The sequence below is a fragment of the Salvelinus namaycush genome, chromosome 26 (assembly GCF_016432855.1).
Source record: "Salvelinus namaycush isolate Seneca chromosome 26, SaNama_1.0, whole genome shotgun sequence".
NCBI lineage: Eukaryota > Metazoa > Chordata > Actinopteri > Salmoniformes > Salmonidae > Salvelinus > Salvelinus namaycush.
The window spans coordinates 26,340,837-26,399,387 of record NC_052332.1 but is presented as its reverse complement, the minus strand read 5'-3'; the positions used below and the strand labels follow the sequence as shown (position 1 = coordinate 26,399,387).

At 42.0% G+C, this 58,551-nt stretch overlaps 6 protein-coding genes across 9 annotated transcripts; 4 read left to right on the top strand and 2 right to left on the bottom strand.

Moving 5' to 3' along the window:
- Window positions 1-669: 669 nt before the first annotated feature.
- Window positions 670-6,870, top strand: LOC120021683 (eosinophil peroxidase-like). Its single transcript, XM_038965516.1, has 13 exons — window positions 670-716; window positions 977-1,136; window positions 1,353-1,537; window positions 1,684-1,816; window positions 2,032-2,161; window positions 2,288-2,494; window positions 2,874-3,237; window positions 3,442-3,602; window positions 3,807-4,065; window positions 4,209-4,379; window positions 4,584-4,821; window positions 4,915-5,203; window positions 5,331-6,870. Exons 2-13 carry the CDS (start codon window positions 979-981, stop codon window positions 5,337-5,339), a joined length of 2,304 nt encoding a protein of 767 aa, XP_038821444.1. The 5' UTR covers window positions 670-716; window positions 977-978; the 3' UTR covers window positions 5,340-6,870.
- Window positions 6,871-17,870: 11,000 nt separating this feature from the next.
- LOC120021310 (protein-lysine 6-oxidase-like) lies at window positions 17,871-25,656 on the top strand. 2 transcript variants are annotated; one of them, XM_038965011.1, is made up of 7 exons: window positions 17,871-18,734; window positions 18,884-18,992; window positions 19,406-19,537; window positions 22,312-22,465; window positions 22,977-23,072; window positions 23,226-23,341; window positions 25,570-25,656. In XM_038965011.1, the coding sequence occupies exons 1-7, from the start codon at window positions 18,098-18,100 to the stop codon at window positions 25,589-25,591; spliced, it is 1,266 nt and encodes a 421-aa protein (XP_038820939.1). In that variant the 5' UTR covers window positions 17,871-18,097; the 3' UTR covers window positions 25,592-25,656. The 2 variants fall into 2 exon arrangements, with proteins under 2 accessions (XP_038820939.1, XP_038820940.1); XM_038965012.1 differs by lacking the exon at window positions 25,570-25,656 and adding an exon at window positions 23,612-24,727 and having other exon boundaries at window positions 17,872-18,734.
- Window positions 24,924-28,845, top strand: LOC120021311 (sorting nexin-24-like). Its single transcript, XM_038965013.1, has 7 exons — window positions 24,924-25,111; window positions 25,570-25,653; window positions 25,929-26,033; window positions 26,176-26,270; window positions 26,403-26,432; window positions 26,609-26,673; window positions 26,976-28,845. The coding sequence occupies exons 1-7, from the start codon at window positions 25,043-25,045 to the stop codon at window positions 27,044-27,046; spliced, it is 519 nt and encodes a 172-aa protein (XP_038820941.1). The 5' UTR covers window positions 24,924-25,042; the 3' UTR covers window positions 27,047-28,845.
- Window positions 28,846-30,091: 1,246 nt separating this feature from the next.
- Window positions 30,092-42,068, bottom strand: ggcx (gamma-glutamyl carboxylase). 2 transcript variants are annotated; one of them, XM_038965009.1, is made up of 15 exons: window positions 41,841-42,066; window positions 40,357-40,584; window positions 40,000-40,158; window positions 39,480-39,645; window positions 39,254-39,332; window positions 39,012-39,118; window positions 35,998-36,161; window positions 33,329-33,630; window positions 32,741-32,872; window positions 32,044-32,195; window positions 31,774-31,943; window positions 31,524-31,654; window positions 31,194-31,341; window positions 30,912-31,113; window positions 30,092-30,734 (listed from the first exon to the last, which is right to left on the bottom strand). In XM_038965009.1, the coding sequence occupies exons 1-15, from the start codon at window positions 41,872-41,874 to the stop codon at window positions 30,581-30,583; spliced, it is 2,328 nt and encodes a 775-aa protein (XP_038820937.1). In that variant the 5' UTR covers window positions 41,875-42,066; the 3' UTR covers window positions 30,092-30,580. The 2 variants fall into 2 exon arrangements, with proteins under 2 accessions (XP_038820937.1, XP_038820938.1); XM_038965010.1 differs by having other exon boundaries at window positions 30,592-30,734; window positions 30,968-31,113; window positions 41,841-42,068.
- A 944-nt stretch (window positions 42,069-43,012) lies between these two features.
- On the top strand, window positions 43,013-51,155 carry LOC120021474 (germ cell-less protein-like 1). 2 transcript variants are annotated; one of them, XM_038965249.1, is made up of 15 exons: window positions 43,013-43,305; window positions 43,734-43,923; window positions 47,419-47,542; window positions 47,688-47,784; window positions 47,927-48,024; window positions 48,187-48,299; window positions 48,406-48,471; window positions 48,594-48,678; window positions 48,800-48,890; window positions 49,020-49,160; window positions 49,259-49,328; window positions 49,440-49,515; window positions 49,619-49,764; window positions 49,971-49,999; window positions 50,756-51,155. In XM_038965249.1, exons 2-15 carry the CDS (start codon window positions 43,748-43,750, stop codon window positions 50,815-50,817), a joined length of 1,374 nt encoding a protein of 457 aa, XP_038821177.1. In that variant the 5' UTR covers window positions 43,013-43,305; window positions 43,734-43,747; the 3' UTR covers window positions 50,818-51,155. The 2 variants fall into 2 exon arrangements, with proteins under 2 accessions (XP_038821177.1, XP_038821176.1); XM_038965248.1 differs by having other exon boundaries at window positions 49,971-50,058.
- A 5,221-nt stretch (window positions 51,156-56,376) lies between these two features.
- On the bottom strand, window positions 56,377-57,955 carry LOC120021416 (protein FAM136A-like). The gene is made up of 3 exons (XM_038965179.1): window positions 57,653-57,955; window positions 57,311-57,451; window positions 56,377-57,215 (listed from the first exon to the last, which is right to left on the bottom strand). Exons 1-3 carry the CDS (start codon window positions 57,737-57,739, stop codon window positions 57,027-57,029), a joined length of 417 nt encoding a protein of 138 aa, XP_038821107.1. The 5' UTR covers window positions 57,740-57,955; the 3' UTR covers window positions 56,377-57,026.
- Between the last annotated feature and the right edge of the window lie 596 nt (window positions 57,956-58,551).

Genomic DNA, 58,551 nt, shown 5'->3' with positions numbered 1-58,551 from the left:
ACCATGAATATATAGCTAATCATCACAATCACATAACTCATGTTACTGCAAAAGGGCTCTAGCAGGAAACAGCTGGCCAGATTATAGACTAAGCAAAGACAGTTGAGAGTAAGTCTTATTTTTCATGCTCAATCAAATACCATTTGCCTTGATTGAATCAATATTACCACAGTTGCCCTGTCCTGCAGTCAAACTAACTAGTGGCCTCATGGGTGGAATGTTATTAATATTTGTCACGATTTCATAATTAATAAACATTTCAGCAAACAGTGTTTCTATGTCAAACAGTTTTGTTATATTTCAGTCCTCTGTGATGTATATAAAGTGTAATATTGGAATTTGAAATCTGACATGGTACAGGTGTCGTCTTTTTTAAAGCCCATAACCATGTGTGTGAGGTGTATACTTTTGTTTCAAAGTAGATTTGTTTAAGACTACCAAGAAACACTCAGTGTGACCCTTATTTTGCCCACTACAGTAAAAGGTTAAATAATATTATCAGTCAATGGTTGATTAGGTTAAGGCAAGGGCAGACTTTTTGGAAGAAGTAAGAAGGAACTACATACTGTCAGTCACCCCATCTGAGAAATGATAGATAACAGGGCGGGGCTTTGCAACATGGACTATAAATAGAACAGTTAGAGAGAGCACCATACATCTTCAGACAAGAGTTGACCTCTTAACAAGACTTCACAACAAGAGTTGTTCAAACAAAGGTAACAATTTTATACACTGTTTCTCTTGTCTCGTCTGATAATCAGGTTTTATTCAAATTCTTTCTGTTGTCCATGGTAATTCTGATCCATGCATGATTGTGTTATTAATATTGTGTGCAAAAACTGTATTTTTTTAATACTTTAGAGATGTCTCTGTAGTTAACAAGACAAGTTATTAGCAAAAAGATGCACACATTACATTTAAGAAGCAGCATGTTTATTTAAAGGATGACATCTGATTATCCCCCCATTTTTTTCAGAGATGAAGCCATTTCCTTCCCTCCTGGCATTGGGATTGTGCCTGATGTTCAGCCAGCCAGCCCTGTCTACAGAGGAAAGTTTGGGTGGCCCTTTCATTCACAGTTCAGTGGAGGAGGCAAAGAGACTTGTAGATGAAGCATACAAGTACTCCCGAGAAAAGTGAGTGAACCTGACAGTTGACCTCTTCAGATGTAGTCGACAATCTCTGTCTTTGTAAATTGTGTCAAATGAAATGACTAGCGCTAGCACACTTTTCTCAGTCAGTCGAAGAGACATGTAATGTAATTTCTAATGATTAGTACACTAAATCTACCTGTATACTGATAGGAGCATGTTTCTATTCATAATTCTGTCATCTGCTTATCCATATTCCAGGAGTCTGGAGAGAGTGCGTGGGCAGTCCACCAGGCCCTCGGATGTCCTGCGTCTCCTGAAGCAGCCTGCCAGGGACACGCGCTCTGCTGTACGGTCTGCAGACTACCTGGAGAACACCCTGAGACTGATCCATGAGAAAGTCCACAGCACGCACAGGCTGCACAAACGCTCGCTCAACGCAACAGGTCAGTCGCACACACCGTCACAGATACTCACACATTCACTTTGTGAAAAATTCCCCATACGTATTCACTCAGACGTAGACACACACAGTCATAATAAGTACACATTCTTTATTACAAGTCTTCCTTATCGCTCTCTCGTTTCTCAGACCTGCTCACACCAGAGCAGCTAGACACCATTGTCCGGGTAACTGGCTGTGCAGCTCGTGTCAGCAAACCCTCCTGCCACACCACACCCAACATGAACAAGTACCGCACAGCCACCAGTGTTTGCAACAACCTGTAAGAGCACCAGGGCATTGCGGGTTTAATACTTTCACTCAACAATTTGATAGCCTTGTGTAATGTGCACAGTCGTTGTATAGGTTGGAATTAAAGGGGAAGAGCAATCAGTGTATGTCTACGGCTACGGAGGCCGCAGGAGATGAGGCCATATCCCTTGAATTTCTCAAGTGAGGTTTCTCAATTCTGATGTGTATTTTCTTTATGCTTATTAGGAAGTTCCCTCGTCTTGGAGCCTCAAACACCCCCTTCACTCGTTTCCTGCCTGCTCAGTATGACGATGGGGTCTCTCGACCCATTGGCTGGGACCGAAACACGAGCTTCAACAACTTTGTGCTCCCTCTGGTATGATAACAATAAATATAGTTGGAATAACTGCTACTATGTTGCCACAAGTTAGATATAAAGTAATATAATTGTATTCATCCTTCTCCCTCTACCCTCCGTCCTTCCTTCCCTCCCTTTGTGCAGGTAAGGGAGGTCTCTAACCGTATCCTGGCAACCAATGACTCTGGTATAGTGAACGATAGCGAGTTCACACACTTTGTCACCCTCTTTGGCCAGTGGAACGACCATGACCTGACATTCACGCCCTTCTCTCCCAGCATCCGCTCCTTCAGCAACGGACTGGACTGTAACGAGAAATGTGAGCGCTCCGAGCCCTGTTTTCCCATCCAGGTCAGTCACAGCTCTCACATCACGCCACTTACAGCAGGCACTATGACTACACTCTTAGACAAAAATGTGCTGTCTAGAACCTTAAAGAGTTCTTCGGCTGTCCACATAGGAGAACCCTTTGAAAAACCCTTTTTGGTTGCATGTAGAACCCTTTCGGTTCCAGATAGAACCCCTTTCAGTTCCATGTAGAATCCTTTCTACAGATGGTTCTACATGGAACCCAAAAGGGATATCCTATGGGGACAGCCAAAGAACCCTTTTGGAACCCTTTTTTTCTGAGAGTGTATACAGTCATCCCTGTATATCTTGGTATTTTCTAACCATGGTCCATGAATTATTAGGTCTTCACCCTCTACCATGTCTTTTCCTCCATGCCCAGATTCCTCCCAGAGACCCACGCTTGCCCACTGGCCCAGACAGCTGCATCCCAGTCTTCCGATCAGCGCCCGCATGCGGCACAGGAGAGTCTGCTTTCAATTTCGGTGGCGTGGCCACGAAGAGGGAGCAGATCAATTCACTGACGGCCTTCCTTGACTTGGGGCAAGTGTACGGCTCTGAGGAGGGGTTGGCACGTGACCTCCGTGACCTCACCAACAATGGGGGCCTGCTGCGTGTCAACAAAAACTTCACAGACAAAGGACGCGAGTTTCTACCCTTCACTAAGTTGAAGGGGAACATGTGTGCCACCCGCAACAGAGTCACCAATGACACCAATGCCAGAGAGGTGCCCTGCTTCATTGCAGGTTAGCCTTTTTAGTATATTTGTCTGAGGATTAGACCAATGTATATTTAGGTTAAAGTTGAAGGAACAGAATGATGACAAAAATAGAAAACTAGAGTCATTCTTTGACTTTCATGTACAATAGTTATCTGGATACAGACACACAATGTGTATGATGTTCATCTCAATCACTATTTGGCCTCACCAGTAAGTCTCTGTTTGTCAGGTGATGCCCGTGTGGATGAGAACATAGCATTAACATCCATTCACACAATGTTCATGCGTGAGCACAACCGTCTAGCCCGTGCCCTGAGTCGTCTCAATCCACAATGGGATGCTGAGACACTCTATCAGGAGGCTCGCAAGATCATGGGCGCCTACACCCAGGTACCACAAACTGACATATATCACTAATACCCATGGTGTCAGTTCATCATCTCCACGAGACGTCCAGGGCATACTTTCTAACACACGCTCTCCTTCCCTCTGCTTCTCATTCTCACACAAATAACTATTCTTGAATATTCTCACATTGACACAGCTTCCCTATCAAATACACACCTAAAAATAAATCTACTCTCACCCTCCTAGTTGTTTGTGTTCCGGGACTACCTGCCGCACATCGTGGGCCCAGACACCATGGCCCGGCAGCTGGGCCGTTACCCTGGATACAACGAGAAGATTGATCCCAGCATTGCCAACGTGTTTGCTACAGCAGCCTACCGCTTTGCCCACCTGGCCATCCAGCCCATTCTGTCCCGCCTGGACAGCAACTACATGGAGAATGCCATGTTCCCCAATGTGCCCCTGTTCAAGGCCTTCTTCACCCCCTGGAGGCTAGTTTTTGAGGGTGAGTGGTGGGACACATAGGGATGGATGCTTTGCAGACCTCTTGCCAGTTGTAAGCTAATTCACTCTCTGGATTAATAACAGTATATAATGGGGAAAAGGTTACAAATGTAAACATCCTATTCTCTCTCTGTCCTTCTTTAGGTGGTATCGACCCTCTGATCCGTGGTCTGGTGGGTCGCCCAGCAAAGCTGAACACCCAAGATCACATGTTGGTGGACGCTGTGAGGGAGAGACTCTTCCAGTTCGTAGAACACCTGGCTCTGGACTTGGGCTCCCTCAACATGCAGCGTGGACGCGACCATGGCCTGCCTGGTACACACCTGCCTTATCCTCCATACCACTGTACTGACACAACAGATAAACACATCTATACCGTTCTACTTACATATTACAGCTAATGCTTTAGGCATGTTAACACCAACTCCAAAATGTCAATCATCTCTCTCTCTCTTCCTCAATATATCTCTACCAATCTGTTCCATGCAGTCATTATTTTCTTTCTCTTCCCTGAACTAGGCTACAATGCTTGGCGTAAATTCTGTGGGCTCTCAACGCCTAGGAACGAGGCTGAGCTGGGTGCAGTTCTGAACAACATAGACCTGGCCCGCAGACTGCTGCAGCTCTACGGCACCCCAGCTAACATTGACGTGTGGATGGGGGGCGTGGCTGAACCATTTGTACGCAGGGCCCGCGTAGGGCCTCTCTTTGCCTGCCTCATCGCCACCCAGTTCCAGAGGATCCGCCAGGGAGACAGGTGTGTGTTTTTGTATGTGGTGTAGTGAGTTGTTCAAGTGTGTTTTATCTGTCAGAGCATGCATGTATCCTCATCTTGCCTGTTGATCCCCAGGCTGTGGTATGAAAACCCAGGCGTCTTCACTTCGGCACAGAGGGCTAGCCTGAGTCGTGCCTCTCTGGGTCGGATCATCTGTGACAACACTGGCATTTTGACCGTGCCCCGTGACCCCTTCAGAATCCCTGATAATGGGAACAACAGACTCATCACCTGCAACACTGTCCCGCAATTAAGCCTCCAAGCCTGGAGGGAGAGACCTACAAAGGCCAAACAGCAGAACCAGGACCATAACCAGCAGGAGGATCAGAACCAGGAGCAACAACAACAGGACCAGGACAATGAGGTAATTGGCTGAACTTCAGTATAAGTTAATAACTTGATAGTTCTGCACCGAGTTGGCATTTCACCCATCCATAACCCATTCATCACTCTCTTCTAACGTCACCCTCTTCTTCTCTATTCCTTTCTAGATCCCCTGATTTGAGGCCCGCTTGACCCTCAGGACCCAGCAGCAACACAACCCTGCAGTTCTCCACTTTCCATTATATGTATTGAACTACATTTATAAGGAAACATTTTATGGTAATGTTTAAAATATAAACAACAAAGCATAAATACAAAACCAACACACTTATTAAGCTTGATACATATTCCTGTATACCCATATTTCTTTATGAGCATACAAAAGTACATAGTAGCTTTTTATTATATCAAACTGGGGTTCTCAATTGTCTCATACAGAAATATCACATTCTTTAAAGGGGCAATCAAATAATAGCAGTTCAAACAATAACAAATCGGTCATCCCACAACTGTTTTGGTAAATAGCTGGGGGATGGGGCTGGAGCTCTCAAATCTCCAACAGAGATATGACATTTCTAGATTCATATAATACATTTTAGCCGGAGTGTAGTAAGTCTTATGAATTATCTTGAATTGCAATAATGTCTGTCTAAGGTTGTAGGAACAGGTATGAACATTTTCACATATCTGTGATCAATAGTTCTCCTCAATTTCTTCCTTCAGATCTGTTTAAATTTTCCTTATAGGTTCTGAACTATCAGGTAGAGTTTCAATCAACCCTTGATATAACTTGGCAATCAACTTCTTTGGCAGAGCAGCTTCTTTCAGTATGTTCTCTATGCTATATGCCTTAGGTTAATCCAGATTCTGTTGAAGTGAATGAATTATGATTTCTTAGTTGTAAGAACTTAAAGAAATTGACCTTGAATAACCCACATTTTTCTTGTTATCGATTGAATGACAGTAGAGAGCCATCATAACACACATGTTCAAAATTCACATGCCACTTTGGAACCAGGACTTAAGGGTGTTGTAATTAACCGCTGGAGGTAATGTGGTGTTGTTCCAAATAGGGGTGCCTGGCGATATCGTTTTCTTTGCATTAAAAAAAATATATATTTGCATTCTTCTATCTGATATTTTGTTATGCCATTGTTACTGTCACTTTGTATGTGTTGTTTACTCATTCCATGTCAACAAATCAAGGAATACTGTAGGAATTTTTTTATGCATTTATTTGTGCAAAAGGAATGAAAAGGACGACTTTATATATATTTTTTTGAATCTAAACGTTTACAAATGATAAAGTAAATGTATAAATAAACAAAAAGGAGAACTAGTGCTGAATTCCTCTATACACATCTACTATGAATCAGCTAACAGTTCTAGTAACCCTTTTTATTTATAATTGTGTAACTCGTTTATTATAAACAATCTTAACATTGTTCGGTGAGATGTTCAAGTCAGTTATCAATTGTTTTATATATATAATGAAAAAACAAATACTATACAACAAAACTATAGAAATGAAGATTCTGCACACTTCCTGAATTTGGTGCTTATTTAAATGTGTACTGCACCTGTATCCTTTTTCTCTACCGCTTTTTATGGTTTATTTCACAAATATTTTATTTGATTGAAACACTGTATTCATGTTTTTTATTGCATAAATATTAACTGCATCAGAAAATAAACATTCTTAACTAAGACGGCAAAATAATTTAATGGTGTGTACTGTTGACCTAATTTATTGGTGTTGAGATGGCAATGGCCTTATGGGGCATTCTGCCGCGTTCATGTTGTAAACTCGTAAATATGACCTTCCTGTTGGGAAAATTGCAGATGAACGCCCCTCCAACTCGTAATTATAACCAGCAAACTCAGGTATCATCCCTGGACCCTGAACTCTGATGTCACGCACAACTGAAAATGTCAACAAACATGGCTGTGATTTCAGCTGTCAATGGTGAGAATGGTTCTTGCATTACCCCCAGCACTTGAACACTCCAAGTCGTTCCTCCAAAGCAGACAAGTCATTCCTCAGATCACTCATGACATGAACGTAGCATGCATGTGCTCTTGGGAAGTGGGAAACTGGAAAGTTTCTGGAAAGTGGAAACTGGAAAGTGGAAGGTCGTAAAGCCGACATGATTGTGTTCAAGTGCTTTTGAAGTCGGACCAATTCTTCAACCAATTACATTTGAGCTAGCTTGATAAGCTAGCTAATATCAAAGTTAGCTAGCTTGCTTGACATTGACAATATGGTCAAAATTGGTTATCTACATTTTCCACTTTGATAAGTTTGTAATTAAAAAATATATATATTGTTATATTTTGGTTGAAAATGTAAAAGGTAAGTGTTGAAACGTCACAACTCGGCAAATCGTGCAGCATTCAAAACAACTGGAAACTCGGAACTGGGAACTCGGTGTGTGATTACTGGGGTGGCGTTAAGTGTTGAGGTGGAACAACTGAAATGGAAGATTCCCTGTATCTGTGAGGCCTGCCGTTTGGTGCGACACAGACGCGGTGGCGAGCGTGGCGGAACAGAGAAGACATTGTCTGTCCTTTTGTGTTTTGAAGCAGAGTCTTTACCTGACAAAGTCATGTTAGGATATGTCAGTTATCTTGTGAAAGCTTTTGTGCCGAATCCACTAAGGTGCAGTGTGTAGGAGGGAGATTCCAAGATGTGAGAAATGTGTAGGAGGGCATGGGACAAAGGAATGTGTAGTATTGGTGGAAAAAACAGTGTGTGTCAATTGTGGGGAGGCCCATGTTGCTGGGGATCAGAAGTGCCCAGTGCTAGAGATACAGGTTGAGGTTGCCGGGGTCAGAGTAGAATAGAAGGTGTCGTATGCTGAGGCAGTGAAGAGAGTAGAGGATGATGGGTCAAGGGTAAGTAGTAGGCCTAGGCCAGTGTAACGGATGTGAAATGGCTAGCTAGTTAGAGGGTACGCGCTAATAGCGTTTCAATCAGTTACGTCACTTGCTTTGAAACCTAGAAGTAGTGTTTCCCCTTGCTCTGGGGCTTTTGTGGAGCGATGGGTAACGATGCTTCGTGGGTGACTGTTGTTGATGTGTGCAGAAGGTCCCTGGTTCGCGCCCGTATCGGGGCGAGGGGACGGTCTAAAGTTATACTGTTACACCAATACAGACTGATGCGAATTGGTGCTTCAGTAAGGTTTTCTTCTTAACATTCATTGACATGTTTATCAGTTGTACCTCAGAAATGGAAGATAAATCCTAGCCACCGTGCTTCTACATCTGCATTGCTTGCTGTTTGGGGTTTTAGGCTGGGTTTCTGTATAAGCACTTTGTGACATCTACTGATGTAAAAAGGGCTTTATAAATCAATTTAATTTGAAATCACAGAAAATAGATGTTGTGGTGGCAGCTGCAGAAAAGTACTTGGGTGTACAAGGTTTTCCTGCAGAAGAGTTAGGTGTGTAGAATGAAAGAGGTGTAAGATCAGTTAGGGTCAAAGTAGTGGAATGTGGTATTTTTGTTTGTTATTTGTGTATGAAATAGTGGTATCTAAGTGTAGGGTGAGTTGGTGGAGTCTTTTTTCCCCTTTCCTTTTTATTTTTGTATCACAAAAGAACGTGATCGACCACACACTATTGCACGGTAGGTGGCGTGATGCACAAACAAATGTGCGAACGCCATGATACCAAAGAAGAAGAAGAAGAAAAGGAAGACGAAGAAGGAGGAAGTTGCCTGTCACGTGCAACGAACGCATGCGCAGATTATTTGTGTAGAGTGCATGTGGAGTGCAGGCCTGGACTGCGTCTCTACTCATAGTATGGTTTTTTCACACATTCTGATTCTTGGGCTAAAAAGTATGAAAGGGAAGAGCAAAGCAAAAGAAAATAATCTCTCTGTCCGTACTGGACTTGTATTCCCAATCGGAAGAATTCACAGACTTTTGCGGGCTGGGAAGTACGCCGAACAGGTCGGGTGTAGAGCTTCCGTGTTTTTGGCTGGGGTGCTGGAGTACTTGGTCAATGAAATCCTCAAACTGGCTGGAGACTCTGCTAGGGAGGCACACTCATCGCACATCAGCCCTCGTCACATTCCTGGACTACACAAACGACAAACTTTCACCAGAGTCTCTAAACCTCCAGACTGTTGATACTGATAGAGTTTAGGTTCTCCAGGTAGAGAATTCCGTATTCTGATGTGAAAACAGGTTTTCTCTCTGACCTGACATTGAAAGCGGCATTTACGAATCTTGCAGAAGTTATAATATGAATGAATAAGTACTGTCACAGGCTGCAGACAAATTAAGTGGATGCTTGTTTACACCTTCTTTCGGCAGACCTCTTCAATTACGTCATGTGCTTTAACCTATGAAAACGAGGTGCACCCAACTACTAAAGAAACACGCATAATAATCTAAACTACCTTGGAGTATGTTGTCGTTTTACCTCCATCGTTGGCCATCTCAATTTCAGTGTTTTCCTCTTTGGCCATCGATTTTTTTTATTTTTTATATAAAGGATAGCCTGTCTATGACATCTATGCCCTGGACTTGCAGCACATAGATGCATTCATTGTTGATTCAATCCCAGACATACCATTGAAAGGGAGGGAAATGTGCTATCTCCTACCTGGACAGTTTCTGATAAACAGGCTCCTCTGGTCGTTTTGGTTGAAGGGAAAGGCTGTGTTCAAATAGTAGCTGTACAGTGCTGTATGTGCAAATTCACTGGATTTGTTTTAGGGTGAGTGAGAAGGCACTGTGTTTGCAAGACAACCTATGACGATTAAAGCTACATGTCTTTTAACATTGTGTCATGGAGTGTCATCTCAAAATTGATAAGTTGATGGAGTTGCTTGGATGGGCCTCTTGACTGCAAGCCAAGGGTAAGAGGAGAACACTACTGTGGACACATCACATGAATGTAATCTGCACATACAGATTCTAACCACCCACCATACAAGGTAGACTACATTCATAGTGAGTTGGAGACACACAAATAATGTTTTGTAGGTCTCTTAAAATACAAATGCTTTGTGAAATGTCCACCAAGATACTCTCCACTCTGTTAGGTACCTGCAACTTCTGAGTAAATATGGTACTGTCTATTCTTCCACAAGTGCGAGTGTGAATTACACCATGACATTCTGGGGGCTCTAGAAATGGTTGTATGGCCCTATTAATAAAGATGTCATTTAAACGGTAAACATTTATTGCCTTTTAATGTGTCATGAACACAACTTGTCATAATATTTTCATCTGATTGTCAAACAAATCACTTCAAAAAGTAGGCTACCTGTCTGTTCGTCCATTCCAAAATAATTCCTGGATCCAAACTGCATGTCTACTCGTGCCATTTGATGAATGAATGGAGGTAGACATCTGTTACAGAACACCAAGAAGTGTTCCTAATGACATTCAGCTATGGTCATTGATTAGGCATTACATTAATTGATGCTTCTTGCTGACACATTTACATTTTTTGGTCAATTTGTTCACCCTAACACACACGGTCAACTTACTACACTAGGCTACAATGTGTATTAGCATGCCTTCAAATAGGCCTACCGGTAGCCAGTGATGTAGTGGTAAAAAAATTGGTGGGTAAACTGCTTGTCGCGGTAAAACAAAAAAAACTCCCTTTACAGTGAATTTTTCTGAAAAGGTTTGGATAACTGCGTTTACTTGCGTTTACCCTCCACCAGGCCAACACCACTGCCGGTAGCCTACCCTCTGCCGAGGCAATTTTACACATGAATACATGCAGAACGGGTAGACTACATTCAATATAATACATGAGTCGAATCAAAACATGTTTTACACCCTAGTTCATGAGTTGTCCATAATTCATGAGTTAATGCCTGGAGTCTTCACAGATCGTGACAAAACAATACCTTTCTTTCCATACGTTATTGACATTTATGACAGTGTTATTTGTCATTATTAGGCATATTAACAATTGACTTAGAAGGTTGAACTTAAACCCTGTACAAATCATGGATCTTGGAGATCTCGGAAAATGCACTGTAAGTGTAACTATGCCTTCATAACATTTCATTATGTTTCACCATGGAAACATTTCACACGGGCACACAAATCCAAAATAATCTGACCGAAATAATCACTTTATAGGTCTATTGTCATTATCGTGTAGCCAGCCTACATGTTGGATGGATTGGATGTGCATTGGTGTCTAGCTGTAAGCTAGTTGTCTAGTGATATTTTTGCCCATCGGCTGATCCAGGGAAGAAAACAACTATTGTTAAAAAATTATAAAGCTAAATAAATGGTCTACTATACTGAACAAAAATATAAACACATGTAAAAGTGTTGGTCCCATGTTTCATGAGCTGAAATAAAAGATCCCAGACATTTTCCATACGCACTGAAAGCTTATTTCTCAAATTGTGTGCACAAATTTGTTTACCTCCCTGATAGTGAGCATTTCTCTTTGCCAATATAATCCATCAACCTTGACAGGTGTGGTAAATCAAGAAGCTGATTAAACAGCATGATCATTACACTAGTGCACCTGTACCAGACAAATGGCAGACAGTGTGTACTGTATGGCGTCGTGTGGGCGAGCGGTTAGCTGATGTCAACGTTGTGAACAGAGTGCCCCATGGTGGAGGTGGGGTTATGGTATGGGCAGGCATAAGCTACGAACAACGAACACAATTACATTTTATCAATGGCAATTTGAATGCACATAGATACTGTGCATACTCACCAGACGTCACCCATTGAGTACGTTTGGGATGCTCTGAATCTAACAGATGCATATCTGTATTCCCAGGCATGTGAAATCCATAGATTAGGGCCTAAGGAATGTATTTCAATTGACTGATTTCCTTTTATGAACTGTAACTCAGTAAAATCTTAGAATTTCTTGCATGTTGTGTTTATATTTTTGTTCACTGTACTTCTGGGCACGGAGAACACCAGTACCTGCGTGTACCTGAAAAACAATGCAATGAGCGCTCTAAACAGCTGGCTGACAAAAGCAAACAATGATAAATCAATGGATAAATCTAGTGTTGGAATAAAGGCTATTTTTATCAAGGAGCCATAGCAATCAAATGGCAAAATTAGAACATACAAAGGAAAATCTATGCGGACAGGGGCTCAGCTGAGGCTGAAATCCAGCACTACTGAGTGGACAGTGCCTCCACATAGAAATAAATGGTTTAAACCATGACAGATAGATGGAGGTGTTTGTTTTTATTTACCACTGTAAAACATATTTAACACTACATTTTTAACAAATAGAGAATGGTTAAATTAGCATTATTTAGATGAGCATTTATGGGAGCTAACTTCTCATTCAGTGAAGCTGAGCTCCCCCTGGTTTCCCTGTAATTCGCACCTTGCCCACTAACTTCAAAACTGAAAGGCCACCACAGCACCGTTTTGCTGGTTTACTGCAATAGATTATACGCCCAATAGATGGTGCCAATGTGTTTTTCATATGCATTGGTGAAGTGAGTTGTTGTGACTTCATTATGATCACCTCAAAGACATTTGCTTTGAATTAGGCCAATATTTTTAGTCCAAGCTGTTATCAAATCAAATTTTACTGGTCACATACACATATTTAGCAGATGTTATTGCGGGTGTAGGAGAAAATGCTTGTGTTATCATTCCGACCTGGCTTTCTCTTTTATATGACTCTCCCCCCTCACATCTCTGTTATTCCTACTTTTACTACATCCTGTACATTTCTTTCCATATCTGCTTTCAATGCACACTGATGATTTTCCAGGGAAAGAAGATAAATGAATTAGACATCATTACATTATGCGGTTGGTATGTGCGAAGTTCAAACATTCAGAAGTCCAGGGTTCATGCACTTGGAGTCACAGACTACCTCCTCCCATGCATTTCAGATGCCAGACTTTATGAGGTTGAAAAGTACTGATCATTATGGGGTGGGAGTGAAACCAGAAGCTCCAGTGTAGTTGTGGGCCAGGGCAGTACAGTGTGAGAGGCTCCTCCTCCTGGATGCTGTGTATGGGCCTACAAGTATTTGGCAGCCTACGTGCAGAATGCCACGTAGCCTGTGGTGTGTGTATATGTGTGTGCTGCCCAGATTCAGTTCTAGACTCTTAAGTTGAGTAATGGAAACCTGCTGCCTATGAAAGAAAATAACATTGAAATTGTCTGTCTGGATGTTTATTTGTCTGCAGTGTAGAAGTGGCAACCTGGTTTCAAATGCTTGGTGATGGTGGATGTGAAAGTGAAGAATTGATAAAGAATTTGACTGAGATTGTAAAGGGGATATAAATTAGTAAATTGTGCCTGGATAGAAGACTTGAGGGGTTAAACAAATAAGCTGTATTGGGGTGAATGTGAGGAAGAGGAGGAGGCCATAATAGGATCACCACTATGCCTGCTGCCTCATTTTCTACTGTTGACAAAGGTTTCTTATCAAAACTTTTTATTTATTCTTTAGTTGATTTTGCTGTCCATAAGTGGCAGTCTTTGAATAATTCTTAGTGTGTCCACTAGGCTGTCTGGGCCCAAAGTCAGAAAACGAGAATTCCAGCAACGTGGACAAACGAACTGGGTTAATGGCTTGCAGATGTGGTTCCACTGTCTAGGGAACACTGTGCTGCCCTTAACGGAGAGAGTGGAGTCTGCATGGGAAGTGATTCAATGAGTTACGAGGAAAAACAACCATGACCCATACAGATGGTTCTGTTTCGGTGGACCAAGAAGAACCAACCCAAAAACACCTGCGCATAATTTTTACTTTTTGGGGAACTTATGGTATGTTACTTTAGTATGCTGAATCATAAGAGTCTAGTCTCTGCAATCAAATCATGTCCAAAACATAATCAAAATGAATCATCCAAATGTCTTCCCTCTTCTTTCTCTGGAAAGATAGGCCATCTGTTGGATTTTACTGGAAATAGAACTCTACTTATAAGAAATCTATGTAGCATATACGACCTAATGGAAAACTTTACATTTGAGTCATTTAGCAGACGCTCGTGATCTTAAGATAGCTATTTGGCACCACCACATACAGTGCATTGCAAAATTATCCAGACCCCTTGGATTTCTTCACATTTTATTGTATTACAAAGTGTGATTAAAATGTATTTAATTGTACTTTTTTGTCAACAATCTACACAAAATACTCTGTAATGTCAAAGAGGAAGAAAAAGTCTAACATTTTTTAAAGATGAATAAAAGTTAAATAACTAAACAATAGTTGTTGCATAAGTATTCAGCTTCCTTAGTCAATGCATGTTAGAAACACCTTTGGCATCAATTATAGCTGTGAGTCTTCTTGGGTAAGTCTATAAGAGCTTTTCACACCTGAATTGTGCAATATTGGTCCATTATTCTTTAAAAGATTCTTCAAGCTCTGTCAAGATCATGGCTAGCCTGCAATTTTCAAGTCTTGCCATAGATTTTCCATCAGATTTAAGTCAAAACTGTATATTGGCCACTCAGGAACATCCACTGTCTTGTAGGTAAGCAACTTCAGTGTAGATTTGGCCTTGTGTTGTAGGTTATTGTCCTGCTGAAAGGTGAATTCCTCTCCCAGTCTCTGGTGTAAAGCAGACTGAAGCAAATTTTCCTCTAGGATTTTGCCTGTGCTTAGCTCCATCCCGTTTCTTTTTATTCTGGAAAAACTCCTCAGTATTTGCAGATGTCTAGGATAGCCATACCCATGATGCAGCGACCACCATGCTTGAAAATAAGGAGGCAGTTAATCAGTATTGTGTTGTGTTGAATTTGCCACAAACATAAGGCATTGAATTCAGGCCAAAAAGTTTATTCATTTTCTGTGTTTTTTTGCAGTTTTACTTTAGTGCCTTGTTGCATACAAGATGTTTTTTTGAATATTTTTATTCTGTATATTTGTATCATTTCTTCACTGTCATTTAGGTCATTATTGTGGAGTCACTACAATGTTGTTGATCCATCCTCAGTTTTCTCCCATCACAGCCATTGAACTCTGTAGCTGTTTTAAAATCACCAATGGCCTCATGATAACATCCCTGGGCAGTTTCATTCCTGTCCTGCAGCTCAGTTCAGAAGGATGAATGTATCTTTGATGTGTCTGGGTGGTTTTATACATCATCCACAGCATAATTATTAACTTGATCATGCTTATAGAGATATTCAATATCTGATTTGTTATTTTTACCCATCTACCAATCATTGTCCTTTATGAGGCTTTCTAAAACATACCTGGTCTTTGTAGTTGAATCTGTGCTTGAAATTCAATACTTGACTGAGGGACCTTGCAGATGTTGTATGTATGGGGGTTGGAAGTATTATTCATTCAAAAATCATGTCAACCCTTATTATGTGATTTGTTAAGCCAAATTTTATAGCTGAACTAATTTAGGCTTTCCTAAACAAAGGGGCTGAATACTTATGCAACAACTATATTTTAGTTATAATATATATATATTTTTTTTTTTAAATATACATTTTCCTCCACTGACACAATGTTTTACTCATCCCATATGTATATACTGTATTCTACAGTATTCTAGTCAATGCCACTTCGACATTGCTCGTTCTAATATGTATATATTTCTTAATTCCATTATTTTACTTTTGAATTCATCTTTATTGTTGTGAATTGTTAATACTGCACTGTTGATAATACTGCACTGTTGAAGCTAGGAACACAAGCATTTCGCTACACCCGCAGTAACATCTGCTAAATATGTTTACGCGACCAATAACATTTGATTTGATATACTTGCCACTTTCTACTTTTACTTTTGAGGGCCCTGTAAACGTCAATAGATAATTGTATCCCCATGGTTGTCATTGTTGCTTATTTTAGATTGAACTGTGTGTCTTGATTATATCTGAGGCCGATGGCTACTCCACCTCACTGGATTAAATGTCTGCTATACATCTCTGCGTTTTAGACAATTCCAAGACGTTCCGAGGGAGGACACATTTTGGGGGAGATCAAATCATGCCTCTTGGCTCTGATTCGCCTTTAGAGAGCTTACACAAGGAATGATGTCAAGTCATGTGACTCTGGTCTGAAACGTGCAGAGAAGACTATTTTATAATTCAGTACTGGCCAGCCAATTCTATAAATTTGGATTTTTCCACAGTGTGTGGTCTATGTCAATGACCAATTCTAAGAAGATTTAGGGACAAAAAAAATTATATGGTCAATTATTATAATTATCGGAGGTCATAAACAAGTGCTTCTTTCCAGATTGTCTCTTTGTGTGGTCGATGAAAAGGCCTTCGTGGACACATTGATTAGCCAAAAAAAACTGCAACGTACCATACTGTTTAATTAATAATTACTAATAGAAAGTGCCCAGTCCCCAATGGAAAACATCCCTGTTACAAAACTATGGGACAGTAAGAAACCAGATGCATTACTTTAGTTTGCTACAATCTGCCCCCTAGTGTAAAATGTGGGTATGGAAATAATATAGCTGCCCTTTAGTTTCAGGATATGTAAGATAAGATCTTAGTGTGTCTTTTTTTGTATATATTTTTTCACAGAGTATGCATTTTGATAGTGTCCAGCAGTGTTGACTGTGGATTGAGAGATTATTGCGTTCTGGTGATTTTTTATCTGGTACTGCAGTACAGTCAGGGCTACTGTGGTCAGTCATTTAAAAAATACATTTCCGAGACGACTAGACAGAGAAAAATGAAAACCATTGATTAAGGTAACCCAACTATATATTATGTCCCTAGTGTTAACAACAGGGAAGTGTTTTCTTTGGCAGACTGCAAGGGAAGAGTAAAAGTTCCCGATATGTTCAGGACTTTGGGTATCAACGTGGTCATACTGCAATCTGAGGCGACAATGAAACAGTCCCAAATGAAAGAACAGAGACCGCAATTTGTTTATTGCATATAATAACTGCTGCATAAATTCATATAGCAACGCTTAAAAATAAGAGCAACACATTGCCAAAAAAGGACCAAAGGGAAAGAAGCTGGATTTTTTTGTTCAGTTTTGGTTTATGTGAGTGAACATCACAATGACATGTTTACATTTTAGAGCTCCTGTGAGAAAGTTGTGCAAATACCATTTTGGCACGATGAGGTTGCACTTTTGTCAGAGGTCATCCAACAAAGTAAGTGCTATTTATCCTAACATTTGCGTTCCTGCTGATCTGGCCAAGGAGCTTGTTATTTTCTTATCACATACTATAAGAAATAGGCCTACTGTTGCAAAATCAGAATTGTTTTAAGTAGTCTGACTTTATAAAATTGTGCGTGCGTGTGTGTGTTCTCTCCCAGATTTATTTCCTGGGTGGGGTAATTGCAGAAAGGCATTGTGACTGTGATTATGTGCTTATACTGTGATGTGCTTTTGCAAGCCCTAAGCAGTCATTAGCAAAGTCCACACATCAGTGATTCCACCTGGATGACCAAGGTGACATAGGGATTATTTTACTAACTGAGGGACCTGTTGAAAATGCTTCATATATAAATATTTGTAATTTAACTGTTTAGTTAGTTAACATGTTTAGTTTGTAGGCTACACATCTGCAACTCATGTTAATTACACTGCACATGTCTGACAGTTATAATAACGTCAGACAGTGCAAGAAAAACATAACACATGGTTTTATATTATCAAACTCTGGAGTAGACCCATTAAGAGGGTCGGCGTCAAGTAGCCTATCCATCCAGTTGTTACATGAGCACCATGCCATTCTGGGCTTGTCTAACAACGGAATTAGAAACTTCATATGTTCAACTCCTCCTCCTCCCCACTCTTAGCGCATCTGCTAGGCTCTGGACAGAACGATGTGAGGTTGCGTGGAGAACATAGCAATACTGGTGCAGGTTTTTCAGCATTTAATGTAGTGTAAATTAGACTTACTTTGAAAAGTAATTGAATGTACTTTATTTTCAACGGGAAAATGATATACCACGTAAAGTAAAATATTAGTAATTATCCGTCATAACCTATTTAGTTGAATTAGTTGTATTATGGGAGTGCGTTCATTTGTCACGCTTTATGCGTGTGCACACGTATGTTTATTTGTTTGCATACCGCAAACTGTCCAATCTCAGCGGAATCCACCAGAGACAAGGCCAGGAAATAACCAAGCCGCAGGTACATTACGGCAGACAATACAATGGGCGCACAACGGTAAAGTTTTTAGCCTTCTGAGTCACGGCTCGGAATATCGACCACCAAAGCAAAGAGGCGCCGATAAAGAGCAAGCCCAGGAGAGACCTGTCACCATCATTAGCGATGGGGAAGCCAACAAACCCTCTGATTCATCGAGACCGCTTCCCTCATCTATTCACACAGTGTCCGGCGCAGGAGCGCGCCCGCGCTGGATACCACCTCGAGTTCCAAGGCCCCCTAGGGGACAGGGGCACCAGCATCAGGATGCCCATCCAATTGGCCATGCAGAAACGAAGGCAAATGGCACGACGAATGGGACACAGGACAAACCGTCCCCATCGCCGAGAAGAGAAGACATGATGGCAGGGGATGATCCTTACAACCCATACAAGACCTCAGATTCAGATAATCCTTACTACAATTACTATGACGTGTACGAGAGTCCCAGACGCAGAGAGAGACCTGGATATGGCACAAGGTACCATCAGAACGGTAAGAATGGTTGAATTGGTTGGAATTTGAGATGCATTTTCTGCAGAATTATTTCCCCAGTACATGTCACTTTAAAAAGATAAGTTCTGTTCCATTGTTTTTCTTCATATAACATTAACTTGTGATTAAGACAAATACATATCCTCTAGGTCTGCCTGATCTTGTGCCAGATGCATACTATGTTCAAGCCTCTGCATATGTCCAGAGAGTTCCTATGTACAACCTCCGATGTGCAAATGAAGAGAACTGCTTGTCAAGGTACTATTGGAACAAACATTACGGATTTAAAGAGAAGGTTATTGTCCAACAACTTCAATGTGTGAGCCAGATTGTGTGAGTTGTAACTCTTGAGCGTTTGTGGTTTAAGGTTGCCCTAAATAGAATCCTGCTGCCAGTTGTAAGGGTCGACCGGTAGAATTCAACAAACCGTTTAAACACTCCTCAGTTTACATGGAGAAATCATCGCTAGTCAAACTGGTAAACTCATTATCAAAACAAACGCAAACAACCATATCCTTCTCGAAAGGAATCACTACTCGCTGTACCAAACCTTTCCCAGAAATGTAAGACCAAACGCTTTATTTAAAATAAGGTATTTGGATTATAAATGCACTCTATTCAATTCTGTGTCCAAAGTGTATTCAGTTTGTGATGTTGTGTTGGTGTGGCAGTTCAGCCTACAGAGCAAGAGACTATGACACCCGCATGCTTCTGAGGTTCCCACAACGTGTGAAGAACCAGGGGACGGCTGACTTCCTGCCAAGCAGACCGCGCTACTCCTGGGAATGGCACAGTTGTCACCAGTGAGTCTCTCCCAGTCTATCTATATGACTTTCCACCTATGTCCAGATCTGTATGTTTCTCTGTCAGTTACACAAACACTGTATAATTTGTGCTGTTCTTTCTTTTTCCTTCTCCGTCTTACAGAGTAGATTCATGTCCTTCTATTGATCATTAACATACTGGTCTCATCAGACTCATTGGTCTGTCAAATATAGCAATGCAACAATGTATGGCAATGTATTTGACTCCAATTTCCACATCAAAATATTTGACTCCAAAACATAACTTGTATTGCACATGAGAAATGTGATTCCTGATGTGTAGCCAGAACCTTCAGAGAGTGAAGTCTATAATCTATATACATTCAAAATATGCCAGTTCTCTTGATTCCATAGAAGTCTGCATTTCACATTACCTCAGCCCATAGCTATGCTCTGAATGTAACGGAATTTGTCCTCCTCATCTGACGAGGAGTAAGAAAGGTCGGACCAATGCGCAGCGTGGTAAGTGTCCATTATATTTAATAATACTGAACACGACAACAATACAAAAATAAAAGTGAATAGATAAGAAAACCAAAACATTTCCGTGTGGAACACACAAACACGGAAGACAACCACCCACAAAACACAACAGAAAACAGGCTACCTAAATATGGTTCCCAATCAGAGACAATGACTAACACCTGCCTCTGATTGAGAACCATATCAGGCCAAACAAAAAACCCAACATAGAAACACAAAACATAGATAACCCACCCAACTCACGCCCTGACCATACTAAAACAAAGAAAATACAAAAGAACTAAGGTCAGAACGTGACAGTACCCCCTCCCCCCCCCCAAGGTGCGGACTCCGGCCGCAAACCTGAACCTATAGGGGAGGGTCTGGGTGGGCATCTGTCCGCGGTGGTGGCTCTGGCACTGGACGTGGACCCCACTCCACCATAGTCTTAGTCCGCTTCAGTAGCGTCTTTAGAGCGGCGACCCTCGCCGCCAACCTAGGACTGGCAACCCTACTAAAGGGCCCCACTGGACTGAGGAGCAGCTCCGGACTGAGGGGCAGCTCCGGACTGAGGGGCAGCTCCGGACTGAGGGGCAGCTCCGGACTGAGGGGCAGCTCCGGACTGAGGGGCAGCTCCGGACTGAGGGGCAGCTCAGGACTGAAAGGCAGCTCCTGACTGGCGGGCGGCTCTGGCGGCTCCTGACTGGCGAGCGGCTCTGGCGGCTCCTGACTGGCGGGCGGCTCTGGCGACTCCTGACTGGCGTGGTGCCACTGGTGCGTGGTGCCGGAACTGGTGGTACCGGGCTGGGGACACGCACCTCAGGGCGAGTGCGGGGTGCAGGAACTGGAGGCCTGGTACGTGGTGCCAGCACCGGAGGGCTGGTGCGTGGGGCTGCCACAGGAGAGCTGGTGCGTGGGGCTGCCACAGGAGAGCTGGTGCGTAGAGAAGGCACCGGATAGACCGGACCGTGGAGGCGCACTACAGGTCTCAAGCACCGAGCCTGCCCAACCCTACCTGGCTGAATGCTCACCGTAGCCATGCCAGTGCAGCGAGGTGGAATAGGCAGCACTGGGCTATGCACACGTACAGGAGACACCATGCATAGGGCTGGTGCCATGTACCCCGGCCCGAGGAGACGCACTGGAGACCAGATGCGTAGAGCCGGCTTCATGGCACCTGGCTCGATGCCCACTCTAGCCCGGCCGATACGAGGCGCTGCTATGTACCATACCGGGCTATGCACACGTACTGGAGACACCGTGAGCTCTTCCGAATAACACGGTGTCTGCCCGGACACTCGCTCTCCACGGTAAGCACGGGGAGTTGGCTCAGGTCTCCTACCTGGCTTAGCCACACTCCCCGTGTGCCCCCCCCAATACATTTTTGGGGCTGCCTCTCTGGCTTCCAGCCGCGCTTTCGTGCAGCCTCCTCATACCGCCGCCTCTCCGCTTTCGCTGCCTCCAGCTCAGCCTTTGGGCGGCGATATTCACCAGCCTGTGCCCAGGGTCCCTTACCGTCCAGAATCTCCTCCCAAGTCAATTTTTCCAGATATCGCTGCCGCTGCTGCTGCCCGTTACCACGCTGCTTGGTCCAGTTGTGGTGGGTGGTTCTGTAACGGAATTCGTCCTCCTCATCTGACGAGGAGTAAGAAAGGTCGGACCAATGCGCAGCATGGTAAGTGTCCATTATATTTAATAATACTGAACACGACAACAATACAAAAATAACAAAGTGAATAGATAAGAAAACCGAAACAGTTCCGTGTGGAACACACAAACACGGAAGACAACCACCCACAAAACACAACAGAAAACAGGCTACCTAAATATGGTTCCCAATCAGAGACAATGACTAACACCTGCCTCTGATTGAGAACCATATCAGGCCAAACAAAAAACCCAACATAGAAACACAAAACATAGATAACCCACCCAACTCACGCCCTGACCATACTAAAACAAAGAAAATACAAAAGAACTAAGGTCAGAACGTGACACTGAAGTAAGTCACATAATGTACTAACATCAAGTATGGGGTACATTTGGCAGAGTTCCAATTAACATATTGATTTACATCCTATAGTTGGTTTTTGTACAACTGATTTGTAAGTCTCTGTCTCATTGACTGGATCTTGACCTGAAACCTTAAAATATGCATTCCTCAGCATTGGAACAACATGTTTTAATTTTTCTACAGTGCATGTTTGATTGAATGCCAGCCAAAGTGATAACCAAGTTATTGAATCAGTTATTTTACACTGATCAACCTCCATTGTCCTGATTCTCTCCAGACATTACCATAGCATGGATGAGTTCAGCCACTATGACCTGCTGGATTCTGGTGGGAGGAGTGTGGCTGAGGGACACAAGGCCAGCTTCTGCCTGGAGGACAGCTCCTGTGACTACGGCTACTACAGACGCTTCGCTTGCACCTCACACACCCAGGTTACCAACACAACCCTTGTTGCTTTATGTCATGTTGACAATCCGACCCCAGGAAGACTAGCTGTCACCATTGCCGTCGGCTAATGGGGATCCTAATAAAAAAATACATCATAAATGTCCAACCATGGATGATTTTCCTTCTTTATCTCGTCTCTCAACGAATAACTGGACAGTGCCAATTTTGCTCTTCTTGTATGTCTAGATTGTATAACTAGTTGTTTAGTACCAGGGTATGATGTCCAGCAAAACACATACATGCAGTTAAATACTCTGCAGGGTTGGGGTCAATTCCATTTAAATTCCAGTCAATTCAGAAAGTAAACCAAATTCCAATTCCACATGTTCCTCATTTAAAAGAATTGAACATAAATGGAATTGGAATTTCAATGTTCTTCTTGAAAATTACTGGAATTGAAATGGAATTGACCCCAACCCTGATACTCTGTAATGGCATGTAGGTGCTTCATACTGTTGTCTAATCAGAGGTTTCATGTTGCTCCTTTGGTTATAGGGCCTGAGTCCAGGATGTTATGATACCTATAATGCAGACATCGACTGCCAGTGGATTGATATTACAGATGTGAAACCTGGGAACTATGTCCTGAAGGTTTGTCACAAAAACAGATGACATTATTGGCACTTTGTAGCTGAACACTGTGTCACATATTCCCATACCATCTCTAGGAAGAATTTCCATTGTTTTTATGAAACGCTATGAAACATTTGTACTTCTACCCTTTTTGCTCTTTTTGTGTTTTAGATCAGTGTGAACCCCAGCTATCAGGTTCCAGAGTCTGACTACAGCAACAACATTGTGCGCTGTGAGGTCCGCTATACTGGCAACTACGCCTATGTGTCAGGATGTCATGTCTCACAGTGAGTCTTGAAACCCCTCATCTCATTTTGCATAACATTGTGCATGCTTTTTATAGTAGGAGTCGGGAGTAGGACTAGGTCTAGGAAACCAGCCCAAGTTTCAACACATGATTACTCAGCATCTTATTCACTGTAGTGTGCCAGACAGTAATCCTTTATAAACTTATTGTGACCATCTAATAATCAGAACTCACATTACAGGAAATATTATGCTGTGTGTTTTGTTGTATGTGCTGTATGTGATGAAATTCTTTATTATTTTCTTCTCAGCTATTAAGAAGGGGATGTCACTCTCCAAACCACTGAGAAGCAATTCTGTGAAAACTCCATAGCAGCAAATGACAGCCAATTCCTTGTACAAATTTGTGGATAAAGCACACATGGATAACTGCAATTATGTAAAAATGGCCATACTCTTACCAAATTGACAGTTGACCAATTTTTCCGGTTAATGTAAAATTAAAAACTCTAAGGTTCATTTTATTCCTAAATTAAGCATGTTTTTGTAAAGCCATTCTGTATGTTCAATGAGGAGGTAATAAAATCTGGATCTAATTACTTGATAGGTTTAGAATTAAAAGTATAGCCTCTATATTACATAGCCTATAGTTGGTTTTTAAAGGTCTAAACCAAATACATTGAATTTCAGATGTTAAAACCCCACCAAAATTTGAAATGGCTTGTTTTTTACATATCGATACAATTTTCTTTAACCATGGCTTATTTCCCTCATCGTTGTATGTGTTTTACATCAGACATATCATCCCTTTAATCCATTCTTTCGATAATTATTCACATTTGCTTGCTATAGCTTGTATGTTTACAACTCAAGTTCAATGTCACTTTAGATTTTTTTTATGACCTTAAGGGGTTGGAAATTGGTATATATTAGCAGTACACAGATGAATTTTTTGTAGGCCCAGGAATCAACTTCCAAAAATGAAATTTTGCATGAAATTAGTTATAAATATTCTCTCAGTCCCATTGCAAAATGTGTAGAATTGCAGCAAACTTTGCTTTAAAACTGCAACATTTTCTCTACGCCCCATGGCAAAATGTGTAGAATTGCAGGAACTTAACTCTAAAATGTGTCCTCTGTCAAGAGGTGGGCCACTAAAATGTTTTGCTCACAAGTTGCCCATCCCTGAGTAAAAGTATTGCCCATATAGTACTGGATACTGTACATACTGTGCCTGTGCTCTGAACCAAATATTCCAGCAGAATTAGGATTCATTTGTTTTGTGAAATGCTTTTACTTATGGTTAGTCTGCTAGCTATCTCTTTTGTCCTGTTTTGTTTGATATTTATGCAATGAAAAAGCTCATATAACTGCACCGTTTTGATGTATTCCAGGAAATCTACTTGAATAAATCATTGTGACATTCATTGTGATTTTGTTTTCTTATTTAACCCCTCGAAATATATTGTAGCTGGTTTTCACACAGTTGATTAATTTGAGATACAAATTATGTTGGTTAATTGATTAATGAGGCTCGCGGTCGTAATACCTCTCCACCCAAGTAGAGAGCAGCAGTGTGACTTTATTGCACTTCCATACGCTACAGTCAAAACAAGAAGAAGAACCCGTTTCAACAAAATGTATCTAGCTAGCTAGCTGGCTCCCTAAACCCCCCTATGTGTTTGCAAGTTCATATATATCTGGGGGTTTCATGCATTTAGTGTTGGAGGTGTTTTTCGAAAATGCATAACGTCAGGATTTTCATTCCATCGTTCCGTTCAGAGGACAATCCGATTGAGAAAGGGTACACGGTAAGAGATCTTGAATGTCCTCTGCACCAGTAACGTTAAGCCTGTGCAAAAACCGCAGAACCACAATCATAGCATTGCAGGTTTGCAACACATGGTTGAAAACAAACCAAGAGTATCTTAGCTACTTCAATTTGGGCAATGTTAGCTACTATCAAGGCAAACTTGACGTGACTAGAGTGGGAGTAGAGAAGACCCCGGTTGGGAGCAATCCATTCTAGGAATTTTGACCAGCGACCTTAAAAACAGATTTTGACTGGTAGCCCTGACAGGGTGTGAAACTCCCTACTGTTTCATTTTGATAACAAAGTCACGAAAGAGCAGTTTTGTCCAACTAGTGTATTGTTTTAAATGGCTATGACTGTCAAATGTGAATTTGTTCAAATCATTGTCATATCTTTCGTACGTTCACATTAATTTAACATTTCCTAACCATGACTGTGGTTCTTTTTCATCTTCAGGTCTTTAAAATTGACGTGCTAATGAATGGCAGACAGCATACAGTGAAGAAGCGCTACAGTGAATTTCATAATCTCCATAAAATAGTGAGTTTTTGCGTACCATTGATTATTTTCTGTCATGGCCATGCAAAAGACTGACTTCTATTCTTGGTGCAAGAACAGAGCCCACTTTACTTTCTAAACATATATTGTACTCTGCAACATCCTGAGCCATCATTGTCAATGATATTGTAAGGCTGGTCTAGGTTTGTGGGGTGATAATTAGTGGAATCGGCTTGAGCTAGGCTTTGAAAGATTCCTCTACCCTCATCCACAGATTGCCATGTGACCATGCTCAATTTGATATTTGCTTCTTTCAGCTGAAGAAGAGTATGACGCCTCCTGAGATTCCCTCTAAGCATGTACGGAACTGGATTCCCAAAGTTCTGGAGCAGAGAAGACATGGTCTGGAACTCTATCTACAGGTAATGAGAATAAAACCACATGGCTACACTGACTAGATATTCTGAATCCACACACTCTCAATCTTTTGTATCAATAGGACCACTTTGACCTTTTTCCCCTGACTTCCATTTGCTTTTGTTTTTCTTGTGTCCGTTATTCCAGACTATAATTATGGAGAATGAAGTTCTCCCAAAGATATTCCTGGATTTCCTCAACATCCGCCACTTTCCCTCACTGACAAAAACAGAAAGTTGTGGGTGAGTTTTTATACAATGTGCCCTATAAAAGCGAGGCTACTTTTAGAACATCTCATCTGGGAAAGAAAATGGTTCCTCTAAATAATATCCCCAAACTGATTTTCAATCTTGCATTTTTTTCTTTCTTTAAAGGTCATTTGAAACTGAATCTGAAGAGGCAAGGTTTGTTAAGTGATTTTATGTTGATTAGATTTATAGTAGTGAATGTGTTGTAGGCTAACTCCAAAGTATAATGTCAAAATGCAATTTCAGATTGCTAACTATTCTGAATAATTTTGTCAGAACATTGGCTTTATTAGACTTGTGAAACTTCTCATTCTCCTCTCTGGTCTCTCTAGTAAACTGACCCACCAACCAGCAATGCTCTACCGTAGAGACCCCTACATGCTCCCGTCCACCCACGGTAACATATCTTTACACATCTTCAGGCTGCCCATGAATATACAATCAATATGTTTGCAATATTAAAGATCTATTTTGTCCTATTTAATCAAGTCAAGTTTATTTGTCATATGCACAGGATACACAATGCTCCCCCCCAATAATGCGACAAATAAGAATATTTAAAAAAAAAATGTAATACAATATGTAAATAGAAGCTCATTAGAATACAAATGTATCATGTAAATACAATAATCATTTGAAGCGGGAATGTAATATTGTACAGAACAAATCAGTTTTACTTTGCTTTTTTTCTCCCCATAGATACATTTTCAAATGTTGTCATAGAAGGAGTGATACATGGAATATTCTACCCAGACCTTCAACCAAGGTAGAGTTACTGTATGCCAGCTTGGAGGACTTACTACTAACTCATGAAGAGAAAGAGAAGATTAAGAAATGAACAGCTTGTAAGAGTCTCAATTTTGTAAACATTCTAATAGTTGTGTGTTTATGATATATTTTGTGGTTTGTTTCTGTGTTAATGGATATCTTGATAATATTTTAAATGAAACGCCTCAAAGAAATGCATTTTCTGAATGATTGTTATTCAAAGATGAACACTATCATGATGTTATGACAACATTTAAGATTATGCATATATTCAGCCTCATGGACTCACAGGCTGTATCCATCTACTAATGGTCTTTCACTCAAATTAAGGTGAGACCTTGAAGTTTTACACAGTGAAATAACATTACTTGGTCAAACACTTAACTCTAATATACTAGCTATGAATTAATGAAGGGCAACCGATCAAACACGTCAAACAGGTGATTAAAAAGCTGAAATATATAAAAAGGGAAACTGAACTTGTACTGTCAGTGTAATAAGATGTCTTATGTTGGTCTGCCTTATCTCAACTTTGAGTGTGTCCCTTTTATTTTAGAGCAATGTGGTTCATTGCTGCTCTTTTTGAACGTGGGACTGCTGCTGTAAACCTACTGGGATTGCTGCTGTAAACCTACTGGGATTGCTGCTGTAAACTTACAAGGCCATTTACACGCCAGTCAGTTTTGATCCAATTTAAAGTGACTGAAGCAATACAGATCTAAACTCTTCGTGATGCTGTAGTGTTCCGCATATGGTAATGCTGTGTGTGTAATTGATAAGCCTCATACACAGTTGATGCATTTTCGTAGTAAGTCAAGCTTAGTTGGTCTAACATTACTTTGCGCTTGTCATTCATTAGACAATTATGGATGGCTAATAATATAGATACTCTGAAAGACATGAGGATGGTCTGGACATTTTATTGACTAGAATGCTCTGCTATCCTTGATATTTCTATCCGATGTGGTCTCTGAATTGAGACCGGGTGAACATTAACGCACTTAAAGATAGAATCCTTTATTAAAACAACAGGGGTAATCCTGCATCTGTTTCAGTAAAAAGCTGAGGGATGGGGCAGGAGAAATGTTGCCACTCAAAATTCATAGAACTATGGATGCAAGGACTGACCATCTTTGATATCAACATTTGTTTTAACTATGTTTTGAGGATAGTTTGTTTACATTTACAAACATTGGATTGAAACACGCTTATATTTTTGGTTCTGATGGGGTACGGCTGTTAGACATTTTTAAGTTGTATTTTTCAAGAATCAATGGGTATGTAAGGGATAAACGCCAACTTTCAGTACATTACCTTGGAAATAATGGATGATGCAGTCCCTTTCGAGGTTAATTTTTCCAGGGTAATGTACAGAACAGAGGTGTTTACTCTGCTTATATCACAGTTGCCAAAGAAAACAATACTAAAGCACACATTTTATAGGTAAAAATAGCACGTTTGAGTATATTTTCATTTTGATGTGTGATTTCACCTGGTAATAACTAAGGATTCTAGCTTTAAAGTAGAGGATTTTCCATTTGTTAAATGAAAAGTAAACTTGGGTTAGTTGAGCAGCCATGTATAGAACCGTCCACTTCAACTGAGATAAAATCATGCCTGTGTTGACAAATCCTGCAAAAAAATGTTTTGTATCTACTTTGTATATGTATGTCCTGTACAGTATGTATCTTGTGCCATGACTCCCTACCAGTAATGATACTGTAGCACTTTAGGCAGAGCACAGTAATCTGTAAAGTATCATGATTAAGACTGATGGCAATAAAGCATGACATTTCCATAATGGTTTCTTTTTTTCTCAAATCATTTCCCCTATGTTTTAAGGTTTACAAAATCTGAAACATGCATGGGCATGAGCTTTTAAGTTCAAACACTGAGAATGCCATTTATTTCATGTTCAGGCTCTTTATTTGAAAAGTACCAACTGCATTTTGGAATGCAAATGGTGACAATGTTTAACAATGTTCATAATTTGGCCTCCAGAGTAAAGCTACAGGTAAGAGCCAAAATAATGGAAACTCTTGAGTAAATGAGGGATACAAAGTATATTGAAAGCAGGTGCTTTCACACATGTGTGGTTCCTAAGTTAATTAAGCAAATATCATCCCATCGTATAAAAATGCTGGGCATGCCATTATTTTGGTTACCATGGCTATGCCCCGAATGCCCCCATCCACAGGACATGAGTGGTCACCAACTGGTTTGATGAGCATGACATTTATGTTAACCATATTCCATGGCCATCTGTCACCAAATCTCAACCCAATTGAACACTTGTTGAAGATTCTGGAGCAGCGCCAGAGACATTGATTTCCACCACCATCAACTTCTCGAAGAATGGAGTCGCCTCCAACATGAGTTCCAGACGCTTGTAGAATGTATGCCATGGTGCATTGAATCAGTTCTGGCTCTTGGTGGCCCAACACCCTATTAACCTATGAGTCAAAGGATCATTTTGCTATTTGATTTGGCCTTACTGCTATTAGCCCATACAAACGCAATGAATAACAGATTCACTACATGGAACAACTTTCCCAAATAAAACTCTAAAAAGAAGTTTGTTCTGAAGTGTCTATCCTATATCTGAGAGATATAAAAATCAGGGGGGGAAAATTGGGACGTACTTAACCCCTTATGTCACTGAACAGTCCATATATACTGCACATCCATATTTTTTCTACTGGTACCGGGGGACCTTCAGATGAGTCTTGTGAGCGACATATACGTGTTCGTGAGTCTCAACTTCACACAGAGGGGTCATATTAGTGTGTGTAGCCCAAACTAGTCGGACACTACAGACAGAAGTCCCAAGACTCTTGTGTGAGAAGGTTTTGGGATGTCTCATGGTCTGACAAACACCGCTCTAGCTGTCACCTTTCACCGCAGATGCAGAAGTGTTACATAGGCGGATGCGGTGGCTTGAGACACATCCAATGCAACAACAAAAAATCTCTAGCTTAAACTGACACATTTTTATGAAGATGTTTTAATATGCTAATTAGATTTCAGCAGGGGCACGGACATCGACCTTATGGGGGTTTAAAATTGTGTTTCCTTTATTTTGGCAGTTACCTGTAGCATATAAAGTTGATCACCACTTTTCACAACTGGAGTCGGTCTAAAAAAAATGAACTCATTAAAGTTAGGGATAGCAAAAACATAAATTTTGTGAAGGTGCATGTTGGATTTTCAATTATAATACTTATGGCAATATCGAAATAAGACCAAACAGAACAATGTGATCTTGCACAACCTAGGAATGTATTTTTTCAGTTAAACTGCAAGATCAGTCATCAGAAACATGCCCCTGCATAATTTCAAACATATTTTCAAATACAATGCAGCCTTTACCCCACCTCCCCCCAAACAATTAAAGTCATTTCTCTTTCAGATTTCCAAATGTTCAAAACCATTCAAATGAAAATCCTTTGATTACTGGGTTGGTGTACCCAGTGTAGTAACAGTCTAGCGCCTTCTGTCATTCAAGCACATTCACGTAAAAATTATTTTACACACTCCTAGAGCTCATCGTGGCCGACTTCATCCTTGAGGTCCTGGCTGGCCTCAGTCTCTGGTTCCTTCATGTTCGCGAAGGCCACTTCCCTGGTCAGCTGCTCCAGAGGAGGGAGGCCCACCGCCAGATTACGCATTGCAATGGCTGTCATCAGGAACCTACAACACAGAGAGCATGATACACTCAAACACATGTGCCTTATATTTAGTCTGACATTTAGTCCTACAAAGCAAATGTCTACATTAAACCAAGCCACTGCAGGATACACGTGGAAACTGGAGGAATCACATGGTTGTCATGAGTTTTGGTAGTTGCACTGAAAACACAAAACTCACGCTCGACGCAACATGTAGTACTTTTTCACAGTAAACCGGTTCAGCCTTTCGCATACATTGGCTTCTCTGCGCTTCTTTACTTCTTTCATCCTCCGCTGTCGCCGTAGGAATAGCTGAACAACGGGATCCATCACATTGGCTTCTGACCCCTCATTTTCTCCAGTGATGAGCGACTGGAGCTCTGGAGGGAGGGGTTCCGTTTCTGTGGGGCGAAACGCTGTGTTAGCTCATCACTTCCATCATGTGTGTTAGTTCCTGTTGTGTGTATATTTAAGACCTGACCTGTTCCGTTGCGGACCCGCTCCTGCAGTTCAAACAGCTTAGTGAAGTTCCTCTGTAGCGCTGCCTCTGTGGTGTTGACGTAGATGTACATGTAGCAGGACGGCCCCTCAGACACTGTGTACACCTTATGGTAGGCCCCAGCAGGAAGCTGCTCTCTCACACACACACACACACAATGAGTACTCCTAGCCACACCATGGCAACTGGAATGTGAACCTTATGTTTAACAGTAAGTTTCAGCCTATGATAATGACTACAGTACAGCTATCATCCAGGTGAAGGGTGTCATTACAGGCTGGCTGAAGCAGGTAGGTTGAAGAGGGATCATACCTGCTTCTGCTCTCCAGGTTGGAGCGTGTAGTTCTTCTTCTCATCCACTATCTCAACATTCAGCTGGCCCTGCAGTACCTGAACACTGGTGTTGCCCAGGTCCTCACTGACATAGTTCTCTAGAAGAAGACCTAAAGGAAAAATTAACCAACACATACACAAGCTAGATTGAAATTGACTTTGAATGATGAATCAGTGATCACCATATGAAATATTCTCAATTGAAGACAATGAGGGAGAGACCCCAAACCTGGGAAGTCTGCGATGAAGACTATCTCTGTCTGGTTGTCCAACGAGCCCTCGATCTCCTGGAACTTGGTCCTCCAGGGAGAGAGGTCCACCAGCAGAGGCATGAGCCAGGGATTTGGACGGAATGGTGACCAGTCTGCCTTCACAATGTTCACACGGGGGTCAAAGATACTAATGGATGGAAAGAGAGAATTCAAGACCAAACTGTACAGCGAATAACATTTCTATCTATGTGGAGGATGTAAAAGATCACCAAAAGGCTATGTAGTACCGTTGTTGGAAGCGTTCATTGATGGACACCCAGATGTCAAAGTAGATCTCTGGATCAGAGATGTTGTAGTGAGGCAGGTGGCGGCTCAGGCAGGTGGCGTACTGCTTCAGCATGTCCCCATGGTCCTTCCACCGCCGACTCTGAGTGAACACCTACAGGTGCGCCACAGAACAATTTCAGAACATTTACACTTTGCTTCACCTTTATGGAACAAGTCATAACACCTTTAAAAGTTTTGCAGTATGAGGTACTCAGATCCTCCTTCTCCCAGATATTGTCACAGATAAGTTAATAATTCAATTATAAGATGTAAATATGCAATACACTTTTTCTATTAAAGGTTTGATACATTTTAAGTAAATGAATGAACATTACGAGCCACCTCCATTCCCAACATGTCCGGTTTTCTGAACAACCTCTATTCCCGACGTGTTCATATCGCTAATGTCCTACAGTAGTGTCCTACATAGTGTAGGACATTATGATGAAGTTCTGTATGCTGTAGTTAATTTAAAGTGAGACCAAACCTGCTTTTATTGTTTAGTTGGAATGTTGAATGGTTAATTAAATCGACTTGAGCTTATTATCCCTAATGTCACATTCCCCATGTCTCCCCGAGTTCCTCCCTTTTCCCACGTGCTTTCTAACCCTTCCTATGAGTCTGATTCTATATTTGTAATATGGTTCAATGGCTCACCCCAGGGTTGAGGTATCCGACATCTCCTGTTTTTCCATCTTTGTAGGTGATCTTGACATGCTGGTGGGATCGGGAGTGAACCATCATATCCCAGGAGTACCCATAAAGGCCATTGGTCCAGTTGTTATAGCCCTAGGTCAAAAAGAAAAAAGCTAGACATATATTTGTAAAAAAAATGTTTTTTTAAAGGAATATCAAATGTTACAGTATTATATCACTTTTTTTTGCCAATCAATCACAAAACTGCCTTCCAGATCAGGACAGCAGGATGTATGGACCAGTATTTACTAATGCAAAGCCTCCTTCCACACCCCTCTGCAACCCCCACCGTTCTGCTGACTCAAGCTAGTTTACACTACTGTTTACTGCAGACTGATAGCAGTGTTGACACTGATTGAGCAATTATTCTGGTAACCCGTAGTGTTGGGAAATAACTTTAGCTGACAGCCGTACACCCAGTGACTCACAACTGACATTTAAATCAAGGCATTCAAATCAAATGCTGCTGATTTCTTGATTCAATACATGGAAAGGACTAGAAGAAGTTGGTCACTGTAAACTCATCTTCCATTTCTACAGGAGTAGTACCTGTGTGATGAAGTGAGAGTAAGGCAGGAAGAACTGTTCAGCCAGGTACAGAATGGTGAACAGGGTTGCCAGCTTGTGTTTAAACCGTGTTTTGGAGGCCTTGGGGGCAGGGGACAAGTCCTGTAGTCCCGTAGATGTGTGCTGGGTCACTGGGTAAACACAGGAGGTGCTGGGCTGTGGGGGAGGAGATGTGAGCGGCAGCACGGGCCTGAGGATCTCCGGGAAGCGGGCAAAGAAGTGCCTGGGCCAGTCGGGGTAGCAGAAGAGAGGACTCGTGGCCAGCATAGTGTAGGCAAACATACCTGGAGATAAAATATAGGACAATAGTAGCATTTGTGATCAATAGGGGGTTATAGATTAACTTAAATAGTGGATCATTAAAGAAAAGATTGCTTTGAAAATGCTCTCTGGGCCACAGGAGTCTGCATGCATTATGTTGCCCTCATTACAAGTGAAAATGAATCTTATTTCCTTATCAATGGAATCCTCTAATGATAATGGGAAAGGAAAGGGGGATACCTAGTGTGGTGGTTGATTTCTTTACTATCAAATGAGGAGAGACAAACTTATCACACAAGTCAGAGTTATACTTAAACTAAATCTTTAATCACTTATTAATAAGGGAGCAGGTCAATACAACGCACACATTTATTCACTGCTTTAGCACACTCTGCCAACCCGGATGTCCTAGCCATGTCTGAATCCTCATCACTGTCAAACGCTCCCTAAAACACTTAAGTGAGCAGGCCTTTCTAATCGACCTGGCCCGGGTATCCTGGAAGGATATTGACCTCATCCCGTCAGTAGAAGATGCCTGGTTATTCTTTAAAAAGTGCTTTCCTCACAATCTTAAATAAGCATGCCCCATTCAAAAAAAAAAGTAAAACCAGGAACAGACCCGACTGCCCTTGACCAGCACAAAAACATCCTGTGGCGTACGGCATTAGCATCGAATAGCCCCCGCGATATGCAACTTTTCAGGGAAGGAACCAATACACACAGGCAGTTAGGAGAGCAAATGCTAGCTTTTTCAAACAGAAATTTGGATCCTGCATCACAAACTCCAAAACGTTCTGGGACACTAAAGTCCATGGAGAATAAGAGCACCTCCTCCCAGCTGCCCACTGCACTGAGGCTAGGAAACACTGTCACCACCGATAAATCCACAATAATTGAGAATTTCAATAAGACTTTTTCTACGGCTGGCCATGCTTTCCACCTGGCCACCCCTACCCTGGTCAACAGCCCTGCACCCCCCCACAGCAACTTGCCCAAGCCTCCCCCATTTCTCCTTCACCCAAATCCAGATAGCTGATGTTCTGAAAGAGCTGCAAAATCTGGACCCCTACAAATCAGCTGGGCTAGACAATCTGGACCCTCTTTCTCTAAAAGTATCAGTCAAAATTGTTGCAACCCCTACTACTAGCCTGTTCAACCTCTTTCGTATCGTCTGAGATCCCCAAAGATTGGAAAGCCTCCGCGGTCATCCAACTCTTCAAAGGGGGAAACACTCTAGACCCAAACTGCTACAGACCTATATCTATCCTGCATTACTAAGGTCTTCGAAAGCCAAGTTAACAAAAAGATTACCGACCATTTCGAATCCCACCGTACCTTCTCGCTATGCAATCTGGTTTCCGAGCTGGTCACGGGTGCACCTCAGCCACGCTCAAGGTCCTAAACGATATCATAACCGCCATCGATAAGAGACAACACTGTGCAGCTGTATTCATCGACCTGGCCAAGGCTTTCGACTGTCAATCACCACATTCTTATCGGCAGCCTCAACAGCCTTGGTTTCTCAAATGACTGCCTCGCCTGGTTCACCAACTACTTCTCAGACAGAGTTCAGTGTGTCAAATCAGAGGGCCTGTTGTCCGGTAAAATTTAACAAAAAAACCCAAAGTGAATCGATTGAGTGCCCTACGATAATGATGGCTGGTCGATGATTCACGGTCAGATGATTCGTTGAGAGCCCCGAGACAAAAGTACAAAAGGTATTTTATAGCCAAGATACACCCCTTTCAACCTACATGACGAACAACAGATATATAGAATGGGTCACAAGGGTAAGATTTGTATGAAAGATACTGTCTGCTATGTATTATAGGTATCTGCTGTGTCAACAGTTTTCATTGTATAGACCAGTGTTTGGCCCTCTGACTCCAAACCATGTCTCCCTGGTATGGTATAGAACAGAAACATTAACTCATGCTCTGGAATGCTCTTTAGGTTTTATCACCCAAAAGACACCCAAAAGAGGCCCATACTTAGTAGACACCAAATAGTTAACACACCAAATAGTTAACAAATAGTTAACAAAATACTCTATTCTGTTGCATAAAACAACCATTTGATGCAATAAAAGTATTATAACATAATCTTGCTCTCACACTAGTCAGTTGTACAACTGAATGCATTCAACTGAAATGTGTCTTCTACATTTAACCCAACCCCTCTGAATCAGAGAGGTGTGGGGGCTGCCATAATCGACATCCACGTCTTCGGGCGCCCGGGAAACAGTGGGTTTCCTGCTTTGCTCAGGGGCAGAACAACAGATTTTTACCTTGTCAGCTCGGGGATTCGATCCAGTAACCTTTCGGTTACTGGCCCAATGTTCGAACCACTAGGCTACCCACACCACAATTATGATGACTGAAAAGACTCACCGATGCTGAAGAGTTGAGAGTTCATGCAGTGGAAGTAGCTGACAAAGAAAATGCCAAAAGGGCGTGTGGCATCGAAAAACAGCAGATAGCCGGCAGACAGGTCCAGACAAAGACCACCTCCATGAACCACCAGCAGACTCACCATTTCATTAGGCAGAATCATCCTGTGGGACAGACGCAAAGGGTAAGAAATCCATACAATCCCACATGGGGCAGTTTTATATAAGCTGTTCCAAAATATGAGGGCGCATGGCCTCCAATACATTTGTATTGAAGTCTGTCAAATACCATCTGTATGGTCCAGTGTGGCTCAGTTAGTAGAGCATGGCGGGCCAGGCGTTTTAGTCATTTTTTGTGAGGGTTTTCTTTGACCACTATTTCCCCAGTATTATCCACAGGCAGAAAATCCTTGGAAATTCTCTTTAATTGACACAAGCTATCTCCAATCAATCATTCAGTGTCTGGTTGTGCGTCCTAAACCAGGGGAAGAGTGGCATACAAATCTTAATTGCACAAAGCCTACTATTTGGCAGGGACTACTATTTGTAGATCAGTGATTCTACACCTCACTTTGCTCAAGCTGATCCTCTCTGTTACGTTCCCCAGTTTCTGTTTCTGTGTTGTTAATATTGGAATTTATATGTTTAAATTAATGATTAGAATATTCCACCCTGAAACCATTTAATTGTATGAAATTGATTATAGTCAGTAAAATTATAATTAAATGATGTGTGTAGTTTTAGTCAGAATTAGGGTAAAACAATATATGTGTACAATATATCTTTATAGTATCTTAAACACAGACTGCCTGAGCAAAATTCAGTGCCGACCTGGCTATGAGAGATTTGGGAGAGGGCAGGGGGTACTTCTCACGGTCTCCCTAATCTTGGGGGGGGGGGGGGGGGGGGGCAGGGAGTGCTTCTCACTGTCTCCCTAATCTTTGTCGGCTGGGTAGTGATACAGTATGTGCGTAGGATACCTGCTGTTTGTGTGTGAAGGTATGTGCGTAAGGAGCCAGTATAAAATGGATGCTTTTGTACAACGGACTAGGACGTCCTCGTGAATAAACATGTTGGCTATTGTAGCTGGGACTCTGTTTCATTCAACTAGAATCTTACAAATTCTGGGTTGCAGACTGAGCAGTTTAATTGAAGTTCAGTTTATGAACATTGATAATGTAATTCACGTAACAGTTGTGGGTTTGTGTATATGTATATTTCAGGAAATGGCTTCCTGGATTCCCCCAAGCAGCTGATTGGTCGGCACCATTGCAGATTGGAGCTCTGACCCCGCCCTCTTGTCAGGAGATACAGCTGTTTGCAATTACCGACTCCTTCTGCAGCTTGAAAAGCCAGTGTTCCGTTTAGGAGAAAGAGAGCTTCTTAGCTGTCCTGTGTTGGTTGTTGTTCAGAGACAGTTTTGTTGAAAGTATTTTGTAGCCGCTACTTCTGAGGTATGTGTGTGCCTACAAAACCTGCACTGTTGTTGATTATTGAAATTGTTCACTTTAAGTTTGTATTATTCTGTTTCATTTGTTCCCAGGGGGGAAGGGGAAGGCACCTTGGGAGTGCTTAGGCAAGAGGCCTGCGGGCATACATATACCCATAGTATGTACTCCGTCTGTGCACACTAGGTAAGACCTGGGCGGACCACCCCCTTGTATTTTGGTTAGCGCGCCTAGTGGCGTTAAGAATAGATAAGTAGTGGGTAGCAGAGGGGGCTCTTACTTTTACTTTCTTTGCTTTGGGTTCCATCCAGACCGTTTTCCCCACATTACCATGTTAACAGAAATAAATTCCCTGTAAATGGTCATATTCTCTGTCATCCTTACCCGCACCTACAATCCCATACCTCTTTCACTCCACAGGGAGTTGAGTTGTAGCGGGGTGTTGCGTTCCCTCCAAGAGGCGTGCGTAACACTCCAACAGACTCAATCCCTGATTGGAGGTTATAAAAGTGGGGCAATTAGTACAGCTAACAGGGGACTATGAATCCAACCAGAAAATATAAATTCCATCAGAATATCACTTTAAAAAAAGAAATAAGTGTGCCAATACCCCGCTGGGGCACTCTTTGCAGGCAATATATTCTACAAAACCTGCAATTTAGCATTTGATTATAAGAATGCTTCTACCATCGAAGGTTGTAGAGGATATAGCGACAGTCTCATCCTTACGTAGTAAGAAGCCAACATCAATCAACACATATTTCACAATATATTCGTTGTCAGTTCTTAACATATGGGTTTGATAAGGGAAAATGTTACTATTTTCAGAACATAAATGTCTAGCCTATTTTCATTAGTTATAGAAATAACCCAACAACTTATCCAACTCTTAAGAATGCAGTGTTTGGAGAGGCGCTTTGTAGAGTATGAGAAGTGTATGTGAAAGCACAGTTACTCAGAATAATATTGACACTTGAATAGTTCACTGCCTGTAAATATACTATATTAGCTAGAATAACGAACATCTTCACCCAGTTCTCCTTGAAAATATGAACATTGTCTTGTGTCAGTGGATTCTTCCGTTATTATGGAGATGCTTTGTTTTTTTTTACCATTCTGCGCCTCCGTTCTTTACATGTGTAATGAATGCACACATTTTGGGATTGTCTACTTGTTGAGTGTTGGCGCTTGGAAAAGCCATATCCTCAGCATTTTGTTTTTATGTATTTCTATAGCGAATAATAAAGGCACTTTTTTTATAGTCTACATTTTCTCAAATGAATAATTATGTTAGCTAGTCAATGAATGCACACGTGACAATTTACAGGTGGTGTGACAAGTTGCCTTATTGGCCTCTTGAGGTCAAATGATGTTAATGCAGGGTAGAAAGGGAAAAAAACGAGGGTGAAAAAACACCTGGACCTAAGCATGGCACCTGCAACACCAGGGTTGTGGGTTCAATTCCCACGAGACACCAGTACGAAAAAATATGCACTCACTGCTGTAAGTCGCTCTAGATAAAATCGCCTGCTAAATTACTAAAATGTAATTACAAATTTTAACTAACCTGAAAGGGTCAAAAAGCCAATGGTGTGCCAAGTACGACATGGAATATCCCTCTACCCAGTCTGCATCCAGTTTCTTGATTCCAGCAATGAAGTATACTATGAAAATCTACCAAGGAAAAATATGAAGATATTCATATTATAGTAGTGTCCTCAAAGTTTATCATACACATGTTATAAGGCAGATACCCTTGATATAGTAGTAAAGTTTCTATGAACTCAATAGAAAGAATTTGGCACAGACCTGAAACCTCAGAAGAGTGTAGTTCCAAAGTGGCACTTGGGAATTCTTTTTTTGGGGATTACGTAATCCATCTATTGACCTGAAAATAATAATATACTGCATTTACATAAATGCATGCATACACTCAGGCAAACACACACACAGATACAAACAACTTAAATCAACCAAATATATTATACGTTTAAGAAATTTATAGTAATGGTTTCATAAGAGTTCTGCAACTCACCAGTATCTGTTGGCGTCCATGAATGTGAGCTGGAAGCCAATGAGTCCATAGAGGTAAGAGTGGTTGTTCCATGCTGTTTTGTCCAAGAAGAAGATGTACCAGTAGGTGGATATGAACATGAGACAGGAGAGGCGGTAGAAACAGCCCAACATGATTCCCACAGCACCTATAAAAAGAGACAATAATTTATTTATTTAACTAGTCAAGTCAGTTAAGAACAAATTCTTATTTACAATGACGGCCTACCCCGGCCAAACCCTAACGACGCTGGGCCAGTTGTGCGCCGCCCTATGGGACTCCCAATCACGGCCGGTTGTGATACAGCCTGGAATCGTACCAGGGTCTGTAGTGACACCTCTAGCACTGAGGTGCAGTGCCTTAGACCACTGTGCCACTCGGTGTAAGGCACCTTTCAGCACACATTAAAAAGATGAAAGCATATCAACACTATCACATAAACCTGCACAAAGGGGACAACATACAGCAGCTGTTCCAATCACTGACTCAGAACTTGACCTACCAAAGAGCATCACCACATAGACCAGGTACATATAATCAAGAGGCAGCGGCTGCAGGAAGCTGAAGAGAGGGAAGCGGCACACGGGAGCCCCATCCAGGTACTTGTAGTCCAGGTGGCTAAGGCCTCGCTCCTGTGTAATGTCTATAGCCATTATCATGCCTGGGGGACAGAGACAGGGGAAGACACACAGAAGATGAAAACAACAAGAGAGATTGCACAAGACTACACTCACCAGACCGCCAGCGGATGATTTGACTTGCATATGAAACTCAACTTCTCAATGCGATTAATTCAATTCTCAGGCTGCAACCATTTTGACCAAGGGTAACTAATCTTAGTGGAAATGACAAAGCTCACCAAACAGGAAGCGGAAAATGCCCAGAGAAGCAGGGTCAGTGGGGCGGTTTAGGAGACACACCAAGCGATGCCAGGAGGACAGGTCCTCCTTCTCAAACCCAAACAGCCGTTTCATCATGCTCTCAGTCTCCACTGCCGGTACTGTCTCCTTGTCCATGGTGCCTTCCCCCTCATCACTGCTCCCAGACAAGTCTCCCTGTTCTGAGGACTGCTCAATGAAAGGAGCACCTAAGAGAGAATGGGAAAATATGCATACCAATTCACACTTCAGAGAAACGCCTTAACCCTACGGTTCACAAGAATGCCATGGGTATGTGTGCAGTATTTATGCCACAGTGTACTATAATTCATAAGGAACTAGTTGTTCCTGATTATATGCTTATGTGTATATTGCAATTCAATCACAGTGATGCAATGCATCTCACGATAGATACATTGATTATCAGTCTCACGTTTTTATAAACCTAGTCAGCAGATCCAACCCGCTTACTTACAGCTGCACTAGGGTCGGAAAGCATATGCCTGTGTATATTAAGACACCGTGGAGCTGGCGCGAGATATGGTTCGGAAAACGTACCTCAATCCAGAGACTAAAATGTGTTATACCGCAAATTGTCCCATTATCCTAACTGTTAAACTGAAAAGATTGAACGACTGGGCATTTTAGTCCTCATGCTAGGCAGCAGAAGCCACAGCAGCCATTTTGAATGGCAGTGTCAGCCAATCAAATGATATCCTGGATTATTCGTATTTTATTTGATCATTGGGGGGGGGGGGGGGGCTTCACCTGGTGTTCTATTATTTTTTGTATTTTTTGTATTCACAGGAATATCCCTGCATTGATGTGTAATATTGTTATTATCGTTGCAATAAAAAAAATTGACAGAAATATATATATGTTGAGCACAATTTGCCATTCTGGCTGCTGTTGCCACTGCTAGTTAGCATGAGGGGGAAAATGGCAGTTTATTTAAAACGAATAGTTGTTCAATCTTATTGGTGTAACAGTTGGGATAATGGGACAACTCGGAGTACAACGCATTTCACATCCCTGGATTGAGGTACATTTTCCCTTTTCCAAGCAGGCTCCGTGGTGTCTTTTTTATTTATTTGATTTAACCTTTATTTAACCAGGTACGGTAGTTGAGAACAAGTTCTCATTTACAACTGCGACCTGGTCAGGATAAAGCAAAGCAGTGCGACACAAACAACAACACAGAGTTACACATGGAATAAACAAGCGTACAGTCAATAACACAATAGAAAAAAAATAAAGTCTATATACAGTGTGTGCAAATGGCGTGAGGAGGTAGGGCAATAAATAGTCTTCATATAGACAAGAATGCTGTCCGACCCTAGCGCAGCTTGAAAGCAAGCGGTTCGGATATGCTGACTACTATAAACCCTGTAACAATTTACTGAAAGCAGAGCTGATCAATGGTTACAAAACAACAAAAATGCTGTCCCTTGTTACATAACGTTACCTGCATTAGCATTGTCGCACGCCCCTGCCTCCATGCTTCCAACTCGGTTATGCAAAAAAACAAATATATATATATATACTATTTGGACAGGGATGTCACCCTAATAGTACAATTCCCGTCCTTGTCCCTACCCCAATGAGTTATTCAACACACGTAAACACTTGGGTACGTGTCACAGTCCGTGTACTAGCCTAAGGAAGGTTGTCTGGAAAATCGACAGGGAACCTGAAACAGTGCTCAGAGTCTATTGGTTGTTTTTTCCACGAGACAAACTACTCCTAGTAGAATCCGGAAATTGTATGCTCCCAGCGGTTGGGATGAGAATAACCTAATGTAGAAGGCATGAAGTTGGTGTACAAAACCGAAAGTATATATAAATTTATATATATATATAGATTTACAGTACCATTCAAAAGTTTGCTAAACCTACTCATTCAAGGGTTTTTCTTAATTTTTTACTATTTTCTACATTGTAGAATAATAGTTTTGATGTCTTCACTATTAAATAACACATATGGAATCATGTAGTAATCAAAAAAGTGTTTTATATTTGAGATTCTTCAAAGTAGCCACCCTTTGCCTTGATGACAGCTTTGCACACTCCTGGCAATGCTGAAGTGCAACATATTCCGATTTGTATTTTATTTTATTTAACTAGGCAAGTCAGTTAAGAAAAAATCTTTCAAAATGTCCAGCGATGCGGTGGATTGACACAACCAATGCAAAAAAACAGATCTCTATTTTAAATTTATATTTTGTTATTTCAATTTCCGCGGGGGCGCGGACATCGACCTTAGGTTGGTTTAAGGTTAAGGTTTAGGGTAGGGACGTCCCAAGGATCTTTAGTTAGGAAAAACATATTTACCTCCTGAATTAAGGAGGAAGTTATTTTAACCTGAGCCGAGGTGCACCGGTTTCCACTATATAGCACAGCCACAATGTCAAAATGGGCTATATCGTAAAAATTGTATGAAAACAAAATGTGCTTTTAGTCTTAATTTAAGATACATTAGCAGTGTGGTTAGGTTTAAAATAAGATTTTAACAACATAAATTGTAGAAATAGGCGGGGTTAATATGACTTTGTGGCTGTGTTAACTAGTGACGACTCCGTGCCCCGGTTTTTGTCCGCAACGATGGACAGTGAACGGGCAACAACGGTGAGGGAGGAGCGCCCTTCTCAAATCGAACAGTAATCTGCCCCGCTCGGTCATATTGTCAACAAGGCAGCATAGTGCATCGTTCAAAAACATCTCTTTAACATAAAATATACGTTTGAATTTTTCAAACTAGTTTTCATTGGAAAGGCAGATATAGCGTTTTTATATAAAGCAATCACTTTTGCATGTGAAAACACATAATCCTATTCATTACTCTAGCCTAGCCCTAAACTATGTCACTCGGTTTTTTTGTGTGCTGATTTCGCCGTGAGTTTTGAACGGGCACCTGCGTTGTAGATACATCAGGTACGTTTCTGTAATATAATACATTAGCAAGCTATTGCAATCATTATCTACCCGGTCACAGGCTATGGGTTGCTACTAGTTGTTGTGTGGGTGGCTGGCTAGTTTAGGTAGCTTTCTAGCTATCTACCACAGCAACTGTTGCAACCACAACAATGTAATGATAGGTTAGCTGAGCACAGTGCCTGAGGTTGTTAGGTTATTGTTGTCAGACCTGAGCACAGGACGTGTGTTCAGAATTCATGCTTTTGACATGTAGGAACAACTGTTACGCGAGAGTGTTCCAGGTCTGAACCTAAATAATAACTTGCAGAAATGGTTACTCAACAACAAAAGTGACCTGCTATTGTATACCCCTGCATAATGAAGTTAATATAAATTACAATAGATCCATTCATTTCATGTTGCAGATGATTTTGTTTTGTGTGTAGTGTGCAGGGGAGAGATGGGCACCCAGGGCAGCCGGTTACAGGCCTCGTCCCAGGATCCTGAGGAAGCAGTTGAGACTACATGTGCCAGTGGCAAGCATGGATGTGATTGCAGAAAGAGGAAACGGACTGCACACTGCGACTGCGACAGTGAGCCCGATGAGGAAGATGCCTTATTGGACACACCACAGAGGTGAGAAGAGTCACACACATCACACTGGAAATACACACAATTTCATAAACCAACAGACAGACACAGCAGGCCGGAGTAAGAGACAAACACACTTACAGAACAGGTGAGGTATTCACATTAGAGGTCGACCGATTAATCGGAATGGCCGATTAATTAGGGCCGTTTTCATAACAATCGGAAATCGGTCATTTTTACGCCTTTATTTAACTAGGCAAGTCAGTTAAGAACACATTCTTATTTTCAATGACGGCCTAGGAACGGTGGGTTAACTGCCTTGTTCTGGGGCAGAACGACAGATTTTTACCTTGTCGGCTCAGTGATTCAATCTTGCAACCTTACGGTTAACTAGTCCAACGCTCTAACCACCTGCCTCACGAGGAGCCCGCCTGTTACGCGAATGCAGTAAGAAGCCAAGGTAAGTTGCTAGCTAGCATTAAACTTATCTTATAAAAAACAATCAATCAATCAATCAATCAATCATAATCACTAGTTATAACTACACATGGTTGATGATATTACTAGTTTATCTAGCGTGTCCTGCGTTGCATATAATCGATGCTACACGTTGCTCCAACGTGTACCTAACCATAAACATCAATGCCTTTCTTAAAATCAATACACAGAAGTATATACACTGCTCAAAAAAATAAAGGGAACACTTAAACAACACAATGTAACTCCAAGTCAATCACACTTCTGTGAAATCAAACTGTCCACTTAGGAAGCAACACTGATTGACAATAAATTTCACATGCTGTTGTGCAAATGGAATAGACAAAAGGTGGAAATTATAGGCAATTAGCAAGACACCCCCAAAAAAGGAGTGATTCTGCAGGTGGTGACCACAGACCACTTCTCGGTTCCTATGCTTCCTGGCTGATGTTTTGGTCACTTTTGAATGCTGGCGGTGCTCTCACTCTAGTGGTAGCATGAGACGGAGTCTACAACCCACACAAGTGGCTCAGGTAGTGCAGTTCATCCAGGATGGCACATCAATGCGAGCTGTGGCAAAAAGGTTTGCTGTGTCTGTCAGCGTAGTGTCCAGAGCATGGAGGCGCTACCAGGAGACAGGCCAGTACATCAGGAGACGTGGAGGAGGCCGTAGGAGGGCAACAACCCAGCAGCAGGACCGCTACCTCCGCCTTTGTGCAAGGAGGTGCACTGCCAGCGCCCTGCAAAATGACCTCCAGCAGGCCACAAATGTGCATGTGTCAGCATATGGTCTCACAAGGGGTCTGAGGATCTCATCTCGGTACCTAATGGCAGTCAGGCTACCTCTGGCGAGCACATGGAGGGCTGTGCGGCCCCACAAAGAAATGCCACCCCACACCATGACTGACCCATCGCCAAACCGGTCATGCTGGAGGATGTTGCAGCCAGCAGAACGTTCTCCACGGCGTCTCCAGACTCTGTCACGTCTGTCACATGTGCTCATGTGCTCAGTGTGAACCTGCTTTCATCTGTGAAGAGCACAGGGCGCCAGTGGCGAATTTGCCAATCTTGGTGTTCTCTGGCAAATGCCAAACGTCCTGCACGGTGTTGGGCTGTAAGCACAACCCCCACCTGTGGACGTCGGGCCCTCATACCACCCTCATGGAGTCTGTTTCTGACCGTTTGAGCAGACACATGCACATTTGTGGCCTGCTGGAGGTCATTTTGCAGGGCGCTGGCAGTGCACCTCCTTGCACAAAGGCGGAGGTAGCGGTCCTGCTGCTGGGTTGTTGCCCTCCTACGGCCTCCTCCACGTCTCCTGATGTACTGGCCTGTCTCCTGGTAGCGCCTCCATGCTCTGGACACTACGCTGACAGACACAGCAAACCTTTTTGCCACAGCTCGCATTGATGTGCCATCCTGGATGAACTGCACTACCTGAGCCACTTGTGTGGGTTGTAGACTCCGTCTCATGCTACCACTAGAGTGAGAGCACCGCCAGCATTCAAAAGTGACCAAAACATCAGCCAGGAAGCATAGGAACTGAGAAGTGGTCTGTGGTCACCACCTGCAGAATCACTCCTTTTTTGGGGGTGTCTTGCTAATTGCCTATAATTTCCACCTTTTGTCTATTCCATTTGCACAACAGCATGTGAAATTTATTGTCAATCAGTGTTGCTTCCTAAGTGGACAGTTTGATTTCACAGAAGTGTGATTGACTTGGAGTTACATTGTGTTGTTTAAGTGTTCCCTTTATTTTTTTGAGCAGTGTATTTTTAAACCTGCATATTTAGCTAAAAGAAATCCAGGTTAGCAGGCAATATTAACCAGGTGAAATTGTGTCACTTCTCTTGCGTTCATTGCACGCAGAGTCAGTGTATATGCAACAGTTTGGGCCGCCTGGCTCATTGCGAACTAATTTGCCAGAATTTTACGTAATTATGACATAACATTGAAGGTTGTGCAATGTAACAGGAATATTTACACTTATGGATGCCACCCGTTAGATAAAATACGGAACGGTTCCGTATTTCACTGAAAGAATAAACGTTTTGTTTTCGAGATGATAGTTTCCGGATTCTACCATATTAATGACCTAAGGCTCGTATTTCTGTGTGTTATTATGTTATAATTAAGTCTATGATTTGATAGAGCAGTCTGACTGAGCGATGGTAGGCACCAGCAGGCTCGTAAGCATTCATTCAAACAGCACTTTCGTGCGTTTTGCCAGCAGCTCTTCGCAATGCTTCAAGCATTGCGCTGTTTATGACTTCAAGCCTATCAACTCCCGAGATTAGGCTGGTGTAACCGATGTGAAATGGCTAGCTAGTTAGCGGGGTGCGCGCTAATAGCGTTTCAAACGTCACTCGCTCTGAGACTTGGAGTAGTTGTTCCCCTTGCTCTGCATGGGTAACGCTGCTTCGAGGGTGGCTGTTGTCGATGTGTTCCTGGTTCGAGCCCAGGTAGGGGCGAGGAGAGGGACGGAAGCTATACTGTTACACTGGCAATACTAAAGTGCCTATAAGAACATCCAATAGTCAAAGGTATATGAAATACAAATCGTATAGAGAGAAATAGTCCTATAATTCCTATAATAACTACAACCTAAAACTTCTTACCTGGGAATATTGAAGACTCATGTTAAAAGGAACCACCAGCTTTCATATGTTCTCATGTTCTGAGCAAGGAACTTAAACGTTAGCTTTTTTACATGGCACATATTGCACTTTTACTTTCTTCTCCAACACTTTGTTTTTGCATTATTTAAACCAAATTGAACATGTTTCATTATTTATTTGAGGCTAAATAGATTTTATTGATGTATTATATTAAGTTCAAATAAGTGTTCATTCAGTATTGTTGTAATTGTCATTATTACAAATAAATGTAAAAAATCGTCCGATTAATCGGTATCGGCTTTTTTGGTCCTCCAATAATCGGTATCGGCGTTGAAAAATCATAATCGGTCGACCTCTAATTCACATATCTTTCATGTCTTTCATATGGCCAGCCTGTTTCTAACCTTGGCCTGCGTTGTTCTGGTTTGTTTTGGAACTGTAACAGGAAGAAGCTGAAAAGCACATCTAAGTACATCTATCAGACCTTGTTCCTGAACGGGGAGAATAGTGACATCCGCATCTGTGCCCTGGGGCAGGAGTGGAACCTGCACAAAGTGTACCTGTGCCAGGTTAGTGCTACACACTTTATTAGGCCGTCATTGTAAATAAGAATCTGTTATTAACTGACTTGCCTAGTTAAATAAAGGTTAAATAAAAATGATCTACAATGCCTGTGACTCATCCCCTTCCCCCATGATGTTCTTATTTATGTAGTCAGGTTATTTCTCCAGTATGTTTAGTGGCTCCTGGAAGGAGTCCAACATGATGGTCATTCCGTTAGAGATCCCAGACCAGAACATTGACACAGAGGGTGAGGACTTCAGTCACTGCCAGGAATAAAACACTACAAATTGCTTTGTTTATGTCACTGAACTCCTTTTTTGCAGTTACTATACACATTTATCTTGATTTTCTCCGTGTGTGTGTGTGTGTGTGTGTGTGTGTGTGTGTAGCTCTGCAGGTAGTGTTTGGATCTCTGTACCGGGATGATGTTCTGATCAAGCCCAGCAGGGTCGTCAGTATCCTAGCAGCAGCTTGTATGCTCCAACTGGTCAGTAGATTATCATCATATCACACTACAGGATCTTTACATGGAATGTTGAGATGATGGTGATATGTGTGAGTTGGAAGTTGAACTTGCTGGAATGTAATTTACTGAACGAGAATAGATGATCAAAGGCCATAATATGCCATGCCCTGTGTGTCTTTGCAGGATGGTCTGATCCAGCAGTGTGGTGAGACCATGAAGGAGAACGTTGGTGTCAAGACTGTGTGTGTCTACTACTCATTTGCCAGCATCTATGGCCTTGACTCTGTCATGAAGAAGTAAGCCCCATCATTACATTCCTATTGAGTAATATTAGTTAATCGAATAATACAGTTGATCTTGTTCTTAACACTCTACATGCATATGCTTGTGTGTCTCCTGCAGGTGTCTGGAATGGCTCCTCAATAACCTCATGACCCATCAGAATGTTGACCTCATGAAGGAGCTGGGGTGTGTATCTTCAATGTTTTCCTATTTTTCCATAGGACTTATACATACTCATAATAGTCTACGTGTTGTGTGGTCAGTGTTGGTGTCAGTGATAAGTGTGTGTTTCTGTGCTGTATTTGCAGAGTGGATGTGATCGAACTGCTGATCCAGTCGTCTGACCTATTCGTCATGCAGGTGGAGATGGACGTCTACACCGCTCTGAAAAAGGTACTACTGTAGCCTTTGGGACTGTTTCTAAAGGCTGTTTTTGTAGACCGTTGATTTATCTCCCCCTTCCCCATCCCTTCTCTCTCATTCATACCCTCTCTTTGTAACTCTCTCTCCTCAGTGGATGTTCCTGCAGCTCAATCCATCCTGGGACGGTCCCATCAAGCAGCTGCTGGCTGATGCCGACGCCTGGCTTTGCAAACGCAGGACTGGTACATTCTGTTCCACAGGGCATGTCCACAGCTAGCTACACACCTATCTGAACACAGGGCTGTAGAATATACACACAGACACTGACTGACCAGTCTTTTCTAATGGCTCTTATGTGCATGCTGTTGCAGAGATGGGAGAGGAGGAGCCCTTCTTAAAAGCAGAGGACGGCGCCCCCTTTACTCCTGTCTTCAGACATGTGCGCCTTCAGTACATCATCAATGACTTGGCTTCCGCACACATCCTGGAGAGAGACAATATTCTCCCACCCGGTAAGGGTGAAGATTTGGATAGTGATTTATGTTTCACATTCACTTGTGACAGTTTTAGTAGTCATTTTTTATTTCCTCTGTAAAACTCCTCATACCAGATTGGCTGACCTCCGTGTACAAGAGCCAGTGGTTTGCCATGCTACGGACGGAGCACGACAATGACAATGGGTGAGAACTGGAGCTCCAAACCAGCAACATCACTCCATGACAACATTCATTCTGTGATTTTCAGTGACTGAAAATATATTTCCGCGTGTATAGTAAGGCGTGTTTCTGTAGCCCACAGGATGCCAACAAGGAGGAGTTTGAGTCAAGTAGTATGCGATGTGGCAGGAAACTGACCAAAGATGGTGATGTGAGTCAGACTATTAGTCTCTGTGTAATAAGGACATCAATCACACTATAAGAACTTCAAACAAAACATCACAAAAGAGAATGTTTTAACTTTATATTCTCAGTACTGTTGGCGTTGGACAGGCTTCAACTTTGGCTTTGACCTGCTGGTGACCTTCACCAACCGCTTCATAGTGTTCAAGAGGAATACACTGAGCCAGCCATGTGGGGGAGCTGTGAGTATGCAGCCTCGGAGGCATCTAGCATACCGGTTAGTGTTCCAATCTGCTGACACGACCTAGGCTGTGGTCAGCACAACACACATAGCTACAGATTTCAAATGTTGGCATTGCATTGTGTGTGGAGTAGTAATGATATAATTATGTTCTGTATAACTGCCATTTCATTTACCTGTGTTCTACCAGGCCTGACTAGCCCCTCACATCTCACTCAATGTTTCTCCCTCTCTCTGTTCAGGTTACGCCTGGCCTCCTTTGATAACAGTGGTAAGCTGGTGTGTAGTCGATCCACTGGTTACCAGCTACTCACCCTGGAGAAAGACCAGGTCAGTCCAGGCCCACAGTATCCGGTCTGGAGCGTGAAGTCACAAGCTCTGCTGGTCGGCTACTGCGTAGCAACTCAGCGGTGCCAAAAGCCCTGGTCTGCTTAAGAAAGCTTTTGTAAATTACGATCACCAGAACTGTCATTTTGGGCTCTAAAATTGGTTTATTATGATCAAGTTCAATCCCCACTGTGAATTCTTTTAAAGTTTGCTGCAAATCGAGATATTTAATTAAATGGTAATCCATTGACTACTACATTTGTCGTGCTGACAAATGTAGTGGGCTCCATAGACATTAAGGTTGACTCTCAGGCATGATGAAAACTACCACATCGACCATGATCCTTTGCTAGTTACGGCCATTTTCACCATGATCCTTAGCAATTGTATTTTTTGGGGGGGTGCCATTCAGCCCCATTCAGCAATATGGCGCGTTTCGAATACTTCCGGCTTCATTACGCCATCAGGAGTTTTCCATAGGAAACCGTGGAATGACGTCAGTGCTATCACTATCTACTGGTTTTAATGTCTATTGGTCAGTCAGACCACACGTAATCCACATGTTCTGAAACTTTCCTCCCCTCTTGAAATGAACACATCACTATATAAGTATTGCCTGAATTGGACCATATAACTATTGCTGTACTCCCCCTGTGCTCCCCCTATTTCTTATTCTCTCTTTTTATTTTCTTCCTACCAGGAGTATGTGGGGATGAACCTGGACAGTCGGCTGTTGTCCTTCCCCCTCTACGTGTGCTGTAACTTCCAGTACACATCTCCTCATATGGACCGCTGTCCTGATTCCCCTGAACCAGAGAGCAGCGCCCGCAGTGTATCCTGATGCCAGCTCCACACCCTCAGCCCAGTTCCCTTACCACTCCCCTTTATAATATAGGCTAATAATCCTATCCTTGCCCCACACCCGCATCTTCCATGGACCCTCTCTGACATCCTAGCCTCAAGCTGTGGCCCACAGCTTCTACCCCCCAAACACAACCCTGGCATCTGTATGCTCTATAGCTCAGTCTAGTGTGTTTTGGGATACGTTGTTAGTTTAAAAAATATATTTTTAATTCTTCATCTTTTTATAACATATTCATATTTTTTTTTATAACATTCATTTTTTTTTTTTTTATTCCTTTAACATGTCATTTTTTGTATTATTTATTTAACTTTTTTTTAAAGAAAAAGTGAAGGAGAAAAAAACGTAACCTGCCAATAAATATTCCACACCAGTGGGCTGTGGTGTTATCAGCAGTGTGTGACCTTCTCATGTCTCTCACAGGAAATTATCTGTTACTATTTCTGTACATCCATTACTATCCTATAATTACAGTATTGCTAATTAATTAAGAGTAAGTCGGCCACTATAGTAGTGTCCAAATTAGGTTTGAATTTAAAATACCCACGGCTGAAAATGGTGCTGTTTTTGCTAGTGGAAATACATTTTAAAACTTGGTACGGATAGCCCTCCTACGTATTTCCCACTTAACAAACTTGCAAAGGGGGGAAAGATGTAGGACTATCCGTACCAAACTTTAAGTTGTATTTACAGGCACTAGCATTTAGTCCCATCCTAAATTGGTTTAGACATGAGTCTTCCGCCCCCTGGCTGAGTATAAAGATAAAAAAATGTGTCTCCTATTGTCCTGGAAAAGGTGGTCTTTACTGATACAGCCCTTAAACAATGTAAACTACGCTTTGGTCCTATTATTGCTCACAATTTCTATTTGGTGCACAATTTGAGGAAAACATTTTGGAATCAAAATGACATGCCCATACTCTCAAATTTCACAATAATGCCTTGCGATCTGGAGGGCAGCCATTTGCATCCCCCATTGGTCCAAATGTGGAATCTATAGCCTTGCTGATATTATGGACAGTAATGGTTTGAGAACATTCCACGATTTGAAAGATAACATTACCAGGCAACTTATTTTCCTATATTTAAAACTTTGGTCAGCAATGTTGGCCTATAGAGGCCCTTGGGGAAACTCAGCTACCAAACCATCCAATGATGGGATTTACAAATTATCTGGGCTCCCGAAAGGACTGATCTCTATAATATAAACTCAGCAACAAAAAAAATAACGTCCTCTCACTGTCAACTGTATTTATTTTCAGCAAACTTAACGTGTAAATATTTGTATGAACATAAGATTCAACTGAGACATAAACTGAACAAGTTCCACATATGTGTAACTAACAGAAATTGAATAATGTGTCCCTGAACAAAGGGGGGGGGGGTCAAAATCAAAAGTAACAGTCAATGCAGCTGGTGGCCACACCAGATACTAAGTACTGCAGTGCATCTCCCATGGACTGCACCAGATTTGCCTGTTCTTGCTGTGAGATGTTACCCCACTCTTCCACAAAGGCACCTGCAAGTTCCCGGACATTTCTGGTGTGAATGGCCCTAGCCCTCTACCTCCGATCCAACAGGTCCCAGACGTGCTCAATGGGATTGAGATCTGAGCTCTTCACTGGCCATGGCAGAACACTGACATTCCTGTCTTGCAGGAAATCACACACAGAACGAGCAGTATGGCTGGTGGCATTGCCATGCTGGAGGGTCATGTCAGGATGAACCTGCAGGAAGGGTACCACATGAGGGAGACGGATGTCGTACCTGTAACGCACAGCGTTGAGATTGCCTGCAATGACAACAAGCTCAGTCCTGCTCAGTCCTGTCCAGATCCTGCTCCAGAGTACAGGCCTCGGTGTAACGCTCATTCCTTCGACGATTAACGCGAATCCGACCATCACCCATGGTGAGACAAAACCGCGACTCGTCAGTGAAGAGCACTTTTTACCAGTCCTGTCTGGTCCAGCGACAGTGGGTTTGTGCCCATAGGCGACGTTGTTGCCGGTGAGGACCTGCGTTACAGCAGGCCTACAAGCCCTCAGTCCAGCCTCTCTCAGCCTATTGCGGACAGTCTGAGCACTGATGGAGGGATTGTGCGTTCCTGGTATAACTCTGGCAGTTGTTGTTGCCATCCTGTACCTGTCCCGCAGGTGTGTTGTTCGGATGTATCGATCCTGTGCAGGTGTGGTTACACGTGGTCTGCCACTGCGAGGACGATCAGCTGTCCGTCCCGTCTCCCTGTAGCGCTGTATTAGGCATCTCACAGTACGGACATTGCAATTTATTGCCCTGGCCACATCTGCAGTCCTCATGCCTCCTTGCAGCATGCCTAAGGCATGTTCACGCAGATGAGCAGGGACCCTGGGCATCTTTCTTTTGGTGTTTTTCAGAGTCAGTAGAAAGGCCTCTTTACTGTCCTAAGTTTTCATAACTGTGACCTTAATTGCCTACCGTCTGTAAGCTGTTAGTGTCACAGGTGCATGTTCATTAATTGTTTATGGGTCATTGAACAAGCATGGGAAACAGTGTTTAAACCCTTTACAATAAAGATATGTGAAGTTATTTGGATTTTTACGAATTATCTTTGAAAGACAGGGTCCTGAAGAAGGGACGTTTCTTTTTTGCTTAGTTTATAACTTTAGGAAGCTCATATTCTGAGCGAATCTGAACAACCCTTTAACTGGAACAGAATTTGGAAAATATGACCTTGGCATCCCGTAATCCGAACCATCAATTTATACATTTTAAGATTGTTCGCAGGCTATATTTTACACCAAATAAATGTTTTACGACGAAATTGGCCCAAACCGCCAACTGTTCACTGTGTCCCCTAAATCGGTAGGCACATTCCTTCATATGATGTTGGAGTGCCCTGCAGTTAAATGCTTCTGAGATAAAGTTACAAAATGTATTTCGAAGTGCATGAATGTAAATATTCAATGCGTTGCATCTACTATATTACTTAACGATGAATGCCCCTTGAATCTCTCAATCAGAGATGATTACTAGTAGCAGGCAGCACTGCCGCAAAAAAAAATGTGGCTCTTAGATGGCTGTCACCTCAATCTCTCCCAATTCTCCAGTGGATACAGTTACTATTAGAAGTTATAACATGCCCTTTCCATGACATAGACTGACAAGGTGAATCTAGGTTAAAGCTATGATCCCTTATTGATGCCACTTGTTAAATACACTTCAATCAGTGTAGATGAAGGGTGGGAGACAGGTAAAGAAGGATTTTCAAGCCTTGAGACAATTGAGATATGGATTGTGTATGTGTGCCATTCAGAGGGTGAATGGGAAAGACAACATATATAAGTGCCTTTGAATGAGGTATGGTAGTAGGTGCCAGGTGCATTGGGTTGTGTCAAGAACTGAAACCTAGTGGGTTTTTCACTCTAAACAGTTCCCGTGTGTATCAAGAATGGTCCACCACCTTTGGGTGGTGCACTGGAGTCAACATGGGCCAGAATGCCTGTGGAACTGAACATTCAATTCTCTGGCAACAGCTCTGGTGGACATTCCTGCAGTCAGCATGTCAATTGCATGCTCCCTCAAAACTTGAGACATCTGTTGCATAGTGTTGTGTAACAAAAACGCACATTTTAAAGTGTCCTTTTATTGTCCCCAGCACAAGGTACACCTGTGTAATAATCATGCCGTTTAATCAGCTTCTGTCAGGTGGATGGATTATCTTGGCAAAGTAGAAATGCTCACTAACAGGGACGTAAAAAAATGTGTGCACAACATTTGAGAGAAATAAGCTTTCAGTGCATATGGAACATTTTATTTCATCTCATGAAATATGGGACCAACACTTTACATGTTGTGTTTGTATGTTTGTTCAGTGTACAGTACCAGTCAAAACTTTGGAGACCGACTCATTCAAGGGTTTTTCTTTATTTGTACTATTTTATACATTGTAGAATAACAGTGAAAATTCTGAAATAACACATATGGAATAATGTAGTAACCCAAAAAAAGTTAAATCAAAATATATTTTATATTTGAGATTCTTCAAAGTAGCCACCCTTTGCATTGATGACAGCTTTGCCCACTATTGGCATTCTCTCAACCATGAGGAAGGAATTTCCAACAGTCTTGAAGGAGTTCCCACATATGCTGAGCAATTGTTGGCTGCTTTTCCTTCACTCTGCGGTCCAACTCTTCCCAAACCATCTCAATTGGGTTGAGGTTGGGTGATTGTGGAGGCCAGGTTATCTGATGCAGCACTCCATCACTCTCCTTCTTGGTCAAATAGCCCTTACACCTCCTGGAGGTGCGTTGGGTCATTGTCCTGTTGAAAAACAAATTATAGTCCCACTAAGTGCAAACCAGATGGGATGGCGTATCACTGCAGAATGCTGTGGTAGCCATGCTGGTGAAGTACGCCTTGAATTCTAAATAATTCACAACACCATCACTCTTCCTCCTCCGTGCTTCACTGTGGGAACCACACATGCGGAGATCATCCGTTCACCTACTCTACGTCTCACAAAGACAGCGGTTTGAACCAAAAATCGCAAATTTGGACTCATCAGACCAAAGGACAGATTTCCACCGGTCTAATGTCCATTGCTTGTGTTTCTTGGCCCAAGCAAGTCTCTTCTTCTCATTGGTGTCATTTAGTAGTGGTTTCTTGCAGCAATTAGAACAGTTGATGTTGAGATGTGTCTTTTGACTGGTACTGTATATATATATATATTTTTTTTTTTATATATTGTATTTTACATTGTTTGCTTTCAGGCCCACAGGAAGGGGATGGTTGGGGAGGGTGAATGTAAAAGCATCCTCAGTTGATAAGCAAACTTGGATGTTTAGTGGGGTAGAAGGGGCATTTTTTTCTTCTTCAAACCCTAGGTTTAATCTCAATTTGGGATATAATTGTAATAAACATGCCATAATATATTGTAAAGTGTGTTTGACAAATATATTTATTTTGGCATAGCAGTATTGTAATGATCTACAGTGAATGCTTACCTTTACACTTGTCTTCTTTTTAACCAGGCAAGTCAGTTAAGAACAAATTCTTATTTACAATGACGGCCTAGGAACAGTGGGTTAACTGCCTTGTTCAGGGGCAGAACAACAGATTTTTACCTTGTCAGCTCGGGGATTCAATGCTCCAACCTTTCAGTTACTGGCCCAATGCTCTAACCACTAGGCTACTTGTCTTTGCAGTCATTCATGATATGCTGTAATAGCCTCACAGATATACTATCAATTTTTTTTTTACCATTGGTGTCTGTGCATACATTTGTACATTATACAGAGATTATTCCACCATGATTATCGTTATTAAAACCTGCATTTTCAAAAGCTGGATGTTAATAAGGTGTGTGTGGTGCATTACTATCAAGTTCAACTCTAGTGAAAAAGTTCTGATGAATTGCCAGAAGACACAGCTAGATAAAGGAAAATTCAGGCTAAAAGGCAATACAAATGCAATTCCATCCTTTTTTACCATCTGCTTTCATTTTTATATAAAAACTGATATAGTGATGAGGGAAAGAATCACAGAACATGCATGGTTCCCACAAAACAAACAGCACAGAGATCATGCTAGAGGAGAGAGGAACAGGTTACAAATATTTAGAGCACTGAGGCAGAATAAAGACTCCAATCATACAACAGCTAGGCTATCAGGACAAGTAATAAATACCTTTACACACAGTTCACAGACACCGGTATTTTTTTATGTTAGACAGTTCTGTAATGGCACAGGTCTGCTGAGTAAGTTCAGCTGGCCTGTCTGGTCTGTAGGTTCAACCAATAAACAGTAAGTGCTACAAAGAAACAGTCCATTTGCAGGGGATGTGTAGTTTCTTCTGACTCTGAGCTGAGGTATATCCCCCACCCTCCCCGACAGCATGGACTCGGATTAACCTTTTACCAGGACCCAAATCTCATTCCTGCAAGCTGTCCCTTTCCCTCACTGAGGTATTGGATCTGCCATTTATAACTCCCTCTTTTACACTGTGATAATAACAAGCCATCTTTGAGTCTGCTGTTTATACTTCCTCTGTGTTATTTGAGTCAGATGACAGTCACTGTAGTATAGAGGCCAACCTGTCTCATGCATCTGAAGTAAGCTATTCCCTCCTCCTCACTGTGGAATAGAGTCCAGGTTCTCTTTGAGTCTGTGCGTCATGCTGGGGATCAGGTTGATGTGGTCGTCCACACAGCTGCCCACGCAGTTCTCCATCATGGCCCGCACGGCTGGCTCCTTGGCACCAGAGTCAAACAGGTCCCTGGCCTTGTCATTGCAATGCATGGTGCACCTGGTCAGCCGGTCCTGGGCATGAGGGAGACAGAATGTTAATCACAATCAATCACTACAAATTCTATGTATCTATTTTCTCATCATAATCAACACCACATGAAACTCACCTGAAATTTCTCTAGTTCATTGGTCACTAGTCCTTGAGCCTGCGCCAGAGGAGCGTGGCAGCGTTCAATACAAGTGTGCACCTGCGACATGGAGTCTGTGGAGCGATCACAGCACTCTGCACTGCACTTGAACATGAGTCCCTGGATACATTCACAAGAAAGATTTGAACTGTGCATCTGATATAAGTCTAAGTGTTGAAAATAAAAGTTGGCAAATGATATATGCCTGGAGAAAGAGGGTGATTTGTAAAACCGAAGTTTGTAGATAATGCACTGCACAATATACTGGATTTCATTGTATGTATTGGACATAGCTGAAATTGCATTTCCATAACCACTTACTTGCATCTTGCGGATGTGGTCCCGTTCTAAACTTTGAACCATATCCTCTATGGTTTTCTGTACACGAGCTTGATGCTCCTCTGCCATTTCAAACGTTGCTTTCAGTAGCGTGGGTATTTAAACGGAATTCTAACTGTTAGAAGATACGGTTTGGCTACGTTGCAAAGCTAAATAACAGCCACACCAATGACATACAGTATGCTATTGCAAGATTCGCAAGCCTTGTTACATTACTGTTTCAAACTGTAGGTCACCTCCGTGAAACCATGCCTCTTCGTTCTGGTGGCAAATACATCACATCCGCTCTAGCTTCCGGCATTATCTTGGTCATTTCCGGTTCCAAATAAGGTCGCGATGTGACCGAAGCAGAGTTAGTTATAGATGTCTTTGACCGAAGTCCCCACTTAGTTTGAAGTCCTAACTTTAAACTTTTACAACACTGTGCTTATTCTATATATTTTTCTCAACGACTTTGACTAAATTACTAGTTAGATGAGTAATTAAATAGCATGATGCGTTTTAAAGATCCTCTGTAAACTCGTAGTAAAACTTAATCGTGAACTCCTTGAGAAGTCTTTTCCTCTACTGACTTTTGAAATGGTGAGCAGTGCACACGTATCAGTCCTTTCTAATTGTTTGATTTTAGCCAACTAAGTGGGGTGATATCATAGATGTTTTTAAAATATCACACATTTTCATTTTTTTTGCCAATAACCATGAAAGACTGCTCCTCAAAATATAAACTGTGTGCTGCCCTTTGACCCCAGACAGAGAGATTGAAATACTTGATAGACCTACTACCCATGTCACCACCAGCAGCAGGCTATGCTATCTGTCCTAAATTGACTCAGCAATTCACACAATCGTATTAAAGTGACAAGTTTCTGACTACTGATCAG

Bases quoted from the DNA above. Each gene is read 5' to 3' on its own strand.
- LOC120021683 (XM_038965516.1), top strand. From the start codon at position 979: ATGAAGCCATTTCCTTCCCTCCTGGCATTGGGATTGTGCCTGATGTTC. The intron at 3,238-3,441 runs GTTAGCCTTTTT...TCTGTTTGTCAG, and splicing joins GGTGCCCTGCTTCATTGCAG to GTGATGCCCGTGTGGATGAG. The intron at 4,822-4,914 runs GTGTGTGTTTTT...GTTGATCCCCAG, and splicing joins AGGATCCGCCAGGGAGACAG to GCTGTGGTATGAAAACCCAG.
- LOC120021310 (XM_038965011.1), top strand. From the start codon at position 18,098: ATGGGAGTGCGTTCATTTGTCACGCTTTATGCGTGTGCACACGTATGT. The intron at 18,993-19,405 runs GTACTATTGGAA...TTGGTGTGGCAG, and splicing joins GAAGAGAACTGCTTGTCAAG to TTCAGCCTACAGAGCAAGAG. The intron at 23,073-23,225 runs GTTTGTCACAAA...TTTGTGTTTTAG, and splicing joins CTGGGAACTATGTCCTGAAG to ATCAGTGTGAACCCCAGCTA.
- LOC120021311 (XM_038965013.1), top strand. From the start codon at position 25,043: ATGCATAACGTCAGGATTTTCATTCCATCGTTCCGTTCAGAGGACAAT. The intron at 25,654-25,928 runs GTGAGTTTTTGC...TGCTTCTTTCAG, and splicing joins TTCATAATCTCCATAAAATA to CTGAAGAAGAGTATGACGCC. The intron at 26,674-26,975 runs GTAACATATCTT...TTCTCCCCATAG, and splicing joins CATGCTCCCGTCCACCCACG to ATACATTTTCAAATGTTGTC.
- ggcx (XM_038965009.1), bottom strand. From the start codon at position 41,874: ATGGAGGCAGGGGCGTGCGACAATGCTAATGCAG. The intron at 39,333-39,479 runs GTGAGTTGCAGA...TATTATTTTCAG, and splicing joins ATGGACGCCAACAGATACTG to GTCAATAGATGGATTACGTA. The intron at 33,631-35,997 runs GTGAGTCTTTTC...TTTTATCTCCAG, and splicing joins CTCTCAACTCTTCAGCATCG to GTATGTTTGCCTACACTATG.
- LOC120021474 (XM_038965248.1), top strand. From the start codon at position 43,748: ATGGGCACCCAGGGCAGCCGGTTACAGGCCTCGTCCCAGGATCCTGAG. The intron at 49,329-49,439 runs GTGAGAACTGGA...GTGTTTCTGTAG, and splicing joins GAGCACGACAATGACAATGG to CCCACAGGATGCCAACAAGG. The intron at 49,516-49,618 runs GTGAGTCAGACT...TTATATTCTCAG, and splicing joins AACTGACCAAAGATGGTGAT to TACTGTTGGCGTTGGACAGG.
- LOC120021416 (XM_038965179.1), bottom strand. From the start codon at position 57,739: ATGGCAGAGGAGCATCAAGCTCGTGTACAGAAAACCATAGAGGATATG. The intron at 57,452-57,652 runs GTAAGTGGTTAT...GAATGTATCCAG, and splicing joins ACCACATCCGCAAGATGCAA to GGACTCATGTTCAAGTGCAG. The intron at 57,216-57,310 runs GTGAGTTTCATG...CCTCATGCCCAG, and splicing joins ATGAACTAGAGAAATTTCAG to GACCGGCTGACCAGGTGCAC.